This window comes from Cynocephalus volans, chromosome 8, assembly GCF_027409185.1.
Source record: "Cynocephalus volans isolate mCynVol1 chromosome 8, mCynVol1.pri, whole genome shotgun sequence".
Classification (NCBI taxonomy): Eukaryota; Metazoa; Chordata; class Mammalia; order Dermoptera; family Cynocephalidae; genus Cynocephalus; species Cynocephalus volans.
Genome location: NC_084467.1, coordinates 86733 through 144646, shown reverse-complemented (window position 1 = coordinate 144646; position 57914 = coordinate 86733). Strand labels below are relative to the sequence as shown.

At 45.0% G+C, this 57914-nt stretch overlaps 1 protein-coding gene and 1 pseudogene across 1 annotated transcript; both read right to left on the bottom strand.

Annotated features, from left to right (window-relative positions):
- Window positions 1-10763: 10763 nt before the first annotated feature.
- LOC134383324 (zinc finger protein 182-like) lies at window positions 10764-44081 on the bottom strand. The gene is made up of 6 exons (XM_063104232.1): window positions 43943-44081; window positions 40456-41730; window positions 13762-14523; window positions 12354-12445; window positions 11873-11977; window positions 10764-10889 (listed from the first exon to the last, which is right to left on the bottom strand). Exons 1-6 carry the CDS (start codon window positions 44079-44081, stop codon window positions 10764-10766), a joined length of 2499 nt encoding a protein of 832 aa, XP_062960302.1.
- Window positions 22516-22592, bottom strand: LOC134385345 (U6 spliceosomal RNA; annotated as a pseudogene).
- Window positions 44082-57914: the final 13833 nt, after the last annotated feature.

Sequence of the window (57914 nt, the reverse complement as noted above, 5' to 3'; positions counted from 1 at the left end):
AGCACATGGGCTGGGTTATCACCTTCCACCAGGAACATGGCCCTCATCGAGGTTGCCAGCTTCTGCTTGCTGCTGTAGTCTGCTTCCCGTTTCTGCCACATCCGGGCTTGACACACTGGGGTATTCCCAGTGCTCCCAGTTGGTGCCAAACTGCAAATTGGATGAACTGCTGTCACAGGTGCACGTCTGAGACCCTCCTCTCAGACGAGCCTTCCGTTGCCTCAGTTCCTCTTCCTTCCTTCAGCCACCCCTCAAATACACATTGGCTGGCTGGGTGGGTGGATGATGGGTGGTGGGTGGATGGATAGTTGGGTGTGGGGGGGATGATGGATGGTGGATGGATAGTTGGGTGCGTGAGTGGATGGTGGGTGGTGGGTGGATGGGTGGGTGGGTGGATGGGTGGGTGGGTGGATGGTGGGTGGATGGATGGGTGGATGGGTGGATGGGTGGGTGGATGGGTGGGTGGGTGGGTGGATGATGGGTGGTGGATGGATGGATGGATGGGTGGGTGGATGGGTGGATGGGTGGGTGGGTGGGTGGATGATGGGTGGGTGGGTGGGTGGATGATGGGTGGATGGATGGGTGGGTGGATGATGGGTGGGTGGATGGTGGGTGGGTGGGTGGATGGTGGGTGGGTGGGTGGGTGGGTGGGTGGATGGTGGGTGGATGGATGGGTGGATGGGTGGATGGGTGGGTGGATGGGTGGGTGGGTGGGTGGATGATGGGTGGTGGATGGATGGATGGATGGGTGGGTGGATGGGTGGATGGGTGGGTGGGTGGGTGGATGATGGGGGGTGGGTGGATGGGTGGGTGGGTGGGTGGATGATGGGTGGATGGATGGGTGGGTGGATGATGGGTGGGTGGATGGTGGGTGGTGGGTGGATGGGTGGGTGGGTGGATGGGTGGGTGGGTGGATGGTGGGTGGATGGATGGGTGGATGGGTGGATGGGTGGGTGGATGGGTGGGTGGGTGGGTGGGTGGGTGGATGATGGGTGGTGGATGGATGGATGGATGGGTGGGTGGATGGGTGGATGGGTGGGTGGGTGGGTGGATGATGGGGGGTGGGAGGATGGGTAGATGGGTGGGTGGGTGGGTGGATGATGGGTGGATGGATGGGTGGGTGGATGATGGGTGGGTGGATGGTGGGTGGGTGGGTGGATGGTGGGCGGTCTCCACCTTAAGCTCTTTCTCTTTCGTATGTATGCCTATAGTTTCTTTTATAGGTTATGACCCTGAATCTGTACTTCAGCTGTGACACTCAAGGGTCCACAGCCTGCCCTGAGGCTCCACAACCAAACTAGCCATCTGTTCCCCACCTTGGCATGGTCACCCCTGGCTCTCAGTTGCTCAGATCTCTGCTTGTGTCATAGACTCTTCCTCACTCACCACGCGAGTCTCCTCTGTCCTGCCTCCTAGACACCCTCATTCCCATGACCTAACCAACCTCTTTCACCCATTGCTGCTTCTGCGATGCCCCCACACCCTGCCTGTCCTCCTGAGGGGCTGTCTGACCACTGTGCTCTCCAGGGCTCCTCGTGGAACTGTCCAAACTCTGCTGTCCAGACCCTGCATCTGCCCCAGAGTTCAGCTTTTGGTTTCCCTGAATCCACTTGATGTCTCTGTGCATCTGAGCGGTCCCCTCCGCCCAGAGCCCCCACCCCCAATATCACTGTCCTGCAGCCACCCAGGGCCCCTCACGACTCTTGTGGCATTTTTGCCTCCGTTAAAAAATTTTAAATTACATTTTACAACTGTGTTAGTATAAAGACAAGTACAATCCGTACTTGATTTATTATTATTATATTTTTCCCTTCTGATTTTAGGGGAAATTCAAATTAAAACATTTTTGTTGTCCCTAAAAGTATCAGGGGCCCAGACTTGCTACCACCCACTTATTTTCAAGACTCACAGCAGCATCCCCACCTCCAGGAGGCCTCCTGGACCACCCTCCTCTCCCGTTGCGTCCAGGATACTGGTACATGCTCCAGCAGCCTGTGCTGCTCATGCTCTTGTGGCCTCGGTCCAGCTGAACTGAGCTCAGGGTGGGTGGGGAGCAGGGTGCAGTGGCTCAGAGGTGGGGCCCCCTTGGGGTGCTCATTTGGGCAGCCTCACCAAGAGGTGGTGCAGCAGGCTGGTCCCTACAGAGGTGAGCCGGGAGTGGCAGCAGAATGTGGTGTTGACCTCCAGGGATGGGCAGGTGAGCCCAGCAGACAACCCCAGTTCTGGGTGGGTACAGGAGCCCAGGCCTAGGGGGGCCCAGAGCTGCCCAGGCCTCCACTGGTCTCTCTGTCCGGAGCCTAAGCCCCTCCCTCCCACTGGCCCCCAGGGTTCCCGGGCAAGTCCAGTTGCTCCCCAACCCTACAGTCGACTACAGAAAGAGGGGGGCACACGTGTACACACACACGTGCACATGTGTGCACGCACGCTGGGGGCCCTGTCTCGACTACACGCCCCCTTGGGTGGCCAGCCCGGGTGGCCTGGCAGTGGCTGCTTGCTCTGGTGCCAGGTGTGGGGGTCAGTCACAGCTCAGGTCCAGGGGCCTGATGGCAGGAGGGGCTCAGGCCTTGGGCACCATCCAGCCCTGCACAGCACAGGGTTCCAGAGCAGAGCCCGCTCTGTGCTCCCGTCTGCGGCACCAAAGCCGAGACTAATAGAACAGCCCCTCGCAGGGGACAGCTTTATCCTGTGCATTGGGAGTCTGCCAGCCCGACGTATGGCGGAGCACAAGCCTCCCAATTGTGCGCCTGTGCGCTGTGACATAAGGAGAGATCCAGGAGATGAAAAGTGGGCTCGTGAGAAGAGCGCCGGCCGGCAGCGAGCCTCACAGCCTGAGTCCCTGGACCCCGGGAGGCCACAGCCTGCCCCGCAGTGAGGCAGGGAGAGGGAAGGCGGGTGAGCCTGGCCGAGGGGCGCAGGCTGCGCGGGGCAGGCCGGGGCTATCCGGGGCGCTGAGGCCATGTGGGGGGCAGGAGCACAGCGGACAGAGACGGGCGCTGTGCCCAGGACGGGGGCCCCCTCCGTCTCATGTCCTCCCCCAGGCTCTAGGCAGGCCCCTGGCTTTGAGGACGGAGGCGAGGACCGCTCCTGACCCCGGCCCAGACCATCTGAAGGGGCTGCAGAGGCACATAGCTCAGTGCCCGCCCCAGCCTCCCTCTTTGTCACGCTGCAGAGCTGGGTGACAGGAGGCGGCTGCGCTCTGTCCAGCTGCGGCCTGGGCCCCCGCCCGCCGAGGCCGGCTTCCGGAGCTCAGGGCAGACCCTGACTTCGGAATTTATGCAAAGAAACGAGATGAGAAGTGCTGGCGGCCCTGATCTGATCACAGAGTCGATTCATTCTCTGGTTGTGAATAATTTGTGCAATAAAGGATCGCGGCTGCTCCCGCGAGGGGAGGCTGGGGCTCGGCCCTCCCCTGGCGCCGGCCGCAGGAGCTGCAAACATAAATTATTAGTTTCTTATCGCTCGGGCCGCCATCGCTCATGCTGCCAGGGGCCTGGCAGGAGCTCTCGGCTGCGGCTTGTCGCGGAGACTCTGGGGGGCCCTTCATCACCCCCACCCCAGCCCTTCAGGGGTGTGACCCCGAGCCTGGCCTGCAGCAGCGCTGAGGCCAACTCTGAAGCCGGATACTCTGGGGCTCCACCACCCGTCCCCGTCCCCGAGCCTCAGACCTTCTCTGTACGCATAGCCAAACCTCTCGGTGTCCACAAAGCAATCTCAACAACCTGCTATGGTACGTGCCCAGTAAGGGCAGCAGTTATTATCACTGACAACGTATCTGCACCCACCACGAGGCCCACAGCCCCCTGACCAGGAGGAAGGAAAGGCAGCATCTGGTTTGGGGCATCCCTGGGTGGGACTCAGAACTCCTGCCCCACGTGGACACATCTGCAGGATGGCACCCCGTCTCCCTGGGAGGCGGCGAGCACAGGGCAGAGATGGTGGCAGCCCTGGTGCTCCAGCTGAAGGTGGGGGGGTCTGGGCAAGGGCGATCGGGAGCCTTTTGAGGTCTGTGCGCCTGCCCTGCTGTGTTCCTGGGCTTTCCATCTGCACCCCTGCTGGAGCCGCTGAGGTTTGTGGAGGTGGGGGCTGAACCAAAGAACACAGACTCCAATGGCTCCAGCCCAGATGGCAATGAAGGCAGCCACGGTGAACACAAGAGGGGCACACTCACTGTGTGGCTCCTGGTGCCCACCCCCAAACTGGGCAGGCCAAGCCCAGGCAAGGTTGGGAAATCAGGGTGGGGGGCTCCAGACTCCAGACGCCTGCACGGAGGATGTGGAAGGAATCAGGCCTGGGTGCTCACATCCACCTCCTGAGGGCTAAAGTCTTTGGACCCCACTCTCTGACACGCCTCCCAGTCTCGGCTTTCCCTTCCTGGAGGACTGGGGGCAACCATGACCCTCCCTTGAATTTGCAAGGTGGTCAAACCCAGTGCACAGTGTCATGTAGCACAGAGGCCCAGGGTCTTGTGCCCACCACATCCTGGCCGTGTTGCCTGGGGGGAAATTTAACCTCTTTGGACCTCAATCTGTAAAATGGGAGCGAGAATTAAACAAGACAAAATTAACATTTATTGAGTAACTACCATCTGCCAGGTGTCCCAGGTACATGTGGGGGAGAGTGGAGAGGGCCCCTCCTGCAGGGTCTGGGAGCCCAGCACCCCCTTGCAGAGACTGTCCTTGGTGCATTCACTCTGCTCCCGCCTGGGCTCCGGCTCCCGGAGCATCTGGGTGCAGTGTCGACTATGCTGTGCTGTCCCATCTTCTCACCCTCTCATCCATGTCATTTCTGGGTCAGCATCAATCAATTGATTTTCCTTCTTGTTATGGGTCATATTTTCCTGCTTCCTTGCACACCTAGTGGTTTCTGATTGGGTGACAGAGATTGTGAATTTTGTTGGGTGCTATTTATGTAAATATTCACTTTGCTCTGAACCCTGGGAAGTTACCTGGAAGCTGCATGATCTTTTCAAAACTTGCTTTTAAGCTGCTCTGGGAGGACCAGAGCAGCATTTAGTCTAGGGCTGATTTTGCCCCACTTTATTGGGGTGAGGCCCTGCTTGGTACTCTGCCCCAGTGGGTTAGGGTCTTCCAGCCTGGCTGGAGGAACAGGCAGGTCACACAAGCCTTGGTGAGCTCTGGACACGGTTCCCTCAGATCCTCTTGGGTGGTTCTCTCCCTGCCTCCTGGAGCTTCCTCTCCGGCTGCTCTGGGCTCTGCTGACCTCCAGGGCTTGCTCTCTGTGCCATGCCCCCTGCCCTGGCTTCCTCCCTGCACCACGGCCAGGGAACTGAGGCAGTGAGCTGAGCCATTGTAAGGCTGCCCTTGGCTGCTTCTGCCTCTTGGGGCTCCCTGTCCTTCCTCGCCTGGTGTTTCTGGCAGGAGGGTAAGTCTGGCTGCTCTGTCTTGTCTGAGTGTCTGTCCCCAGGAGTGCGCTCATGATGGTGCCCCTGCACTGGCTGTGCAGTTGGCACAAAGCACACACTTGCAAGAGTTTTCTGAGTGTGCCTGGGCTGCTCAGTGTGACCCGGACCCCTTGGCTCGTGCCACCTGCTGAGCAGCAGATCCTCAGCCCCATCACCTGCCAGCCTGCCTCAGCCGTGGGCTCTTTGTAAGGGCTGGGACATCCTGAAGTTCACCCCGGGGCAGATGTCCAAGGGGGCTCCATGGTCGGCGGCCTGGGAGCCACAGCTCCCACAGCACCCCTGGGCTGGCTGCTGGTCACTTCCTACCTCCAGGACCTCAGGCCAACCCTTCTTGCCCAGAGTAGCTGGTGGCTTCACTGTGAGGACCAGGAGGACAGGGCCACAGTGCATCGACTGCAAAAGCACAACTCACACCTGGGCAGTGCCCCTCCCTCTTGGGGAAGGACAGGATGCTGCCATCGTGAGAGATTTGATCTTGGAAAGCCCCAGGAGAGGACTTGATGGTTCTGAATGTGTTGTATTACCTGGAAGTGTACTCCGTAGACTGTCTGGGTAGCAGCCTTGGTGGTAAACACACGTGGGCTACACGAGTATACACGGGACACAGGCAGGGCTTGGAGTGGATGTCGTTTGAAACTGTTTTCCAGGCATGCTGAGGACAGGTGTTGCTGACACTGAGGAGACTGGGGGCTCTCCAGGGCTGTTGGAAGGAGCAGCCCGGGGCATGGTCCAGGACGAGGTGGATGTCTGACCTGCAGGCAGACTCAGGCCCTGGCTCCCAGCTCCACATGGACAGGCTGGATGGGAGGTCGGGTTTGAAGGGGGTGGGGCATGAGGGCACCCTCCTCCTGGCCCTGGTCTTGAACTGTTTTGTTTCTTCCGTCTGAGGTGCAGGTTGCACCCAAAGGCATTTGTTGAGTGGCAGGTAAAACTCTTTCCCAGAGGTTACCTGGGGAAAGGGCCCTGGTCCAAATGCCACCCACCCTCGGTACAGCCAGCACCAGGGCAGACTCTGGGAGCCCCAAATTGGAGGCCTACATGAGGCAGGCTGCTACCTCCAGCCACCCGGGGAGCTCAGAGTCCAGGGTTACCCCTGGGGGAGACCTCCCCCTTTGCCGGGCTCTGTCCTCAAAGGCAGTGACTATGGCAAGCCTAGTGCCCAAACAGCACAGATGCCGCGGACCCTCTGCCCAGGGAGTCCCTTCCCAGGCCCTGTGCTGTCTCTCAGAGCAATCCCCTCCCCTGTGTCTCACAGCTACTCCCCTGTGAGGGTCTCAGTCCTCTCCTGAGCCTGGATTTGCTGGGCAGCCCTTCCGGGCTCCTACTGTGTCTCCACGGGCCTCACAGGAACATCTGACCTGTCAGTTCCCAACTCGTTACCTCCACAATCTGCCGCCCGCAGGGTGAACACGTTATTTCTTCCTGACTCCGTCACCACCCCTGAGCCTGCCTCTGCGCCAGGAACAGTGCTGCAGACCCAGGAAGACAAGGCAGCCCTTCTTCCTGCTGTGGGAGCAGAAAAGGAACCCCCCACCTTTCCACCCACCTCCTGGCAAAGCCTCCCCTTCCACAATAGCACTGAGGTCTCCCCTTGTGCAATCCCTTCCCCGGACACCAGCCTCCTCTGTCCAGTCCTGTTCATCTTTGATGCCAATTTCAAATGCCACTTCCTCCATGAATCCTTCCTGGATCCTTCTAGTTGGAACGAGTCCGTTGTTCCCTGAGCTTCTCAACACACATCCCTGCACTTCCAGAACCTGGCATTCTGGCTTGCACAGGATTCCTATCTTCCCGTCTGGACTGTGCACCTCAGAGAGGTCTCGTCTGTGCTCCAGGGGCCAGCTGGCACTCAGGAGGCCTTGGAAATATGGGCTGCAATGACTCTGCATTTTACAAGCATAGTCTCAGGTGGCCTTTACAGCAGGCTTTTTTTTTTTTTTTTTTTACCTCCTTTTACAGGTGACAGCTGGCAGGTGGCAGAGCAGATTTGAGACCTGGTCCTCTGGACCTCTGTGCTTTAATCAAATAAGCTCACGGCTGCTCTGGGCCAAGGCTTTCTTGAACTCATCACTTTGATTATTAATTAACCGATTAGTTATCAGCTAAACACTTCTCAGAGGTTCCTCAGCTAGAGCAGAAGAAAGCCAGGGACCCAGTAGGACCCAGAGGAGCACTGGACACTTCCTGCTGCCTGGTCCCTGCTGAGAGCTGACTGCATCTGGACACCTTGAGGTCGGAGGCTCCAGGCTGGGCGTTCAGACACTTACGCCTCCTCTTGTCTGCCCCAGCACTGCACGCTAAGGCTTCCTTTAGCTCTTCCCCTAGGTATGTAGCCCCTTCACTCTGCACCTGCCTGGCACCGACCCTGGCACCATACGCAGATCCTGCATCCCAGATGGCCTCCCTCCACGGCTCAGCCCCAATTTCACGACACATGGAGAATCACACACACATGTGTTTCTGCAAACAAGGGTGCATATCAGACACACACGAATCCACTACATCGGCCTTGCCAGGCTATGTATTAACACAAAGACACATTTGACCTGGGTTTCCCCACCTGGGCCTGGAAACCCTGAATGGAGAGCTCCCACCCCCACGCCGCGTGGTCTCCTGTAGACTGATTTAATTTATCACTGGCCGAAGTTGAGTAATTTTATCGTGAAATGCAGTTCAGGGTGATAGATGAGGGAGTGGGGCGGGTGACCACCTCGCTGCCTTCCCGCTTTGAGAGAGAGGCTGGAGGAGGCGCCCGCCTGTCTATAAAGAGAGGAGCCCCAGGCAGGGTGGGTGGCAGTCCAGGGTGGGAGTGGGGCAGCGGGGGCAGAGGACATTGGCAAGTCTTGTCCATGCCAGGCCCCGTGAGGTGCATGAGGCAGGGCCCAGGCAGGGGAGGAGACATGGCCGTCCCCCACAACCCTGTCCAGGGTGAGGTCCAGAGGGTCCTACATGGAGGGAGGACAGGGGACAAGCGGGTGCGCTGCTCCGGTGGATGTCCACACAGAAGAAAAGTGGAGGCACTTTCCTCTAAAACGGCCACAGTCTTTTCTGGGAGTCTTAACCCCATCTTTTACTTGCAGTCAAATTCTCTACGAATTGATACCCTTCTAAACAGCACACCTCGCAGCACCCGCATGAGCAGACCTGCCCTTTCCGAAACAGCAGGGGGACTGTCAGCCACGTGTGTTTGGAGCCCGGGCCTCCTCCAGGAGCTGCAGCTGGAGAACCTGCCTGTGCAGCTGCAGTGGGCACGGGTGGGGCCTGGCCCGCCCACCACCTCCAAGGTCCCAGCCACAGCCTGGGGGGTGGGTGCAGGAGGGTGCTGTAAGGCACCGGGTGCCCAGGGAGCATGGCCACCCCACCTGTTCATGGCATGTGAGGTTCCTGAGGTCTGGGGGCTGATCATCTAGACCCATCCCCCAAAGCCCCCCAGGAGAGGGAAATGTCCCAGGACCCTCAGGTTTAGTCGGCCAACCCCAGCTCCCCGCCCCCTCCCCCCAGGAAGGACCTCCCACCCACGGCTCCATGTGACCACGAAGGTTATTCCCGGGCTGGACATCAGGACAGACAGATTCAGCCCTGCGGGAGACTTGGGGCCCTGCCGCCTCCCCCGCCGCCGCGACACCGCCGGAGCACGCTGACAGCCGCTGTCACCGCGGTTGATGAGCCCGAGAGAGACAGGGACAGGCCCGCCGCCCCCGGGCGGGAGACGGGGGGGGGCGCTGGCGCGGGAGCGGGTCTGTCCCCAGGCAGCCGGGCCGCGTGTCCCCGGAGGCCGCCGGCGGCAGCGGAGGCGCCAGGCGCGTCCGGGAAGTCTGGGCGGCCGCCCGCCCGCAGCTGCCCCAGGGTCCCGCGCCAGCCCAGGCCGCGACTCGCCGGCGCCCCCTCCCCGCCCCCGCCGCGCGCGGGGGGACACCTCGGCCTGGGCCTGGCCCGCGGAGCTTGGGGTGTCCCCAGGACCTGCTCACACCCCCAGGCAGAGACCCTCGTGGCAGCCCCAGCCAGAGGCGCCGGTGTGGGGGAGGGGAGCTGCAGGCATCTGGGGCCTCTGACCCTGTCCTTGGTCGTCGCCTTCCGCTGGGTCACTGAGGAGACCGCCCGTGCCCCAAGCCCTGCCCCACGCCCCGTTCTCTGCAGCCGGGCACCGTCCTGTCCTGCCTCCCAGTGTCATGGGGGGCATAACAATCATGACGCACCAAAGACAGTGACCACTGCCATAGTGTCATCAGCGTGCTGGGCCCTGCGGGGGGCCGTTCACACGAACGCAGAGCTCCGATCACGGCGTCGCCCCAGACACGGGGTGTCCGAGAGGTGGGGGACCCGGCCACAGTCCTGACCAGAGAGGCCAGGGAGGGTCCCGCTGTGCTCCAGGGCCAAGGCCCCCGCCCTCCTCCCCCGCCCTCCCCTCCCCCTCCCCTCCCTCCTCCCTCCTCTCCCTCTTCCTCCTCGTCCCCACCCTCCTCCCCTCCTACCTCCTATCTTTAGCTGCTTCCTCCCCTGCGCACAACCTCACCACAACTCAACGCACAAACCTCTTGTAGGTAGGTCTCCCTTTCCTTCAAACCTCACCTTACCTCTCTTCCCCTTTTCAGCAAAACTTCTGAAGCATTGTTTGTGGAGGACTCACTGCCTGTCTTGCTCTGGAACATTCCCACTCCAGCTGCTGCCCCTGCCAGCCAGAAAATTGCTTTGACCTGCCCAGGACCGCCCCTCCTTGTGCCCCACTCCCCCCCAGCGTGGGCCCCTCGCTGTCCTGCACCCCCTCCTGTCCCTCTCTCTGCTCTACACCTGCCACCAGGTAGCTTTATTTTATTATTATTATTATTTTTTTTTTATTTTTTTTAAAAGATGACCGGTAAGGGGATCTTAACCCTTGACTTGGTGTTGGCAGCACCACGCTCAGCCAGTGAGCGAACCGGCCATCCGTATATGGGATCCGAACCCGGGGCCTTGGTGTTATCAGCACCGCACTCTCCCGAGTGAGCCACGGGCTGGCCCCAGGTAGCTTTAACTACACTGGACAACCAGTTTCTGCTGAGCCTCAGCTACATGCCAGGCTCTGCTGGGTGCGGGGAGGTGTCTACTGCCTGGAGCTGGCACTCTAGTAGGGGTGGGGCAGAGCACAGGCAAATCGGCTGATTGATAAACAAGAAATAACTCTGGATGTGTCTGGACAGTTGACATCTGAGCTGAGTCCTGGCTAGAGGGAGACGAGGGTAGAAGGAGAGGCCTGGGAAGTCCGAAGGCAGGACAGAGCTTGGTGACGGGGGCAGGGACTCTGGGTGACGTCTCACTGGGGGCCGTGTGTGTCTGCACTCCTGCTGCTGGTCAGGATGGAGTGTCATGCATGGTTCTTAGCACCAGGGAAAGAGAGTTGGTTCCCCAAGCAGATCATGCTGGGGGGTTGAGGTGGCACATAGGAAGGTGACACGGGATTCCCAGGGCTCCTGATGAGGGTCTGCGGGAGCTGTGGAGGTGGAGGTGGAGGTGGTGCAGGGGGAAGAAACAAGCCTTTCAATGACCAGAGGATGACAAAGTCTTGGACTTACCTGAGACCTAGGTGAAAACCTCAGATGGGGGAACGAGGTGCACAGGTCCCAAGGGTTGTCAGTGGTAGCCTCCTCACTGTGGGGTGCACATAACCTGTCTCCCCAAGACTTCGGGCAGGGCATCCAGGCGCAGTGTGGGTGCAATGAGTGTGTTTAGCAGGGAGATGGCAGCAGACCAGGGGTGCTGGCTGTTCTGTTTGTGGCTGAGAGGACAGATGTCAGCACAGATGCACCTGCAGGTGTGGCAGAGATGCCAGATGACCTGAAGTGTCTTCCTGCAGCACCCAGAGGGTCTGCTCAGACTGTCTTCCTGGCCCCTGTGCATTCTATGATGGCTGGGGTGGACAGGGGAGGGGTGGCTAAGTTTCCAGTGCCTTCCCAGTCCGGTGCCTTCCACCCTGGAGGCCATCCTAGCTGGGAGGAGATGGCTGTCACAGTCATGGCTGAGAGCTGCCAGGCAGCTGCTGGTCTAGGGACCCCTCACAATTTTGCTGAGCAAGAAAGGACTGAGGATGGCAGGCATACGAAGGCATCTCTGGATGCATACAAAAAGTGCCCAGCTCCTGCAGTAGGAGCACGGCAGAGTCAAGCACCAATGGAGGAGACAGGGATCCCAGAGACTGAAACTCAAAGATGGTTAAACACATAACCGAGGCAAGCCAGCTGTGCCGAGGTCAGGGCCCTGCCTAGGGAAGCCTGAGACCCTGATGTGTGCTGTGGGGACATCTGGGCAGACATTTCCGACTGTTTCTGACTCCCTGGACTCTACTGAAACTTCTGAGCCTGAGGAAATGGCCCTGCCTCCCTCTGATCCAGGAGACACACAAGGCTACTGTGGCCCCTCGGGGCTGCCCCCGCCCTGTCCCTCCTGGCCAGGAGACCTATAAAAAGGTGAACTTACTGCTGACATGCTGAGCTGCTGCAGGGCATGGCTAATACTGGTGAGAGTGGGGTTAGGAGGGGGAGCCTCTACCCCAGGAAGATGGCACTGGACCACACTCTGGACCTGGTGAGAATCAGGTGTAGCAAGAGGCAAAGGGTGGGAGACACACTTGTGAGCGGCTCTTCCTGCAGGTTTGACCAGGAGGTCAGAGAGAGAACCAGAGTGGAGAACAAAGCTGTGGTCAGAGAAAGCTGAGTCCTGCCCCCCAGTTGGGGAGAGACGAGTGTGTGAAAAGGCCAAGGGTCTGCTTTAGAGGCAGGCGTGGAAGACCCAGGAGGAGTTTCCCAAAGGAGCAAGGTCAGCCTTAGACAGAACCCCCTACCCCTACCCCCCAGTATTAGGCCAAGGGCATAAGTGCCTGGCTCAGGACAGGGGCCTGGAGGGACTGGGTCAAGGCTGGTGAAGGAGGAGGGAGGACAGGGGCCAGAGGGGGTCCTACCGAGAGTTCACTGAGATGGAAGGGCAGGCGCAGAGGTCGCTGCTCAGTGACTGAAGTCACAATGTGGATTGTGGCAGGGGGCCATGGGTCTCCTGTGGGGGCGGATGAAGCGCAGCAGACCAGAGACCCGCAGTCGGCAGAGGATGGAGAAACTGGACGAGGCAGGTCGGGTGCAGGAAGGTGTGGACAGGGAAGGGGACCTGCAGGTGGAGTGTGGGGGGAACCATGTGCCACCTCCCAGAGGACGCTGACCTGTGTGTGGAGGACCATGGGGCTGGGGTTTCCTGGCGTGGTGGGTACTGCGGCGGGCTTGGTTCATTTATCTATTTATTTAATGAAGTGAAATTCACATAACGTAAAGTGAACCGGGTTAAAGTGACATTGTATTCTCAATGTCGTGCAGCCCTAACCTCCACCTAGTTACAAACATTTTTGTCATCCCGAAAGGAAACCCATACCCGTTAAACAGTCACCTCCTAGCCCCCCTCCCTCGAGCCCTGGCAACTACTAATCTATTCTGTGTCTATGGGTTTGCTTTTTCTGGACATTTTCATAAATGGAATCACACACTGCGTGCCCTTGTGTGTCTGGCTTCTTTCACTGAGCGTCAGGTCTTCCAGGTTCATTCCCCTCACAGCTGAATAACACGCCGTGGGGGCCGTTTGTGAGTCGGTGGGCATTTGGGTTGTTTCCACTCTGCGGCTGTTGTGAATAGTGCTGCTGTGAACGTTTGTGTACATATATTTCTTTGAGTACCGGTTTGAAATTCTTCGGGGTATGTGCCTAGGAGTGTCACTTCTGGGTCATGTGATAATCCTGTTTAAGTTTTTAGGAACCACCAAGCTCTTTCCCGCAGCAGCTGCACCGTCTGACATCCCACCAGCCGTGCACGGGGGTCCCAACTTCTCCACAACTGTGCCAACACTTATTTTTCTTTTAAAATCACAGCCATTTCAGTGGATGAGGAGTGGAACCTCGTTGTTTATTTTGTATTTGTTTCTCTCGTTGGACAGCCCAGCGATGAGAGGGGACAGTCTCAGAGAGGCCTGGGCACCTTGCTGGCACCGTGCAGCGTCGTGCTGCTGAGTGAGCGGGTGAAAGGATTTTCCGATTCCGAAGCCCAGCTCTTCCTGTGCTCCCTGCTCTCCTACAAAGCTGGGTGTTGGGAACGAGGCTGGTCCCCAGATGAGAGCAAACGGCCAGGCCTGCCAAGCTGCACCCTGTGCCACAAAGTCCCACACGGGCTCACCCAGATATGGGGGGATCTGGGGCAGATGACAGAACAGAATCTCTCCTTCCTGGAGGCTCCAGAAAAGACACCCAGAACTCTGGGAAGCTGGCCACTGTGCGGTGCTTGTCTTTCTGTACAAACCTGTTTTCTTCGCACGCCCTTAGTTCCCACACGCACCTTTGGGATCTGCCAGCTTTTCCGCAGGGCGGTGCCGACCCAGGGAAGGGGCTGAGCGGCGTTCCAGGGGCAGCAGCGCCCCCTGGTGGCGGCGACCGCGGGCCCTAGGGACAGCAAGCGAGAGCATCTGGGGCAGGACAGGGATGCCGGGTGAGTGGGACAGGGAAGACCCCCCGTGCGGGCAGCACCACGGGCCCGGTGCCCAAGCCTCGGGCCCTGTTTCCCGAGGCTCTCTTAAGGGGTGAGCAGGAGGAAGGACTTGATACTGGTGGGCAGGGGTGTCGGGTGACCCGGGGACAGCCTTGGGGTTCCGCGGCGCCCTCCGTTCTCCAAGGGACTGGGGCCTGAGACCCGGTAGGCGAGGCTCGGAGGGGAGGAGGGACTCGCCTCGCGTCGCAAAATCCCAAGACCAGGACCCCGGGACCCGGGTCACACCGTCCTCCGTGTCGCCCGAAGCCCCGGATCCCCCGGCCGCCCTGACCGGGCCAGGCGTTCTCATCGCTCCGCCTCGACGCGGTGGCGTGGCCTCGCAGTGACAGAGGGGACACAGGCTGCAGCGCGCAGCCCAGCCCGGGCTCTCCTGGGCCCGCCCTTGGGCCCGGCTCGGCCCGCGCGCCCTCTGGCGGCCGGTTCCGTCCTCGCAGGTGGGACGCTCCGGGGTCCCGCCTCGGACTCCCGCCTCGGACTCCGGCTCAGTCCGCGTCCCCGCAGCCCCGGCCCAGCGTTTGTCTTGAGGACGAAGCCACGTGCTAGAACGTGCAGCTGGACGACGAGAGTGACCCGGCCTCCGATGACTGTGAGCTGCTCACAGCCCGGACTCCCTGCCTCTGGGCATCGTCTACACGAAAGAGAAACCGATTTTCCCGGTTGAGCCTCCTGTCTTTTTCTGGGCGGAGGGGAGCTGGTTCTGTTAAACGCAGCTGAACCTGATCCTAATTGAAACACGTTAGTTATGTGTGGGAGATTTAATATTAGGAAATCTTTTCATGTAATTAACCACACTGCCAGATAAAAGACAATTTAATGCCCATAGATGACTTAGAAATATTATTAAGTTAGGAATAGAAATTAGTTCCTTTAACTTGGTAAGGAGTATTTCCAAAATTCAAATACCATACTTAATGGCAAAACAGCAGAAATATTCCTTTAAATTAAGAAAATGACAAGGTCGTTCATCACTTTTATTGAACAGTGTAAGGTGGTTCTAGGCAATGTGTGGAAACAAAAGTTGTAAAGAATTAAGGGTGGGCAGAAACCAAACTTCCATTGTTTTTTTTTTTTGTTTTTTTTTTGTTTTTTTAAAAGATGACCGGTAAGGGGATCTTAACCCTTGATTGGTGTTGGCAGCACCACGCTCAGCCAGTGAGTGAACCGGCCATCCGTATATGGGATCCGAACCCGTGGCCTTGGTGTTATCAGCACCGCACTCTCCCGAGTGAGCCACAGGCCGGCCCCAAACTTCCATTGTTTGGAGATGTGATTGTCTACTTCAGAAACCGAAAATAAACTACAGACAAATATTTAGAATTGCTAACAGAGTAGCAAGTGTACCGGCCATATGACAAATTTTCAACAATCAACTGTGTTCTGCTTCTGGCTAGAAAACTGAGAACACAAACCCAAATGAAGGAAATCCTAGAAAGTAAGGAATGCTTTACATATACAAGAAAAGAATTGCTGCGGCTCTTATTCTTGAAAGAGGAGACAGTCAACCTAAAGAGAAACAAGAAGAGCCAATAAACTTCACTGTTGCGTGTGGACTGGTGTAACATATGAGGATCCCAAGAAGCCGCTGCCACAGAGGAATTTCCAGCCAGCTCTATCACCGGTCGTTATGGAGCCCTTGGGGACAGGACAGATGTGATGTCATCAGAGTAAGTTACAAAAACCTGCTGAGATGCCCAGGCCTTCCCCTAAGTGCAAGGCAGCTACCCCCTGAAGGCAGGAGGTGAACGGGGCTATGCTTCGGAGAAATCAGAAGACATCTGCATTTTTAGGCTGAGGAAGGTGTAGAGAACTGGGGGAACACACTCTCCCTCCTCTGCGCCACCACCCACATATTACCATATGCAAGGCAGTAGTTGCTATCACAACAGATGGGAGAAGGGTCAGAACTGAGACAAACCCTCCAAGGCATTCTTTGCAGAGGGCTGGGGTACTGTCCTCAGAAGACCCAGAGGCTGGGCAGCAGGCCTGAAACAGCTTCAGGGGCTCAGAAATCTGGAAAGCAAAGTGACCTTCCCAGCAAAACCAGAAAGCAGGCAGTCAAGCTATAAAGCAGAGAGATTTCACACAGTTCTGAAAACTGGCAGCTTGGTTGTGAGCACAAGCAGATCATTTTATTCTCAGATCCCAGACCCTGCTGATTCTTCCCTCAAAATATTTGAAGGTAGTGGTGAACTAAATCAATTGGACACAACTTAAATACAGGTCAGATTGATTCATCGATTCAGCCTCCCCCCACCCCACCCCCTAACCACCTAGCAGACAACATTAGAAAATATGTACCTTTTTCTGGAAGTAAACAAATATTTGAAGCAAAGAAAATGATCAGGAGTAAAGAGGGATTTTATATAATGAGAAGGGTCATCCCACCAAAAAAACAATCCTAAATGTGCATGCACTTAACAGCAAAGATTCAGAAACATGAAGCAGAACTGAGAGCTGAAAGGAAAGTAGATACTCCACCATTTCAGGTGGACACTTCAACATTTATTTCTCAGTAATAGGCAGAACTTGTAGACCAAAAATCAGCAAAGCTATGGCAATGAATAATACCGTCAATGAACTGGATCTAACAGATGTTCCTAGAACCCTTCACCCAAGAACTGCCAGAGTACATTCTTTTCAATCGCATATGAAGCATTAACCAATATAGGCCATGCTCTGGGTCATGAAATAAACTTTACAGATTTTCAAAGAATTGAATTCATGCAAATTTCTTTTGAAAAAAAGAACAAAGAACCACATAGAATTAAAAAAGTAAATATATATACCACGCAGTGAAATAACTAGGGGTGGTGTGGGGATAAGAAAAGCTCTTCATGACGGTAGAATTCCAACTGAGAATGTACAAAAAATGGTAAAATTAGAAAATCACGATTTGGCAACCATTATAAGAATTGTTTCAGGCAGGAATTATCAATCCCAAGTAAAGTCCCAGTGGATACATTTTTGTGAAAATTGATGAGATGATTCTACATGGTTTTGTTTGTTTGTTTGTTTGTTTTTGGTGGCTGGCCAGTATGGGGATCCAAATCCTTGAACTTGGTGTTATAACACTGCACTCTAACCAACTGAGCTAACTGGCCAGCCCTGGTTCTAAAATTTATGTGGGCAATAGGCCAAAAATAGCCAAGACAAAGAGGAAGAAAATTGAACGGTATCCACTGAATATCAAGACTTATTCCATGATTAAAATAGTATGGTTTTGTGCAAAGACAGATAAACAGACCAATGGAATAGGTCAGAGAATCCAGAAATACACCCAGCCATATACAATGTTCTGATTTAAGACCAAAAGTGCAACAGCAATGCTGTGGTGAAGACACTTTTTTGAATTAATGGTCTAGGTCAATTGGATATCCATATGGAAAAAAAAAATATGGACACCCCATACCTCACGCCATATGTTAGCATTGTTTCCAGATGAATGGTACACCTAAACATGAAGGGAAAACCATAGAGCTTCTAGAAGAAAACATGGGAGAAATTTTCATAACATTGGGGAAGGCAATGATTTATTAAATAGAGTACAATAGCATCAACCATAAAAGAAAATACAATAAATCAGTTTTCATTAAAATAAAGAAGCTTTTTTTTTTTTTTTTTCCCCCAAAAGACATCTTTCCTCTAGGTTGAGACACTAAAAAGAAAACCAAAAATCTTTAAGAAAATGACTAGATGAGTTACTGTTTGGGAAAAATATTTTCATTATAAAAATATGACAAAGAACTTAGAATTTATACATCTATAAATATAAATGTATAAATTTATATTTGGTGCTACAAATCAGTAAGAAAAAGTGAGACAACACGATTTAAAAAGGACAAAGGCTGGGAAGAAGCACTTCACAGAGAAGGGGAAACGGAAGGACAATATGCGTATGAACACGTGCTCCCCCTCACCAGCGCTAGAGAATGCAAATAAAAACCACAGTACTGTGCCATGCACATGCCCCAGAATGCGTGAAATGAAGACTGACAGCTCCAGGTATTAGCAAGTATGGGGAGGAACCGCAACTCTCACACGCCGATGGAGGAAGTGTAAATCTGTAAGCTACGCTGGAAAATTGTTTGGCAGTTTCTTCTAAAACTAAACATATACCCACACTATAATTCAGCATTTTCACTCCTAGGCATATACCCAGGAGAAATGAGTGCGAGTGTAGATGCAGGCCTTTATAAGACCTCAGATCCATCACTTCAATTACGAATTTGTCTCTTCTCTTTGTGATCCCATGACAAAAAGGTAGACACACATTTGTTACATATTTGAATTAACCGTAAGAGGAGAATGTGTTAAATTCTCCTAGGACATGAAGACTTGCTGGTACCAAAATCTGAAACACCACGTCCATTGGTCACAAAGATGATGTAGTGGAAAGTTTTTCTCTACCAACCTGGAAATAATAACTTTCAGCATTTGGTGGTGGAAACAATCACCTATTGCTAAAGCACAAATCAATAAGGTTTTCTCTGGACTCGTTAAAATACTGTAGCTCCACACAGCTTTCAGAAGGCCATACTCGTTGCATGGATAAAACCTGAACTACGTGGAGGGTAGGACTGACGGCAGATCCTTACCTAACTCTCCACAGATTTCTCTCAGCCAGTGCATGCGGGCAGGTGTGCAGCAAGCTCTTCAAAGCTACATTTTCTGGCAAATATTCCACTGCTCATTTGCACTTTAACCTGCTCAATCTTAATTCAGTTCTTCTAAATCTCACCAACAACCTAAATAATCATCAAATCCAATGACTATTCTCATGTCTTTGTTTTACTTAAAACTTGTCATATTTGAAACATCTGTCCATGATCTTCTGGAAATTCTTCTGTATAAGTTTCTTTTTTTTTTGTCTTTTTCGTGACCGGCACTCAGCCAGTGAGTGCACCGGCCATTCCTATATAGGATCCGAACCCGTGGCGGGAGCGTCGCAGTGCTCCCAGCGCTGCACTCTCCCAAGTGCGCCATGGGCTCAGCCCCTGTGTAAGTTTCTTGATTTCTTCTCTGCTTACTTTTTTTTTAACTTGGAGTTTTTAAATTATTATTTTTACATTCAAAGAAATTGTTGCAGAGCAGTGGAGGGGCAGGTGGGGGCAGGGCTGCCCCACAGCCATCTCCTACGCTGGCCTGGTTGCAGAAGGTGGGGGTGTGTGGCTGAGGCCCATGGGCTCCCCCGACTCCAGCTTGGGAGCCCAGGGGGTTTCTGTGGCAGTGCAGTCATCACTAGGCTGGATACGGACATTGTGGGGGACATGGCTGAGGCCCCTGGGCTCCCCTCACCCCAGCTCAGGAGCCCATGGGGCTTCTGGCTCTCTTAGGTTTTATAGGTATTCTTTGGTGGTGTTAGGCTAACCCTAACATCAGAACTTTGTCTCTGGTCCATGGTTTTTTTGTGTTTCCTTTCAGTTCTGTGTTGGATCGTTAGCTGCCCCCACCCTTAAACTCTGCACTGGAACTAATTTCTTGTCCTTCGCTTACTTCTAAAATGGGGGAACTTCCTGTGGGCACCAGCAGCTGAGCCTTGTGGTTGAGCTAAATTGCTGCTTTACTGCTGATTCCCTGGGGGAAGCCTTTTCACGAAACTCAGGATTTTACTATTGACCTTGTAAGTACTTCTGGGTCTTGTGAGGTCAGGTACACCTGGGTTGTGTGGAAAATCTGGTCTGGGCCTGAGTGTTTTTATTACTGAACTCAGGTCTGGCTGCCTGCCCCCTTGACAAGAAAAAGGACTCAGAAGTCAAATGGTTGGTGTTAGAAAAGCAGGTGTATTCAGCTGAAGGAGGCGGCAGGTTGTCCCATCTCAAAGACTTAGATTTACTGAGAGGTTTTTAAAGGAGGGGTTGTGGGAAAGGAAGGGGGGAGGTGAAAAGCAGGAGAGCAGGAGACGTGGGCTGCGAGAGGTCCATGTCTATGGGTCAGGTACATGGTCTCACCAAGGCTGCTGGTTTCTGTTCTCATTTTCGCTGTTATCTCAGGACCCTGCAAGATTTTGATTTGCTCTGAAGTAGAAGCAACTTTTCTGCAAAGTCTTTTGAGTAGTTTTGCTTTTCAGGGCTCTGGTTGACTTGGCTGGTGTTCATGGTCAGCTTCCAGTCGTTTGGCCTTGGTCACTTCTCAAAACTCTACAAGTCTCAAAGAGAGAACTGTTCGCTCTGCAAAGTACTGATTAGCTTCTCAGCCTTGTTTTCCTATTTAGCGAACGAGATAAGAAAGTCCGGGGATGAGAAGCAAGAGTGGAGAGAAAAAAATGTCCTTTTAAAAATCCCCCTCCTCCCCCCGCAGCCCAGGAGGTTCCAACCCGGTTTCAGTCCTGCTGACTCCAACAAGCCCATAGATGACACTATGGCTCACTCCTGGTGTGGGACATCCTGTGAGTTTGGACAAATGTATAATGTCACGTATCCACCATTGCAGCATCACACAGAGTAGCTTGACTGCCCTGAAAATCCTGAGCCCTGCCTATTCACCCTTCACCCCGGCCCCTTACAGCCACCGATCTTTATACTGTCTCCAGTTTCCCTTTTCATAGGAGGCCATATAGTTGGAATCATACAATATGTTGCCTTTTTCAGATTGGCTTCTTTCACTTAATAACATGCATTTACTTTTCCTCCGTGTCTTTTTACGGACTGAGAGTGCATTTCTTTTTAGTGCAGAAAAATATGCCATTGTCCCTATGTACCGCAGTTTAACCATTCACCTACTGAAGAACGTTTCGGTTGCTTCCAAATTTTGGCAATTTTGTATCAAGCTGCTATAAACATCAGTGTGTGAGTTTTGTGTGGACATAAGTTTTCAGCAAGCGTGATAATATGACAACAGTATATTTAGTTTTGTAAGAAACTGCCAAATTGTCTTCCAAAGTGGCTGCAGCCTTCTGGTGTTTTGCTATGGCAGCCCTAACAAATGAATACACTCTACCTCCTGGCGTTACTTTTTTTATTGGTTACTCTATGGGGTTACTGTATGAATCTCTAGTTTACCGCAATATATTTATAGTGGTATTGTATCACTTCGCATGAAAAATAGGGCTTTCAATAGTATGGATCTTGTATTAGTCCATTTCTGCTGCTTGTAACAAAATAACTGGAACTGGGTGATTTATAAGAAAATGAAATTTATTGCTTCCAGTTACAGAGGCTGGGAAGTCCACAGTCCAGGGAACACATCTGGTGGGTCTTCTATGGTGGTGGCTTTACACCAATGCAGGGTCTCACATGGCAGAAAATGGTGGAGATGAGAGAGCAAGAGAGACACGAACCGCCTTGTTCACTCTCCTCTTCAAGCTCTCGAAGCCACGCCCGTGACCACTGCTTATAATCCATTCACGACAGCTCGGCCTGCAGTCACCTCTTCAAGTCCCCACCTTTCAATGACCATAAAAGGATCTCCCACCCTCGACAGGTACAGTGGGGATCAAGCCTCTTGAGGTTAGGGGGGGCGTCCAATCTACAGTAGATCCCTTTATAACCCCTACGCTTTGTGCTATTTTTTACGTGCATTTACATGTTAAACCTATATATCAGTTCCCCATATATTGTAATTTTTGCTTTAAATAACCATGTCCATTTTAAGGAAATTAAGAGAAAAAAGTGCATAGAGTTCTTTTCCTATTTACCCACACATTTACCATTTCTGGCCATTCTGATTCTTTCCTGTACATCCAAGTTTCCACTGGTGTCATTTCTTTCAGCCTGGAGACCTTTCTTTAGCTTTCCTGTACTCTAGAGACCCCTGGGGATGAATTGTCTTAGTTTTTGTTTACCCGAAAAACCTGTTTCACCTTCATTTCTTACAATAGCGTCACTGGATATAGAATCCCGGACTGAAGGATATTTTCTTTCAACACTTTAAACATGTGATGAGAAGAAAGCCATAGTTCACGCACTGTTGTGCCCCAGCGTGCCATGCGCTGTTTTTCTCTGGCTGCTTTTAAGATCCCTTTATCTTTAGATTTCAGCTGTTTGACTGTGATTATCCTAGAGTAGTTTTCTTTGTATCTATACTGATTAGGGGTCACTGAGCTTCTTGAATCTGTAAATTGACGTCTTTCACAAAATTTGTGGAGGTTTTAGCCATTGTTTCTAAACATACTTTTAAACAATTGGTTATGAATATTCATGAGGTACAAAGCTGACCATCACCACTCATGGCCAAGATGTGATGGCCAGATCAATACTGGCAGGATGCCCATTGCCACAAATAGCGATTATACCCCGTGTCCCTCACCCAATTAATCCCCGACCTCCCTCCCCCTCCCCCTCCCCCTTTGCCCCACCACACTTTGTATCCCTAGGTCTGCTCTCCCTCTGCAAATCCAATGGACCACTGTGGTCTTTCTTTCCTTTCTTCTTTCTCTGTTAGTTCCCACTTATGAGTGAGCACATGCAGCATTTATCCCTCTGTGCCTGGCTTATTTCACTCAACATAATTTTCTCCAAGCTCATCCATGTTGCTGCAAGTGGCAGAATTTCATTCTTTTTTATGGCAGAGTAGTAATCCATGGTGTATAGACACCACAGTTTCCTTATCCAGTCGTGCAGAGGCCATGCTAATCTTCTCTGTATCTTTCCAGTTTTAGTATAATGTGCTGCCAAAGTGAGCATTAAACATACATTTTGAGTCCCTTTTTTTCCCCCCTCTTTTTTCCTTCTGGAACTCCAATTACATGCACGTTAGTTTGCTTTCTATATTTTAGCACCTGTTTGTGAGTCTCTGTCCATTTTTCTTCATGTTTTTCTTTCCTTCATAACGATCAGGCAATATCTATTGATCTGTCTCAAAGTTCAATGGCTTCCTCCCTTTTGCTGTTAAGCTCATCAGTAAATTCTACATTTTAGTTACTGTATTTTACAGCTCTAGAATTTCCATTCGGTTCTTTCCTAGTTTCTCTTTCTCTAACAATAGTCCTCATCTATAATACATTACTCTTATATCTTCCTTTAAGTACTCGAAGATAATTATAGACGCCTTAACCAATCTTGTCTGCTACTTGCAGCATCTGGGTTACCTTGGGGTTAGTTTCTAGTGACTTTTTGTTTTATTTTCCTTGAGTATGAGTCACAATTCCTGTTTCTTAACACATGTGGGGATTCTGATTTGTATTCTGAACACTGTCAGTTATATGTTGCAGAGATTCCAGGTCCTCTTATATTCCTCTGAAGAGTTATTTTTGCTCTATAAAGCAGTTAACTTGGCTGGATTCAAATTCCAAACTGTATTCCTTGTAGTGATCAGTAGCTGATTTTCCATTTCTTCACCTTTCAGTGGTTGCTTTTTTACTTGGCCCTCTAAGTCTTCTGCATACGTGGAGTTTAGCAGACAGTTGACAATTTTGGTGATTTTTGTATGCAAATTTCAGGGCTTAAGACCTCGGTTTCTTCTTTTCCAAGACTACCTCCTCACCAACTTTCTGGTTGTCTTGGCAAGCCTGAACTGCATCCTTTCATACCACAAATAAGTAAAGTTGCAGCTTACACCTCCTTGTGCAGATTAGAGATTGCCCCTTGGTAAAATGCCATAAACTTTCATTTTTTTTATTTTAAGTTTTTTAATCATACATGTTTATGGGGTACAGTTTGTTGTTTCTGCACATGCATATATAATCCAATCTGAATAGTTAGCATATCTGTCACCTAAACATTTATCATTTCTTTATGGTTATAACATCCAAGATCCTCTTTTCTGGCTATCTTGAAATATACTATACAATATTATGAGTTACTGTCATATTAGGGCACAAGAACTTATTCTTTCTGTCCAACTGTAACTTTGTAACTTTGCAGCAGTCACCAGCCTTTCCACATGTCCACCCCCCACTCCCTTTCCTGGCCTCTGGCAGCCACTATTCTACTCTCTTTTTTTTTCCCTCTCTCTTTTATTTTACTTTTCTTAATTGGCCCATGATAATAATTGTATATATTTATGGCATACAATATTATATTTAGGTGCAATCATACTGTGTGCAACGATCACATCAGGGTGCTGAGAGTATCCACCGCCTCAAACGTTTGTCATCTCCTTGGTGTTGTGAACACTGAACGTCATCTAGACTAGCCATTCAAAGGCACGCAGTACTTTGCTGTTGAGTGTAGCCTCTCCATATTGCTCCGGAACACTAGATCTTATTCCTCCTGTCTCTCTACAGTTTTGTATCCACCGACCACCTTCTCCCTATCACCCACTCCCTCTTCCCCTTACTGGTCTCTAGTAACCACTGTTCTACTCTCTATTTCTATGAGATCAACGTTTTTAGTTTCCACATATGAGTGAGGACTTGTGGCATTTCTTTCTCTGTGCCTGGCTTATTTCACTTAACATAATCTTCTCCAAGCTCATCCATGTTGCTGCAAGTGGCAGAATTTTATTCTTTTCATGGCTGAGTAGTACTCCATTGTGACTGTGTACCACATTTTCCTTATCCAGTCATTCGTCGATGGACATTTAGGTTGGTTCCAGCTCTTGGCTATTGTAAATGAAGCTGCAATAAACATGGGAGTGCAGGTGTCTCTTCAACATGAAGATTTCCATTCCTTTGGGTATATACCCAGTGGTGCGTTTGCTGGATCATATGGTAGTTCTTCTATCTGTAGTTGTTTGAGAAATTACCACACTGTTTTCCATAATATCTGTGCTAATTTACAGTCCTTCCAAAAATGTATAAGAGTCCTCCTTTCTCTGTATCCTTGCCAGTATTTATTTTCTGTCTTTTTGATAATAGCCAGTCTAACTGCGGTCAGATGATATCTCATTGTGGTTTTAATTTGCATTTCTCTGATGATTAGTGATGTTGAGCATTTTTTAATAAACCTGTTTGCCATTTGCATGTCTTTTGGAAAATGTCTGTTTAGTTCCTTTGCCCATTTTTAAATAAGATTTTTTTTACTATTAAGTTGTTTGAGTTCTTTGCATATTATGAATATTAATCCCTTGTTGGATACATAGTTTGCAAATATTTTATCCCATTCTGCAGGTTATCTTTTCACTCTTGATTGTTTCCTTTGCTGTACAGAAGCTTTTTAGTTTGATATAATCCCGTTTGTTAATTTTTGCTTTTGTTCCCTGTGAACAAAATGAGAAGTTTTATTAATAAAACCTTTGCCCAGTCCTATGTCTTGAGCATTTCACCCGTGTTTTCTGCCAGAAGTTTTATAGTTTTGGGTGTTACATTTAAGTCTTTATTCCATTTTGAGTTGATTTTGGTATATGGTGAGAGATAGGAGTCTACTTTCATTCTTCTGCATATGGCTCTCCAATTTCCCCAGCACCATTTATTTAAGAGATGTCCTTTCCCCAATGTATATTCTAGGTTCCTTTGTCAAAATGAGTTGCTGTAGGTACATGGATTTATTTCTGAATTCTCTTTTCTGTTCCATTGATCTATGTGTCTGTTTTTGTGCCAGTACCATGCTGGGTTTTTTTAATTTAAAGATGACTGGTAAGGGGATCTTAACCCTTGAATTGGTGTTGTTAGCACCACGCTCTTCCAAGTCAGTAACTGGCCATCCCTATATAGGGATCTGACCCTGTGGCCTTGGTGTTATCAGCACCACACTCTACCAATGAGCCATGGGCTGGCCCTTCTGTTTTGATTACTATAGCTTTGTAGTATATTCTGAGGTCATGGAGTGTGATACGCCTTGCTTTGTTCTTTTTGCTCAGGATTGTTTTGGCTACTTGGGGTCTCTTGTTCCACATAAATTTCTGAATTGTTTTTTCTATTTCTGTGAAGTATGTCATTGGTAGATTGATAGGGATTGCACTGAATCTATAGAGCACTTTGGGTATTATGGTCATTTTGACGATCTTCTTTTAATCTATTAGCATGGGATGTCTTCTCATTTTTTTGGTGTGTCTTTAATTTCTTTAATCAATGTTTTATAGTTTTCATTGAAGAGATATTTCCCCTCCTTGGTTAAATTTATTCTTAGGTATTTTATTATTTTTTTGTTGCTGTTGTAAATGGGATAGTTTTCTCTTGATTTCTTTTTCTGCAAGTTCATTGTTGGTGTATAGAAATGTTACTGATTTTTGTATGTTGATTTTGTATCCTGCTACTTGACTGAATTTGTTTTTCAGATCTAGAAGTTTTTTTGCAGAGTCTTTAGGTTTTTCTATATATAGGATCATGGCATCTACAAACAGGGACAACTTGACTTCCTGTTTTCTAGTTTGGATGCCCTTTATTTCTTTCTCTTGCCTGATTACTCTGGCCAGGACTTCCAGTACTATGTTGAATAGAAGTGATGAGAGTGGGCATCCTTGTCTTATTCCAGTTATAAGGGGGAAAGCTTCCAACTTTCCCCAACTCAGTCTGATGTTAGCTGTGGGTTTGTCATATATAGCCTGTATTATTCTGTTTCTGTTGCTTATAACAAAACTACCTGGAACTGGGTGATGTATAAGAAAATGAAATTTATTGCTTACAATTTCAAAGTTGGGAAGTCCAAAGTCCAGGGAACACAGCTGGTGAAGGCCTTGGTGGTGGTGACAGTGACCCAGGGGTTTCACATCAGAAAATGATTGAGCAGACAGACTAACTTCTCATGTGCTCCTCTTTTAAAGCCCTCAGAACCACATCCCTGACCACCATTATTAATCCATTCACTACAGCATGCTCCTATAATCTGCTCACTTCTTCAAGGCCCACCTTTCAATTACCATAATAAGACTTCTCACCCTCTTTACAATGTCACAGTGGGAACTAAGTCTTGGTGGGACATTCAACCCAAGTCATAGCCTTTATTGTATTAAGATACTTTCCTTCTACTCCTAATTTGTTGAGTCTTTATCATGAAGGGATGTTGAATTTTATCAGAGTCGTCTTCTGTGTCTATCAAGATGATCGTTTTTTCTTTCATCCTGATGTGATGTATTATGTTTATTGATATAAGTGTGTTGAACCATCCTTGCATCCCTGCTATAAATCTCACTTGATCATGGTGTATAATCTTTTTGATGTGCTGTTGGATTTGGTTTGCTATTTTTTTGTTGTTGTTGTTGAGGATTTTTGCACCTATATTCATTGGGGATATTGGCCTATGGTTTTCTTTTTTTGTTGTGTCCTTGTCTTTTTGTGGTATCAAGGTAATGTTGGTCTCATAGTATGAGTTTGGAAGAATTCAGTTCACTTCAATTTTTTGAAATAGTTTAAGTAATATTGCTTTAAATGTTTGGTAGAATTCAGCAGTAAAGCCATCTTGTCCTGAGCTTTTCCTTGTTGGGAGATTTTTTATTACTGATTCAATCTTGTTACTTGTTATTGGGCTATTTAGATTTTCTATTTCTTCTTGGTTCAGTCTCAGCAGGTCATGTGTGTCCAGGAATTTATCCATTTCTTCTAGGTTTTCATATTTATTGGTGTATAGTTGTTCATAATAGTCTCTGATGATACTTTGAATTTTGGTGGTATTTGTTGTAATGTCTCCGTTTGCATTTCTGATTTTACTTGGGGTTGTTCTCTTTTCTCTTGTTTAGTCTGGCTAATGGTTTGTTGATTTTTAAAATCATTTCAAAGAGCCAACTTTTTATTTGATTTTTCTATTGTATTTTTAGTCTCAGTTTCATTTATTTCTGCTCTGATTTCTATGATTTTTTTTCTATTTTGGATTTAGGGTTTTTTTTTTTTTTTTTTTGTGGGCTGGCTGATATGAGGATCTGAACCCATAACCTCGCAATTATAAGGCTGCACTCTAACCAGCTGAGCTAACTGGCCAGCCCATATTTTGGGTTTAGTTTGTTCTTGCTTTTCTAGATGCTTGAGTGCATTGTTAGGCTGTTTATTTGAAATCTATTTTTTTGACGTGGGTATTTACTGCTATAAATTTTCCTCTTAATTCTGCCTTAGCTACATCCTGTAGGTTTTGGTATGTTGTGTTTCTGTCTTCATTAGCTTCAGGAAATTTTTTTATTTCCTCCTTAATCTCTTCTTTGATCCATTGATTGTTCAAGAGCATGTTATTTAATTTCCATGTATTTGTATACTTTTGCAAGCTCCTCTTGTTAGTGATATCTAGTTTTATGGTCTGAAAAAATACTTGATATGATTTCGATTTTTTTTAACTTGTTGAGACTAATGTTGTGGCCTAATATATGGTCAATCCTGGAAGATGTCCCATGTGCTAATGAGAAGAATGTGTATTCTGAAGCTGTTGAATGAAATGCTCTGTATATGTGTGTTAGGTCCATCTGGTCTATGGTGCCACTTAAATCTGATGGGTTTTTGTTGTTGTTAATTTTCTGTCTTAATGATCTGTCCAATGCTGAGAGTGGTGTGTTAAAATTCCCTACTACTATTGTGTTGGTGTCTATCTCTCCCTTTAGATCTGATATTTGCTTTATATATCTGGGTGCTCTGGTGTTGGGTGCATATCTATTTGTAATAGTTATATCCTCTTGCTGTACTGATTGCTTTATATAGTGCCCTTCATCTCTTAGTACAGATTTTGATTTAAAGCTTGTTTTATATGAGTATAGCTACTCCTGCTCACTTTTGTAGGCAGTAAATGGATGGGTACTTTTATTTTATTTATCCATTCAACCAGTCTATATCTTTTAATTGGGGCACTTAATCAATTTACATTTGGTTGTTATTGATATGTGAGATCTTACTTCTGTCATTTCATTGGTTGTTTTTGGATTATTTTGTGTATCCTTTCTTTCTCTTTTATTGTTTTATCTTTGTAGTTTGGTGGTTTTATGTATTGATAAGATTTGATTCCTTTCCCTTTCTAATTTGTGTATATCTACTCTACAAGTAAGTTTTATATTTTCAGGTGTTTTCATAATGGTTATCATTCTTTCTCTTCTAGATGGACTCCCCTAAACATTTCTTGTAAGAGCACTCTGTCTGGTGGTGGTGAATTCCCTTAATTTTTGTTTGTCTGAGAAAGACTTTATTTCTCCTTCATTTTTGAAAGATAGCTTTGTTGGGTATAATATTCTAGGCTGGTAGTTATTTTTTCCTGGTACTTTGAATATATTATCCCATTCTCTCCTGGCCTGTAGGGTTTCTGCTAAGAAGTCGGCTCTTAGTACAACTAGGATTCCCTTAGAAGTGATTTGATTTTTTTTCTTGCTGTTTTTGGAATTCACTCATTGTCTTCAATTTTGGATAGTTTGACTATGGTGTGTCTACGAGAGGCCCTATTTGGGTTGAATCTATTTGAGGACTGTTGACCTTCCTGGATTTGGATGTTCATATCTTTCCCAAGACTATGGAAGTTTTCAGCTATTATTTCACTAAGTAGATTTTCATTATCTTTTTTGTTTGTTTTCTTCTCTTTCTGGAATGCCCATAATTTGAATATTTTTCACTTAACAGTATCTTATGTATCTTGTAAGCTTTGTTCATTCTTTTCTCTTTGTCTTCTTGTGTTATTTCAAAACTGCTATCTTCAAAATCAAAAATTCTTTCTTCTACTTGATCTAGTCTGTTGTTGAGACTCCTAGATGTATTTTTTACTTCAATGAATTCGTCAATTCCAGTATTTCTGTTTGATTTTTTTAAATGATATCTTTGTTGAATTTTTCATTCAGATTGTGAATTCTTTTTCTGATTTTCTTGAATTGTCTGTATTCTCTTGTATTTCAGTGAGTTTCCTTAGGATCATTAATTCAAAATTCTTTTCTGGCAAGTCTGATATTCTGGGATCAGTTACTGAAGCGTTAATTTGTTCTTTTGGTGGTGTCATGTCACCTTGTTTTTTCATGTTCTGTTTTCCTGCATTGATATCTGTGCATCTGGTGGAACAGTCACCACTTTGAGTTTTGTGGAATGGCTTGTGTGGGGAAGACTTTCAGCTGCAAGTGCATCCTAGGGTGTCAGTTGGGTAGAGTGTAATGGCTTTGTTCAGGATGGATGCAGTAGTGTAGACTCTGTGTAGTTATTTCAGCTGTACTCCACTTTTGCTGTCTCTGAGTGAATTGGCAACTTATGCTTGGGAGGTTTGTGGCATAAGTGCCATAGCTTTGCTGGGAGAGGGATATCTGGTTTGGTTGGCCAGGGGTGTTCGTGTGCACCCTGTGGGTCAGTAGTCTCAGGAACTGGCTCACTGGGGATGTGGTTGCTGGATTGACTCTCAGGCTGAGGGTGTGGGTGTATGGCATGTCAGGGTCTCTGGGACTGGTTTGCCAGTGGCAGGTTCTCTGTGCTGCTTATCTGACCAGGGGTAGGCCTGCCAGTGGCACATCAGCCAAGCCATTCCTCACTTGGATGTGTGTGTGCATGTGATGGCTCAAAGACTCAAGGGCAGATCTCCCAGGGGTGTGAGATCCGAGATGTTTCTCTGAACTAGGGGCATGGGTCCACTTTGGCTTGGCTAGCTGAGTGCGAGCCATTGGCACTTCAGCTGTGCCACTTCTTTGGGCCAGATGTGAGGTTGTGCCTCCCTTGGCAGTTCAGGAGCTGGCCTTCCAAGGGTAGAGATGCTGAGCTGCTCCTCAGGAAGTAGACAAGGCCAATAGGAAGGGCTGCAGTGAGGGGGACTGTCCAGCCACTTCTTGGACTGTTGACAAGGCCACTAGGTAGGACTGTTCAGGATGGGACTGCTCAGCTTCTTCTCCTGGAGGGTGTGGATGCACTTTATTTCCACCAGCCCAAGGGAGCATTCATTAGGGTGGAGACCCATAATGTATATTTCTGGGTTGGGGGCTCAGGCACCTACAACTGTCAGCTGGTGGGGTTGGGGGTAGAGGGAAGAATGGGGGTGGTCTGCCTGAGGCAGGTGTGCCTGTCTGATCTCTGGCCAGGGACATGGGGGTGCATCAGTTGAGCAGGTCTAGTGTTGGCTTCCCAGACTGCAGAATTAGAATCACAGTTGCTGTGCACCCAGGCTTCAAGCCACTTGGATCAAGGCACTGTAACCTCTCCTATGAGTGTGCTGGGATGAGGCCATGTGTGTTCCGGGGAAGCACCATGGCTACTGTCCCCAGAGGATGTGCTCCTGCAATGGCTCTGGTTTTAAGTTGGTGCAATTCTGTACTAGCTTGGGTCTCGAGGATGGGGAGTGGGGAGTGCTCTCTTTGTGCTCCTGTTCTACAATGGTGCAGCATGTGTTCCAGGCAGCTCCCCACACTTGGCTCCAGGTTTGTCCTGTAAATGGTTCTACAGGCCTCTGCGGTGAGGATGAAGGTTGCTGTGGGTCCTTTGCCTACCTTTTAACTGCAAGGGAAAACTCCTCCTGTGCTGATACTCATTTCAGAGATGTGGCTGCTGAGGCCATGTGCCTCTCTCTCCTATGCTGCCATCCTGGGCTTTCGTGCTCCACAGGGACCTCACCAGTCTCCCGCTGCACTCCTGTTCCCTCCCACAGGTGCTCCCATCAATATTTACCTGTTAGTTGTTCTGGTCCTCTTCTGTAGGAGGAATGTGCCCTGGACACCTCTAGTCTGCCATCTTCCCTGCCTCCTAAAATGCCACGAACTTTCAAAGAAGCTCATCCTTTAAGGTTTCACTCAATATAGTTTCTGCCTGATTAGAGTTGTCCTCCCATGATTTCAGATGGTTGTGTTACAAATTTTGTCTAAATTTAACGTTTTTTTTTTCCCTACAAAGTGTTAGCTTTGCCAAGCTACTTTGCCATTGCCACACAAGCTATGCTACTTTTAGGTTCTTTATATTGTAAAACCCGTTTTCTCTGCTTAATGTTTCCCATCTTTATTATAGCTTCATTTTCTTTCCCCTATTGTTCAGCTTTCTTAAATCTCCTGATGGTGTCAGTACCCCAATATTTAAGTCTTTATTATTACCTAAAAGTATTTCACTCAAAAGAAGGGTCAGCAAATTATAGCCTAGGGGCCAATTTGGCTCACTACGTGTGTGTGTGTGTGTGTGTGTGTGTGTGTGTGTGTGTGTGTGTGTGTGTGTGTGTGTGTGTGTGTGTGTGTGACCTCTGAGCTCTTTTGTTGGCTTAATGAACTTTTTTTTTTAGTGGTTACTTATAATATTCATCTTTAAGTTATCGTAGTCAACTTTGAGTAATATACCAATTCATGCATAAGAACCTTCCAGCAGTATATGCCCATCTCTTTCCTCCCAGCTGCTGTGCTGTTGTTGGCTCACATCTTACTCCTATACATGTTATAAACCCCACAATACATTGATATTATTTTGCTTCAACCCATCAATTAGCTTTTATTTATTTATTTTTTTGCCTTTTTCATGACCGGTACTCAGCCAGTGAGTGCACTGGCCATTCCTATATAGGATCCGAACCCGCGGCAGGAGCGTCGCCGCGCTCCCAGCGCCGCACTCTCCCAAGTGAGCCACGGGGTTGCCCCCAATTGACTTTTAAAAGGAGTTTTTTTTTTTTTTTTAAAGATGACCGGTAAGGGGATCTCAACCCTTGACTTGGTGTTGTCAGCACCACGCTCAGCCAGTGAGCGAACCGGCCATCCATATATGGGATCTGAACCCGGGGCCTTGGTGTTATCAGCACCACACTCTCCTGAGTGAGCCACGGGCCGGCCCAAAAGGAGTTTGAAAATAAGAACAATATATAGTTTGTGTTTACTCACATACTTACAACTTCTAGTGCTCTTTATTCCTTTGTATATACTCAGATTTCTGTCATTTTTCCTTGATTTTAGGCAATTCGGTTACGGTGTGCCTTGGTATTATTTGTCTTCATGTTGTTTTTCCCTTGTACAAAGAATGGGAGTCTTCAAGACTGTCCTCACTGCTGGTACTGTGAATTTGGGGGTCCTCATGATCACCTTCAGGTTCAATAATTCACTGGAAGGACTCACAGAAACCAGAAAAGCCCTATGGTTATAGTTTCTTACATTGAGAGGACAGAGGTTAAGATCAGCTAAGGGAGAGGCACACAGGGCAGGGTGCCAGTCATCAGGCACAGCTTCCAGCTGTCTTCTCAAACGGAGTAGTGGAGACAATGTCTGTTATTCCCAGGAATGGTGTATGACAATACACATGAAATAATGACAATCAGGGAAGCTCACCTAATTCTTGGTGCTCTGTTTTTATTGGGACTTGATCGTTAGAGATGGCTGACCACCCACATAGGTAATCTTAGTCTCCAACCCCTCCACAGGCTGAGCTGATAACACCTGGCCCAAGGCCAGGTTAACATAGACATTCCTATGCAACACTCCAAGGGCTCGGAGGTGACCTCCTGGGAGCCTGGGACAAAGTGGCAAACCTTGCCTTGGGCAAGGTTAATCCTCTAATACAAAGTTGGGGATGTGTGGGTCTATAGTTTTCATCAAGTTTGGAAAATTTTTGTCTTTCAGTTTTTCAGTTTTGTCTCCACACTCCTCTCCCCCAACTGAAGACTCCAATCACATGTGTTATATCACTTGATATTGTCCCACCCATCACGGACTCTTTAGGTCTCCCACTGAGACTTTGGGTTCATGGGGCACCTTCCCCTGTGGATCTTTGTCTCCTTAGCATGATGAGGCTAAAGGAAACTGCACCCTAATTTTTAGTTTGCTGAATTTGGTTTTAGTCTCCTACCTTGTACAACCTGAGAATTTGGCAACTCTTGGGAAGTGAAAAGTGGCCATGTGTGGAAGCCCCTAAGTTGCCAATTTGGTTGTTACAGCTCTATGTGACTGCCAAAAGCTGGGCTGGTTGTTCCAACCCTGGGGTACCTCCCAGCCAACGTGCAAAAGCGAGGAGTCCAGTTAAGGAGCTATGGCAATAATGTAGGTGACAGCCCATAGTGGTTTGCAAAAGGGTAATAACAGTGAAAATAAGAACTGGTCTGATTTGAAGTGTTTTTAGAGGGTAGAGCAAACAGGATGAGAGTGTTTGCTCATTGCCTCGTGTAAGGAGATCTTGTAAAACTTCAAAATCTAATAGGAGAAAAATGTTTTGCATATAATTTTAAGGTGTATTCTTCTCACTTTGACAGATTTTGAGCATCTTTTCATATTTTTAAACACTGGATTTTTGGAGGGCAGAGAGTGAACTGATATCCTTTGCTAATTTTTCCACTGAGATGTTGTTTCTATGTTTTTTTCTTATGAATCTTATAATTCTTATTAGGAAAGTAAGCTATTTGTGATGTGACTTATTTATCTTTTGTCTTTGCTTTAGGGTTTTATGTTTTTGTTATAAGGAGCTCTAATATTTTTTTATTCAAATCTCTTGAGTTTTACTTGTATGACTTCTGGATTTTGATTTTCAGTTTAAAATAGCCTTTACTAATCCAAACTATCGAGTCAGTCCATGTTGCACTGAAGACTGTCTTGCTGTGTGGTGTGAGGTGTGGCTCTGCCTTTAGCTTTATCCTGCATGTCTAGTCATTTAACAGCATTTATTGTTTATTTTTTTTCCTGACCGGTAAGGGGATCGCAACCCTCAGCACGGTGCTGTCTGCACTGCGCTAAGCCAGTGAACGCACCGGCCATCCCTATATAGGATCCAAACCCGTGGCCGTGGCACCACCAGTGCCGCACTCTCCTGAGTGAGCCACGGGGCTGGCCCATAACACCATTTATTGAAAAGTGTATGGGTCCACCCATGGACTTGAGGTGCTAACTTTATTTCTTTTAAATTGTGGTTTCCTTTCTTGAAATTTTATTTATTTTTAAATTGTATCTGTAAATTGCACTTAATTGTATTAAACTGTATTTATTTTGTACATGTTTTGAAGTATATATACATTGTGGAATGACTAAATCTAGCTAAGTAAAATATACATCATTTCATAAAGTTATCATTTTTGTGGTGAGACCACCACACTCCCAGCATTTTTTAAGAATACAATATATTGTTAACTATAGTCACCATGTTGCAAAATTGATTTCCTAAACTTATTCCTCCTATCAAAAATTTGTAACCTTTGACTAATATCTCCCCATTGCCCAACCCCCACCTCAGTCTCTGGTAGCCACCATTCTACTCTCTACTACAGCGAGATCAACTTATTTAGATTCCACATATCAGTGAGGTCATGTACTATTTTGTCTGTGTCTGGCATATTTCACCTAACATAACGTCCTCCAATTCTATCAATGTTGTAGCAAATGACAGGATTTCTTCCTTTATTAAGGCTGAATAGTATGCTGTTGTGTATATGTACCAACCTGTCCCCATGTCTCCTGTGGCACTGCCAGCAGGGTGTGCTGCTGGATTTGAAGAGAATGACTTGACAGGCCATTCTCAAGGCCAGGCCCCTAGGCTGGTGCTCACCCGGTGTCCCAGCCAGAGGCCTGGGGCTGCCTGACCAACAGCAGCTCTCTCTGTAAGAGTAACAGGATAAGCCCATTCAGTGACACACCATCTGTCAGCCTGGGATGAACAGCACATGAAGCAAAGGTTTGGGCCACCCACCCAGTGGAGAGTTGATGGTGTCTCCAGCTTTGGTTGTGGATTTGTCTACTCCTCTAAGCTAATTTCCACTTTATATATGCTAAGGCTGATGTGTGAGATGCACAGACATTAGAGTTTTTATGTCATCCTGATAGATCAAATCTTTTATCAGTATAGATTTTGCTCTATCTCTAAAACTGCTTTTTCCCTTAAAGTCAACTCTGTCTGGGCTGTTTTGGCTTTGTTTTGGTTTTTTCATGAAATACACATCATCTTTTATTTCTCTTTAAATCTGTATTTATCCTGGTATTTGGGGTCTGCGTCTTGTTTAACATTTGGGGATGCCCAAGCGGCAGGACCAGGGCCAGTGGGACTGTCCCCTGTGGGTAGTGGTGGGGGTGACAGGGGAGACTTGCAGGTCTGTCACCAGGATGGGAGGGGGACAGGAGCAGCTGCAGCCTGGACCTCCATCACTATGTTTATAGCCTGGTCTCCTAGGAGTAGCCCCTGCCATCTGGATGAAGTCCTCTATTCCAAGTGGGTACCCACTGAGACTTAAGCTGAATGCAAACCCAATCAAAATTCAGAGAGGGCTTTGTGGATGTGGGAAAGATGTTGACACAGATTTAAAAAACAAAAAACGAATCAATGTGAAAGGGAATAATAAAAAACAGAGATTTACTGTTCAATGTATTAAAAGGAATGTAAAGCTACTAAAATTTTAGACATTACCTTATTTATGTACAAGTATTTGCGAATACTCAGTGAAATCAAAAAGAGGTTAGAGGCCAGAGAAATTCAGTCAAGTCAGAACTCAATTACAAATAGGAGTAGCCCACCTCTGCGGAATGTTAAGCAAAACAAATAAACAAAATTTAAAAATACATGTTCAATATCAATCACAGGAAGAGGCACGTGGTGAGGGGCTCAGAGGTGTCCAGACTGCCCAGGCCTTTAGGCCACCGGGACACCCTGCTCATGGCCTCTCTCCACCCCACAAGCACAGACTCCTGATAGTGTGGACAGCTCCACTCAAACAGGTCTGCAATCACCACAATTACAGAGGGCACAGGAGACTCACTCCATATCCTGGATGAAACAATCACCATGCAGGGCTGGACATGCAGCACTCTGGCTGGCATGTCTGGGTCATGTGACACCCCTGTGGTCACACAGCTGTCCTGTTACTAAAATAATCTGGGGGAGGAGTGCTGGGCAGACAAAAACAACAGCCACTCCAAATAATTTAGTACATTATTAAGACAGTATCTCAAATCAGTGGGTTTTATAAGATAAATGTGTGCTTTCTCAAAATTCACATGTGGAAGCCCTAATCTCCAGTGAGACGGTATTTGGAGAAAGGAACTTTAAGGAGGTACTTAAGGTAAAATGAGGTCACGGAGAAGGGCCCATTTAATCCTACAGGACTGCTGACCTCATAAGAGGAAGAGATACCAGAACTTTCTCTCTCCCCCAAGGAGCACAGTGGAAAGGCCACGTGAGGACACAGCAAGATGGCAGCCATCTCCAATCCAGGAAGAAAGGCCTTATCAGAGACAAATATGTCAGCACCTTGATCTTGCATTTTCAGCCTCCAGAACTGCGAGAAGACAAATGTCTGTTTAACTCATCTGACCAGAGTTATATTATGGCAGGCTGAGCAGAATAACACAATAGATTAGGAGTAAATTAGTCATAAGTCATCCTCTAAGGAAGTGACATTAGAAGAAAGTAAAGTCAGAACTCAACTCACAACAACTCGTCAAGCAACACCAGGAAGAAGCATCAATGAACAACTCAATTTCGACAATATTCCCTTTCAACATTCTAAAGGATAGCCATGTTCCAAGAATAATGTTCTACTGATACTACAGCTTATCAATACAGAAACACATTTCCTTCAAACAATGAAATGACTTTATTTCTAGTGCTTGGAGTTATCCAGGATGCAATAACAGCCATCCTTGAAGCAATTTCTAAAAAGTAGTAATTCTACACTGTAATTGCAATATGCAATATTTCTGAAGTGAATGACTGCTACAAAATCAATCTCTGACAGTTAAGATGCCTTGTGCTTTAATAAACAGAAGCCCACAACTTCACTGCCCTAAAAACAAGGGAACTATTACGTACACGTGACTGAAATGCCTTAAGGCAACCTCTTCTGAATCACTTCCTCATGTACTCCTCTGCCCTGGAGTGTGCCTGGGACCAGTGACTTGGCTCTAACCAAGAGAATATGGCAAAAGTGCATGGATGTCACTCTCGTGTTTACGTTATTTAAGACCATCCTAGCAGACGGAGACAATCCTTCTCCTGCTGGCAGCCCTGTGTGCCCTGTGTATGGAGTACGCCAGGGGGCAGGGTACTGTGAGCAGCCTCCAGCCGGCAGTCAGTAGAAAACCAGGCCCTCCATCGTACACCCTCAAGGGAGCAAATTCTGCTCAAGTCTGAATGAGCTCGGAAGCAGATGTCCTCAGTGGAGCCTCTGGAGGAGGGTGCAGCCCAGCAAACACCTTGACTACAGCCTGCTGGGATCCGGAGCAGAGGACCCGTTTAAACCATGCCCAGACTCCTGACCCAGAGAAACTGGGCGACAGTAAGTATGTTTTTTGTTTTTTTTTTTTAAAAGATGACCGGTAAGGGGATCTCAACCCTTGGCTTGGTGTTGTCAGCACCACGCTCAGCCAGTGAGCAAACCGGCCATCCCTATATAGGATCCGAACCCATGGCCTTGGTGTTATCAGCACTGCACTCTACCGAGTGAGCCACGGGCCGGCCTAAGTATGTGTTGTTTTGAGCAGGTAAGTTAGTGGCTATTTCTTATGTAACCAGAGAAACCTAACGATCCGCATAAATGTCCCAAAGCAGAGCAGCTCTTGGTTGGCTGCTCAGTGGCCCTTAACATCATCATTCCTGCTGGTTCTACAGCGTCCTGCCCTGCCACTCTCAGGCCCCACACGAGGCCACGAAATGCAACCAGGGACATGTCCACAAAGATCAGTGTCCTGCTGCAGAAGAGCCGTTTTTACCATGCCTCTATTTGCCTTTGAGGAAACTTTCCCAGACATGCCACAGAATCCTCCTAGTATGTCACTGTACAGAGCTGGAAGACACACTCAGCCAAAAAAATCACTAAAGGAAAGATTAGCCTGAACTAACTATAGAAAGCTCAACAAAGATAAATCCCGGAATAACTGTATACAAGTGGGTAACGAAACCAAACCCAGACTTTGCCAAAAAGTGAGAGATGGCTGTTGGGTAGACAAACAACTGTTATCAGCTCCTACCAGTTTATTACAGAGTAATACATGAATTGTAAGAGCCATCACCATCACAGCTGCAGACTATAGTTTACCAAAAGCCAGATAACATCCATGTCACTTTACGCCTCATGACCCTGTCCCTTTTTGAATATGAAGAAACAGAAGCACAGAGAGGTTAATGTCAAAAGTCACACAAAAAAGCAGCAGCGCCAGGATTTGCCGTGTCACCCCCATGAGCGGCAAGGCATGTGCAGATGCAGGACTTGCTCGGCTGCACAGCACTTGGGCACTCACACCCGTGCTGCTGCCCACTTACAGATGTGGCGGGAACAAGGAGCGTGTGTCCTTCCGGACTGCTTTTCACTGAGTAGAATGAAATTACTAATGTTCACAGCTGTTTAAATTAATTCTGACTGAACCTGTTAAAAATTATGTGCCTCATTTGGGCATTTCCACGAAAACAGTGTTTCTACTAGCCCCAGTGGCTGGCACTGTGTGGACTTCTAACTAAACAATCATCTCCTTTACTTAAGAGAGAGTTTTATAACAATGGTCATACAAACTTACATACTAGGAGAGGAGGAAAAATATATGTAGTGCAATACATTTAGATACTTAATATATTTAACAAGATACAAAGGGGTGAGAATGGCATTTAACGTGGAAAATCCTAATATGTATTACACTATTAATTATGCTAGGCAATATATATTCCCTATCCATGTTATGCTGGGTCCCGTTAAGGAAAGTTTCTATTGACACAGAAAACTCATATATATAAACCCTACATACTTGAAGGGCTGTTCTGTGCACTGTAAGCTGTTCAGCAGCAGCCCTGACCTCTATCCAGTGGATGGAGTAGCACCTCCCAACCTCCAGTTGTGAAAACAAAAAGTGTCTCCAAATGTCGGAGACGTATCCAAATGTCCCTTGATACCTCCAGACGTATCCAAATGTCCCTTGATTGGCAATATCACCATCATATTTAACTATTGGCATATAATACTTAAAAAGTGTTTCCAATACTATATTTGACATTTCTATTTGGAAATTTTACATCCATATTACAGAAATTGTTTTCCCTTCACTCCAAATTCTGAAACATAAAAATACTGGAAGTTTTGCTGAAAGCTTTGAATCACTGAAGATACTTATAAAGATTTGCAACATTCAGTGAGATGTCCCTGCCTGATAAGGTGGTCCCAGTGTGTTGTTTTTCTCCTCATGATTTCTTTGATTTTTTCATAAACTGACATGGGGATAAAAGGTTGACTACACAGGTTTCTTTCCTGTGTGAATTTTCTGATGTACAAGGACTGGTAACCTTCTCTCATAATGTTCATGAACTGAATTAGCTATAGTGGGCTGTTTGTGTTATGATGCAAACAGTTCACTCATACAATGCCTCGACAGAGCAGGTGTTTATTTCTCACTTGTATAAAGTACAAATGGAGGATTTGGGGATAAAGGTGAGAGGATCTCTGCTCTTTCCAATCAATTCCTTTTGTCTTAAATCACAGTGACCTTCTCCCACCTACAGCTCCCAAGGCCACCCTGGGGGTCACATGCACTTCAGACACACAGGACAGAAGTCAGGGAGGACTGCATGGACTTTTATGTTGTCACGCCTGGAAGTAACATTCATCACTTGTGTCCATATTCCCCTGGACAGAGCTCATTACATGGCCTGAGGGGAAGCTGAGAATGCAGGCTGTGTGTGTCTCAGAGTAAATAGAGTCATTTTTAGAGAACACACAGCCAGTCTGTCACACAGGATTTTCCCCTTGTGTGAGTTCCCTGATGCCTGTGGAGTTGTGATTTCTGGCAAGAGGTTTTCCCACATTCATAGGGTTTCTCCTCTGTGCTGATTAGCCTGATGCACCCTGAGGCTTGACTTTTGGCAAAAGGCTTTTCCACATTTACTACATCCGTAGGGTTTCTCTCCTGTGTGAGTTCTCTGATGTACTGTCAGTTTTGACTTCTGGTAGAAAGTTTTCCTACATTCTTTACATTCAAAGGGTTTCTCACCTGTGTGAATTCTCTGATGCAGAGTGAGGGCTGACTTATAGAAGAAAGTTTTCCCACATTCTTTACATTCGTAGGGTTTCTCACCTGTGTGAGTTCTCTGATGTAGAGAGAGAGCTGATTTCTGGCAGAAAGTTTTCCTACATTCTTTACATTCATAGGGTTTCTCGCCTGTGTGAGTTCTTTGATGTACTCTTAGTTTTGACTTCTGGTAGAAAGACTTCCTACATTCTTTGCATTCATAGGGTTTCTCACCTGTGTGAGTTCTCTGATGTAGAGTGAGGGCTGACTTCTGGCAGAAAGTTTTTCTACATTCTTTACATTCATAGGGCTTCTCACCTGTGTGAGTTCTCTGATGTAGAGTGAGGGCTGATTTACGGTAAAAAGATTTCCCACATTCTTTACATTCATAGGGCTTCTCACCTGTGTGAGTCCTCTGGTGTACAGTGAGGGCTGACTTATAGTAGAAAGTTTTCCCACACTCTTTACATTTGTAGCATTTCTCACCTGTGTGAGTACTCTGGTGTAGAGTGAGGGCTGACTTATGGTAGAAAGATTTCCTACACTCTTTACATTTGTAGCGTTTCTCACCTGTGTGAGTACTCTGGTGCAGAGTGAGGGCTGACTTATGGTAGAAAGATTTCCTACACTCTTTACATTTGTAGCGTTTCTCACCTGTGTGAGTACTCTGGTGCAGAGTGAGGGCTGACTTATGGTAGAAAGATTTCCTACACTCTTTACATTTGTAGCGTTTCTCACCTGTGTGAGTACTCTGGTGCAGAGTGAGGGCTGACTTATGGTAGAAAGATTTCCTACACTCTTTACATTCATACAGTTTTCCTGTGTGAGTTCTCTGATGTAGAGTGAGCGCAGACTTCTGGCAGAATGTTTTCCCACATTCAGTACATTCATAGGGTTTCTCTCCCGTGTGAATTCTGTGATGTATTATAAGGGGTGACTTCTGACGGAAGGTTTTCCCACATTCATTACATCCATAGGGCTTTTCCTGTGTGTGAATTCTCTGATGGATAGTAAGGCTTGATTTACGGCTGAAGGATTTTTCACACTGGTAACATGCATAGAGCTTTTTCCCTGTGTGTGTCCTCTGATGTACTGTAAGGTCTGATTTGCTAATGAAGTTTTTCTCACATTCAATACACTCACAGAGTTTCTTTCCTGTATGTGCCTGGTGGCGTTTAGTGTTTAGTTTACAGGAGGTTTCTCTCATATGAGCCCTCTTACATGTAGAGAACACAGCCTTTGTGTTGAAACACTGCCTTTGTCCACCGTGTTCAAAAGGCTGCTCCCCACTGTGAACCCTGAAATGCTGACTAAGATGCTCATGATGTCTTGGGGACTTCCCAAGTCTGTTATGGTCATCAGGTTGCTCTTCCATATGCATCTCATCAGGCTCTATAGAGAAAAGTGTGTTCTGGCATACATTAATCTCCTTTGGCTTCTTTCCTGAACAGTTTCCATTATTTATAATCATATCTGAAATATGGTTTGAGCTCAAATGAAATGATTTTCCTAACTCAACTCTCTCCTCAGTTGATGTGTTGCTGTTAGTGATTACAACCTGCCACAAATGTGTGCAGTGACTTTCTTGGCTCCTCTCAATTAAGTCAGGGAAATTCTGGACATCTAAAATGAGAAAAAAACAACCCTATCCATAAACTGCATGTAAACATTTCTTATGGAATGCTCATGTAAATGTAGAGAAGTTCCTTCCTATCCTAATGGCATAAGACTTTATAAAAAGCAATAACACTATTATAAGTATGTGGTTTTTATTCCTACTGACAATGTATTAATAGATTTTCCTAACCCAAGTCATGTTTTTCTTTGTATTTTTATGTTTTTCTAATTCATGAAGAAATATTTGGTGAAAAATCCCCCTACTGCCTAGTCATAGTTTTCAACTTTACTTATCAACTGCCACTTGTTTTCCATGTCCTGTTTCTCTATTTTATTCTTAAAACAATGGTGTGTTTCTTGTGCTGGTATTTTTCTTGTTAAACAGCTTTGAAGATGGCAAGATTTTCCTGGATCAGCTACTTGCAGGTCCAAGAGAGGGTCGAGTGTCTGTCCATTAAGCAGAAATATGGCTTATGGACAGGATTTTGCAACTATGTTCATTCAGTTTTTACTCTTCCTGGGGGAATGGCTATAGGCATCTTGGGGTTTTTCAAATACAAAATCTCTTCCCCTGCTAGTGAAAACAGCTTCCTGAAAATTCCTAATTTAACCTGACTTCCTCTACTTCTCAGAATCATAACAGGTACAGGAAGCTCCAGTCCGCCATCCTGGGCACCCCCTCTCTGCTGGTCTAAAAGATTTGGTTCTGCAACCCAGGCCGTGCCGACTCTTTTTGAAAAGTGTATTTCTGGTGGGGTCCCCTTGAATCTAAATTTTATACTCACCTATGTACTACCTTTCAAAGTTAGAAGAGTTAACTCATATTGAAGCTATGCCAAAGTAAACACTTAACAATACCCCTAAAACTGCCTTCTCTGAACATCCATCCTACATTCTCATATCCCATTTTCTTTCTCTCTCACACTGGTTAAATATTCCTCATAATTCTTATAGAACTACTTTATATTTTTCTCATATCAGAATTTAAACTGTATGTATGAAAGAGGGATATCATTTACATCACTGCTGTTGTTAAGTACAACTATAAAATTACCAGTGCTGCTCAATTAAAATGTGCTGAAAATATAAACGAATGTACAAATGCCTGAAAATAAAATCCATGAAAATAGAAAAAAAGAGGACAACTGAGAATATTGAGAATAGCAACAAAAACAATATCTAAAAAGAAGTAGGGATTAGGTTTTGGGTAAATATAAAAAAACACTCAGTGAAATAAAAGGTGGGGGTATGTATGTGACAGCCATCCTTGGAGATTATATTATGCATGTGTTTAATGCATGCAGACCAGCTGTCTGTCCTCAGGTCTGCACCTTGGGGAAAAACTGGTGGAAACAGCTGAACACAGCCAAATCTGCTGGGCTCTACTCTTCCTGGCCTCCCTGCCCTGTATCTGCTGACTGACCTGGGAGGTTGTGGTTTGGGTGTTCTTCTGCCATCCATGGCTTGCCTCCTTGCTCCAAGTTGAAGATCATCTCAGGTTTGATAATGCAGTGACCTGTTAATGGAAAATAATGTGGGAATTTGGCTAAACTACTAAGTCAGGTACTTTAAAGAATGACAACCTGAAGCTGTGGGGCCAATTCGAACCTTTTATTAGAGAGCGATGACAGCCACGTTCTCCATGAAATGAAATCTTACCTAAATAGTATTAAAACTTATAAATAATTCCTATATTTAAAAACAAAGAAGAAAGTGTTGTTTTTGGGAGTTACTGGGGAGTTTCACTCACCCAACGATGCCAGGCTGCTGTAGGTCTCCAGCATCACATCCCTGTACAGGGTCCTCTGAACGTCATCCAAGTCCTGCCACTCCTCCCAGGTGAATTCCACAGCTACGTCCTCAAAGGATACTGACCCCTGTAATAGCATATTTCTGTGTGTGCATGTGTCTTATACATATCTTAAATAAAATGCAACTTCTTGTAATCTATAGTGAAAGAAAAATCACAGAAGCAATATCCTGCCATTGCAATAATTTACTAATAAATAAAAGTAGTACTACAAAGTTCACTTTATAGATCTAGAGTCATCCTTGTTGCTAGGACTAAAAGTATGAATAAGCTTCTCTGCTAAGGAGATTATAATCTGGTATAAAGGTATAAGCATAAATATATGCCTGAAATAATAAGTTAGATGAACTAATTTTGATGCAAGTTTAACATAGACTGGGGTAAGTAGGAGGAAATAAAGTTCTATTTTGTGTTCAGATTGCACTTCACTGGAATATCAAAGATGTTTAGCTCTTCCATGTGAACCACGTGCTCTCAGATATGAGGCAACAGCAGAAGTCCAGTTGCAAGGGCACAAAGAATACAAACCACGTTAATGGAAGTACAGACAGCACTGTGTCTAGATGAATGATCCTGGGCCATGATGAGAAATAAACACAACGGTGAAGGAACAGATTATGAAGTGACTCTGCATTTAAATATTTAACCCAATTCACAACAAAAATTTATGCATTTATTGTTGTTTTCTAGTTACACACAAATTAAAAGGATGTACACAGGTGTATTAGGCCATTTCTGTTGCTTATAATAAAATACTTGGAACTAGGTGATCTATCAGAAAAAAAAAATTTATTGTTTACACTTTCAGAGGCTTGAAGTCCAAAGTCCAGGGAACACATCTGGTGAAGGCTTTCTTTGGTGTGATTTCAATGAAGGCAGGGCATGCAAAAAGGCAGGGCAGAGAGAGGGAGAGACTCTTCATGCTCCCCTTTTAAAACCCTCCAAACCATGCCCATGACCACCATTTTTAATCCATTCACTATGGCATGGTCCTACAATCTAATCATCTCTTCAAGACCCTGTCTTTCACTTACTATAATAGGATTTCCCACCCTCAACAGACACAGTAGCAGCCAAGTTTCTAATACATAAAACTTGGGGGACACAATTCAAGCTTCAGTTAGTTTTGGGGGGACATAAGTCAATCCACTATATTCCACCCCGACCCCCCAAATTTATGTCCTTCTCACATGCATATACATTCGTTTCACCCCCAAAGTCTTAACTTGTTTCAACTCAAAAGTCCACAATTCAAAGTCCCATCTGTGAAATCAATACAAGTTATCTACTTCCAAGATACAATAGTGGGACAAACATAGGGTACATATTCCTATTCCAAAAGGGAGAAATAGACCAAAAGAAAGGTGTAACAGTTTCCAAACAAGTCTGAAACCCAGTGGGGCAATCATTAATTCTCAAATCATGTACCTTGACCCCAAGTTTGGCATCCTCTGCACCCTGGTGTGGGGGTTCCACTCCTATGGCTTTCCTGGTCTCACAACACACTTCAGCTCTCCCAGGATGGTGTTCCACTCTGATAGCTCCACAAGTCTGGGGTACCATGGTGGTCCAGCTCTCATGGCTCCACTAGGCATGGTGCTGATGGGGTTTCTCTGCTGCAACTCCAACTCCACATTTCTGCTCAGCACTACTCTAGCAAAGGCTGTCTATGGTGACTTTCCCTTTGAGATAGATCTCTTCATGGGCTCCAGACTTTTCCTTACATCCTTTGAAATCAGGGTGAAGGTTCCCAAACCTCCACAACTCTGGCATTCTACAGACTTATCATGTGGACATCACCAAGGCTTTCAGCTTCTATTTTCCAAAGCTGCAGGTCCAGGCACACCTGGGGCCAATTTAGCCATGCCTGGAGCAGCCAAAGCAGCTGGGATACCGATGTGGGGAGCAGCATCCTGAGGTGGCCCTGGGCAGCAAGCCCATGGAGGGCACCTCAGGCCTGTTCCTCAAGATCATTCTCTCTCCCTAGGACTCTGGGCCTGAAATGGAAGGGTTGGCCCCAGACGCTTCTGCAATGCCTTCAGGGCCTTTTTCTCTTTCTCTTGATAATCCGTTTCTTTTGTAGTAATCTTCTTAGCACCATTGTAATTTTCTTCTGAAAATGCTCTCTGCTTCTCTGCCATGTGGCCAGGCTGCAAAATTTTCAAATATTTACATTCTGCTTCCCTTTTAAGTTCTGGCTTTAAGTCATGCCTTTGCTGCCATAATTCAGTGTAGGCTGTTACATGTAGCCATGCAGCTTCCTTAATGTTTTGCTACTTAGAGATTTCTTCTGCCAAATATACTGGTTCACAACCCTTAAGTTTCACAAAGTCCTTGGGCATGGACACAATGTAGCCAATAGTTCCTTGCTATTGTGTAGCAAGGTTGATCTTTTGTCCAATTCCCAGTAAGTTCTTCATTTCTGTCTTGGACCTCATCATCAGCATGGCCTTTACTGTCCACAATTCTATCAGCATTCTGGTCACAATCATTTAACCAGTCTCTAAAATGTTCCAAACTTTCCCTCATTTTTTGGCCTTCTTCTGAGTCTTCCAAACTCCTCCAACCTTTGCCCGTTACCCAGTTCCAAAGCTGCTTCCACATTTTTAGGTATCTATTTAGAAATACCCCACTCCTCCCCACCAATTTTTTGTACTAGTCTGTTTCTGTGTTGCTGTAACAGAATACCTGATAAAGAACAGAGGTTTATTTGGCATATAATTCTGGGACAGCTGTATCTGGTGTGGGCCTCAGGCTGCTTCTATTCATGGTGGAAATGTCAGGTACAAGTAGATCACATGGTGAGAGGAAGCAACAGTGAGAGAGAGGGGAGGTGTCAGGGTCCTTTAAACAACTAACAAAGTGAGAGAACTCACTCACTGCCTCCCCAAGGGTGTTAATCTATTCATGAGGGATCCACCTCCATAATCCAAGCCACTCCCAACATTGCCAAGTTGGGGATCAGATTGTGACATGAACTTTGGGGGCACAACACACCCAAACTCTATCAACAGGCATCCCAGAAGTTCTTTCCTACATGCCAAAAAATTGTTTCTTGTGTGCACTCCAGGGTGAACACTGCCACTTCCCAAACCATATGGTGTAAATGAGGTTCTGTAAGAACAGGTAAGTTACATGACCAGATCTGCATTTTAATGGTCATCCACCAGACACCAATGCGGAAGTGCTTGAGGGAGAGTCAGAAGGGAAGAAAACAGGGTGACAGATGACCCTCTACATTAGAGCAGGAAGCTTATAGAATAAAAAAGTAATCCTATAAAAGAGAAAAGAAAAGAAAAAGCAAGAACAGAATGTGGTACTAATTTGTTGTACAGAGGGTATAAGGAAGAGTTTTACTTCCAGGTTATCTACATGATGGCAGCTAGTTAGGAAGTGGCACTAAAAAGTGATATCTGGAAAATGGAAAAAGAATGTAATGGGCAGAAGTGACACACACTTGGACATACCATATTTGGAGTATCTGAGGTACCACATGTGGGATGTCATTCTGGCAACTGGATATAAGATTCCAGAGTTCAGGAGCAAGATCTAAGCTAAAGATAAAGATGTGTAAAGTATCAGAATTACAATGGTACCCAAAGCCATTACGGTAAATGAACCTAAGAGATTGGGGGCGGGGGGGGAGGGGGAAACAAGTACAGGATCTGAGGAAGTGCTAATAAGTAAAGATAGAGAAAAAGAAATAGACTATGAAGACCAAGAAGAAATTTTCTGAGTTTATGCCACAAATAAAGGAAAGCTCAGTATTAAGAAGTCTACCAAAATAATTAATCACATTCCCGGTTCTATGGAGAAAAATGCTTTGATCATCTACACAGACATTCAGAAGGTACTTTTAGAAACACATTCAAGGTTTCTATTCCGCACATAGAAAGCTTAGAGGTCATCACTCCATCCTAACAACAAATAAAAAGCTGAAGGACTGAAAAATCAACAACTCTTCTTTGATCCATTAGAGAGGAAAACACACAGAACAAACTGCTGTCCCCAAGATTAGAGAGACATACAAATACAGGGAGTTGTGGCTTATAGGAGCAGAGACTCATCTACAGAAAGTAATGGTTCCACCACAGGAACCACTGCTGAAGCAGAAAATCCTGAATTGTGACTGACAAATTGCTACATGCTCAGTGTAGACAACACTGAGAGTTAAGAACTGCAGGGGGACCCAGTCATAGGTGGGCTATTAGAGTATTGTGAAATTCACCTCTAGGAGCTCAACCAGATTCCTACAAGAAATAGTCAAGAAACTCCCCTACTGCTTCCACCCCTGGGAGAGGAAAAGGAACCATTTTGAAATATGCGAGAGCACTCCGTTCTTCTTAACAAGGCCTTCTCTCAGGAGAAACCACCTAGCCAGAGCCTAACCAGCTGTAGTATTATCAGAACCTACATGACCTAGGTGAAGAGAAATACCCAACTGCAGCCCACTCTAGGCTTTCACATGGGAGTAGGAAAATATTCAGTTCTGGCCAACTCCAGCCATCTTGGTCCACCTAAAAGAAAAAAAAAAAAGGAGAAACACTTGTGAATTTCACAGTCCAAAGACAGAGGCTTGTTAAAAGAAAAAGACTTAATCATAGGACTAACTTCTGCTATGGTCTGAATGTTTGTGTCCATCCCAAGTTCATAATGTGGAAATCAAATCCCCAATGCACTAGAATTAAGAAGCGGGGCCATTAGTAGGCAATTAGGCATGAGGGCAGAAGTCCTCCACAGAGGGATCAGTGCCCTCCTAAAAGGCCAAAATAAAGCTTCCTTGCCCCTTCCACCACATAAGGAAATGAAGCAGGAACCATCTGTGAGGAATGGGCCCTCACCAGACACTGAATCTCATGCAGCCTGATCTTGGACTTTCCAGCCTCCTGACTGAGAGCAACAATTTCCTGTTGCTTATGCATTACCCATTGAAAGGTATTTTGTTGTAGCACCCAAATTGACTAAGACAGACTCCCCTTCTCCACGCCTCACCTCCGCATCACTGAATGCATATTCACAGCAGTTCCTTTTGCCTGTAACATCATGTCGGGATATTGAAAAAAACTACAAGGTATTCTAAAAGACAACAAAAGGAAAAAAGGCTAAGCGTTCGAATGGATAAAGTAAACTGCATTCAACAACAGATGGATAATGTAAGGAGACAGAACTCCTCAGAAAGAACCAAAAAGAAATACTAGAGATTAAAAATAGTGTGAAAAAAAAAAGAACAATGTCTTTGATTGACTTATTGGTAGACTGGACACAGATTAGGAAAGAATCTCTGAGCTTGAGGATATCTCAATAGAAACTTCAAAAATTGAAAAGTAAAGAGAATAAAGACAGAAAAGAAGAGACCTTGATGTTTAAGAACTGTGGTACAGCAACCAAAATAGAGTAATGAGAATACCAAAAGGAGAAGAGAGAGAGAAAATAACAGAAGAAATATCTGAAACCATTTCAGCAAATTAGTGTCAGACACCAAACTAAACATTCAGGAAGTTCAGAGAACAGCAAGCAGGATAAATACCAAAAATCTACAACTAGGCATAACATTTCCAAATTACAGAAAATCAGATATAAAGAAAAATCTGATAGAAGCCAGCAAGGGGTGAGTGTAGGTGAGGGGATCCATCTACCTACCGAGGACCAAAGAGAGTAATTACATCCAACATCTCCTCAGAAACCATGCAAGCAACAAGAGAACAGAGTGAAATATTCAAAGTGTTGAGAAAAAATCCCACTGACCTAGAGTTCTGGACCCAGCAAAATAATCCTGCAAAAGTGTAAGAGAAATAAAGACTTTCTAATCAAAAATTGAGGAAATTTGGGCCGGCCCGTGGCTTACTCGGGAGAGTACGGTGCTGATAACACCAAGGCCCCAGGTTCGGATCCCATATACGGATGGCCGGTTCGCTCACTGGCTGAGCGTGGTGCTCACAACACCAAGTCAAGGGTTAAGATCCCCTTACCGGTCATCTTAAAAAAAAAAAAAAAAAATTGAGGAAATTTGTTACCAGGACACCTGTCTTGCAAAGAATATTATTTCTTCAGAGAGAAGGTAAAGACATAGGTCAGAAACCTGGATCTATACAAGGAAAAGAAGAGAATTAACAAAGGAATACATGAAGGTAAGAAAAACTTTCATTTAAAAAAATTCTTAATTAATCTAACAGATAACAGATTATACATAAAAATGTACACAGTTATGTATAGCTGCATATGAAAATATACCTTCCCCCACATACATAGTTATGTAAGTGAAATGAAGTGACAATGATACAGGAACAGGAAGATGGGAAGAAAGAATCTAAATTATTTTATTAACATTATTATTACTATTTTTAAATTTTAACTTTGCAATATATATTTAGTTGATTTTCATGTCCCTTTACCTGTTCCTCTTCCCCCCTTCCCTCCCCCTATCTACATCGTATCTGTTCACTTGTCTTAACAAGTTCAAGGAATTGTGATTGTTGTGTCTTCTTACCCCCCTACCATTTATTTGTTTGTGTATTTATTTTTTAGCTCCCACAAATAAGTGAGAACATGTGGTATTTCTCTTTCTGTGCCTGACTTGTTTCACTTAATATAATTTTCTCTAAGTCCATCCATGTTGTTGTGAATGGTAGTATTTCATTCTTTTTTATAGCAGAATAGTATTCCATTGTGTTGATATACCACAGTTTCCTTATCCACTCATCTGATGATGGACATTTGGGCTGGTTCCGACTCTTGGCTATTGTAAATAATGCTGCAATAAACATGGGAGTACAGGTATCCCTTTGGCATGATGATTTCCATTCCTATGACCCAGCTATTCCACTGCTGGGAATATACCCAGAGGAATGGAAATCATCATGCCACAGTGGAAGAGCTGGGTCATATGGTATATCTATCTGTAGAGATTATTTTATTATTAAAAGGTACTCACAGTGCCTGTGAAGAGGTATGGTGTCAACTGAAAGTAGACTCAAACAACCAAAAAAAATAATAAAAGAGAAGAAAGAAAGAAAGAAAACAGTGGACCTGAATTAGTTGTAATTGTATATTTCAAACTTTAGGATGAGTAGTGGAAAAAAAAATTTTTTTTAAATAACAATTTTAAAAGCAGGACATGCTCAGAAAGGAGAAAAATGGAATTATATAAAATGTTCAATTAACACCACAAAAGGCAGAAAAAGAGTGAATACAAAAGAAAGAACAAAGTAGAGGACAATAAATAAATAGAAAGAAGTACCAAATATGGTAGATATCAATCCAACTATATCATAGTCATTTTGAATGTCAAAGTTCTAAATGCACCAATTAAAAAATAGATTGTCTGAGCAGATCAAAATATAAGACCCAAGTATATGTTGTCTACAAGAGACCCACATTAAACATAAAGACACATATGGATTCAAAGTAGATGGACAGAGAAAAATATACAATGTTAACACTATTCAAAAGAAAGCAGGAATAGCTATGTTTATTTCAGACAGAGCAGACTTCAAAGGAAAGTTATGAGAGGCAAAAATGGCATTACATCATGATATAGGGGTTAATTTTCCAAGAAGACAACATTTCTTAATGAGTATGTGCCTAACAACAGATGGTCAAACTACGTGAGGCAAAAACTAATAGAACTGTAAGGAGAATCCATGATCACAACTGGAGACTTCAACACCTTATATCAAAAAAGGACAGATCCAACAGGAAGAAAATCAGTAAAGACATAGTTAAACTCAACAAGAGCTGTGCATAACTGATATTTATAGACTACTTCATCCATCAACAACAGAATGGACATTCTTCTCAAACTCACATGGAACATCACCAAGATAAAACACATTCTGGGCCAGAAAACACACTTTCACAAATTTAAAATAGAAATCATACAATGTGTGCTCTCAGACAACAATGGACTTAAACTAAAAATCAACAGAAAGATAAATGGAAGATCCCCAAACAGAGTGAGATTAAACAACACACTCTAAAGAATACATGAGTCAAAGAAGACATCTCAAATCAAAAAAATATTTTTAACCTAATAAAAATGAATACACAACTTAAAATTTCTAGGATACAGCGAAAGCAGTGCTCTGAAGTAAACTGATGACACTGAATGCATATATTAGGAAAAATGAAACATCACAAATCAATAATCTAAATAACACCTTTGGAAACAATAAAAAGAGCAAATTAAATCCAAAGTAAGAAGAAGAAAAGAAAGAATTAGAGGAGAAATCAATGGAACTGAAAACAAGAAATGAACAGAGAAAATCTACAACAAAAGAACTGGTTTTTAGAAAGATGAATAAAATTGATAAGCCTATAGTCATGTTAACTAGGAAAAAAAGACAGAAATTACTAATATCAGAAATAAGAAAGAAGACAACAATACAGAACCTGTGGACATAGGATAATAAAGAAATATTATGCACAACTACCTGTGCATACATTGATAAACTAAAATAAAACAGACCAATTCCTTAAAAGACACAATTGCCAAAACTCAGAGAAAAAGAAATACATAATACAATAGGCATATATCTACTAAGGGAATTCAGTCAATAACTAATACCCTTCAAAACAGAAAGCACCCAGCTTACATGTGTTTCCTGGTTAATTCAACCAAACATTTAAGGAAGAAACTATACCATTTCTGTATAATCTATTTCGGAGGACAGAAGCAGATGGGATGCTTCCCAACTCATTCTATGAGGGCAGCATTAACTTAATACCAAAACCAGAAAAAGACATTATTATTATTATTTTTTATTATTATTATTTTTTTTAATTTTATTTTGTCGATATACATTGTGGCTGATTATTGTTGCCCATCACCAAAACCTCCCCCCCCCACAATGTCCTTTCTGTTTGCTTGTCGTATCAACTTCAAGTAATTGTGGTTGTTATATCTCCTCCCCCCACCCCCGTTTTTTGTGTGTGTGTGTGTGTGTGTGAATTTATATATTAATTTTAGCTCCCACCAATAAGTGAGAACATGTGGTATTTCTCTTTCTGTGCCTGACTTGTTTCACTTAATATAATTCTCTCACGGTCCATCCATGTTGTTGCAAATGGCAGTATTTCATTCGTTTTTATAGCTGAGTAGTATTCCATTGTGTAGATGTACCACATTTTCCGTATCCACTCATCTGATGATGGACATTTGGGCTGGTTCCAACTCTTGGCTATTGTAAAGAGTGCTGTGATGAACATTGGGGAACAGGTATACCTTCGACTTGATGATTTCCATTCCTCTGGGTATATTCCCAGCAGTGGGATAGCTGGGTCGTATGATAGATCTATCTGCAATTGTTTGAGGAACCTCCATACCATTTTCCATAGAAGCTGCACCATTTTGCAGTCCCACCAACAATGTATGAGAGTTCCTTTTTCTCCGCAACCTCGCCAGCATTTATTGTTCAGGGTCTTTTGGATTTTAGCCATCCTAACTGGGGTTAGATGGTATCTCAGTGTGGTTTTGATTTGCATTTCCCGGATGCTGAGTGATGTTGAGCATTTTTTCATATGTCTGTTGGCCATTTGTATATCTTCCTTAGAGAAATGCCTACTTAGCTCTTTTGCCCATTTTTTAATTGGGTTGCTTGTTTTTTTCTTGTAAAGTTGTTTGAGTTCCTTATACTGGATATTAATCCTTTGTCAGATGTATATTTTGCAAATATTTTCTCCCACTCTGTTGGTTGTCTTTTAACTCTGTTAATTGTTTCTTTTGCTGTGCAGAAGCTTTTTAGTTTGATACAATCCCATTTGTTTATTTTTCCTTTGGTTGCCCGTGAGAAATAGACATTATAAGAATAGAAAGCTACAAACCATTATTTCTCATGAACATATATGTAAATCCTCAAAATATTATCAAATCTAATTCAATAATGCATAAAAAGAATTATGTGTCACAACCAAGTGGGATTTATTTCAGGCATGCAAGACTAGTTCAACATTTGAATGTCAATTAATGTAATCCATCACATCTAAAGACTGAAAAAGAAAAATCACATGATCAGGCAGGAAAAGTATTTGACAAAACACTACACTCATTCATAATAATAACTCTCAGTAAACTAGGAATAGAGGGGAACTTCCTCAACTTGATAAAGACTATCTACAGAAAACTACAGCTCACATCACACTTAATGGCAAAAAACTCAAAGCCTTCCCACAAGATCAGGAACAAGGCAAGAATGCACCCTCTCACCACTCCTTTCGACATCCTACTGGAAGTTCTACCTAATGCAGTAACACAAAAAAAAAATGAAAGAAAAAAAACATATACAGATTGAGAAGGAATAAATAAAATTGTCTTTGCTTGCAAATGTCATGACTGCTAAGCAGAAAATCTTTATAAAAAAAAGACTAAAAAAATGCTAGAATAAGCTATTATATCAAGATCATAGGACAGAAGGTTAACGTATAAAAGTCAAACCCTTTCCTATATACCAACAACAACCAACTGGAATTTGAAATGAAAAACACAATACTATTTACATTAGTGACTAAAAAGTAAGACAGCTGTAAATCACATATCTTAAAAGAAATTAACATCTAGAATACATAAAGAACTCCTACAACTCAAACACAAAAATCAAAAAAACTAAAAAATGGGCAAAAGACTTGAATAGACATTTCTCCAAAAATGATATACAAATGGCTAACAAGCATATAAAAAGATTAGAGAAATGCAAATCAAAACCACAATGAGATATCACTTCACACCCAACAGAATACAACAAGTGCTGGCAAAAGTGGAGCCCTTGTACACTGTTGGTGGGAATATGAAATAGTACAGTTGCTAAGGAAAACAGTACAGCAGCTTCCCAATATAATAAAAAAATAGAATTACCATATGATACAGTAACTCAACTTCCATATATATATCCAAAATGATAGGAGGATCTCAAAGAGATATTTGCACACCTGTTTTCATAGCAGCATTGCTCAATCCAAATATCCATCCATGAGTGAACGGATAAACAAAATGTGGTATGTCCATACACAGGATTACTATTCAGCATTAGAAGGAAAATCCCAACATATGCTGCAACATAGAACCTTGAGGACATCATGCAAAGTGAAATGAGTCGCTCACACAATGATAAATATTGTATGGTCTCACTGATCTGAGACAAATGTTTAGAAACACAAAACAATGGTGGTTGCCAGGGGCTGGGAGAGGGGGAAATTGAGAGCTGTCATTTAATGAGTGTACAGTCTCACTATTCCAGGATGAAAGATTCTGGAAATCTTTGGCACAACAATGCTAATATACATAACACTACAGAACTGTACACTTAAACTGTTAAGATGAATAACTTTTTTTTTTTTTTTACCAAAATTTAAAAAAATCAAATTAAAAAAAAAAACTTTAAAAAGCCCATATATAAATCAAACCGGAACATTAAAAACTATTTGATTAACCAAAAAGAAGTTAGGAAAGAAAACACAGACCAAAAACCAGATAAGACAAATAGAAAATAAGTAGCAAATGGCAGACCTAAATCCTTATAAATAATTAGTTTAAAATGTAATTGTACTAAATATTCCACTTAAGGCAGAGGCTGTCAAACTTGATAGTAAAGTAGGACCCAACAATATGCTATCCACACACACTTTATATACAAAGATGCCAACACACTCAAAGTAAGAGGACGTAAAAGATATACCTCACAGATGCTAATTACACATAGCGTAAGTGGAGATACTAATACTAGCCAAAAGAGATCTCAGGGACAAAATATATTACCAGAAATAAAAAGAGTACTTTCATAAAAACAAAAGAATCATATGTAAGGATGACATCACAATTATAAATGTGTCTATGCCAAACACAGTCTCCAAGCACACTCACGGCTCACTTAACAACTCGGATACATTCTGAGAAATGCATCCGTAGGTGATTTCATCATTGCATAAACATCATAGAGTGTGCTTACATACACCTAGACGGTATACTCTACTACACACCTAGGCGTTATGGTACAGACTATTGCTCTGACCACCATCCTGTATGTGGTCCACTGTAGACCAAAATGTCATGATGAGGCACATGACTGTATCTGAAACAAAAAACCAACAGAACTAAAGCTGAAAATTGACAAGTCCTCAATGATAATTGGAGAATTAATACTCCTCTCTCTGTAAGTGACAGAACAACCAGATAATAAATCAGAAAGAATACAGATTTAAATGACAAAATCTTGACAAATTGATATTTATAAAGCAAAATGTGGAGTGCTGACCAAGAGAATACATTGCATTATAAAACAAGTCTCAAGGTGAAATCTTATGAAGTATGTTCTCTGAGTACAATGGAATTAAACTAGGAACAAACAGCAAAAAGATATCCAGAAAAGCCTCAAATATTTGAAAATTAAATGATATACTTTGAAATAAACTGTGAGTCAAAGTAGTACTCATTTAGAGTACCAGAACAAACATAATAATGACACTTCTGGCTAATTAAAGGTGGCCACAAATTTGTTCCTACTCAGCCCTCTGTGGTGAAAACTAATTCCCGTTGAAACCTGCCTGACCTTAGCAACTTGGTTAGCCAACAGAATGTGGCAAAACTTGGCATTTTAGGACTTTGGGGGCAAGGCTGTAATAGATACCATAGGTAGTAACTTGATTAGAAACATGGAGTGTGTAGGTTTAGATTGAATATTAGGTTGAAAATAAATGAATAAAACACATTTCACATATTGTGTTAGATCTCAAATTATAATTGTGAAAGTAAAATATTCACTTAATTAGGTTGTCACTTTTTGTTCTTACCCAACTATTAGCTACAGTTCTACTCCATAAACATAGTTTTATAACTGATGCACACATCCATTTTTCCCTATTTATTTTTAAGTGATTACATCAAATAGGTGAAGAATTAAATAAAATTTGTAAGAGAGTTTGAAACAGGTCCTTCTGAATTACATACATATTCAAAAAACTGTAGATAAAACTACCTAACATAAATTTACATAAACAAACGGAACAACTTATGAGAATTCATGCTTCTTGTTTTTATTCTTTCACTATCTTTTTACCAACCCTTCTGAAAGTGTGTCCCATTAAATCCTGAATACTTTTATCCTGTGGATTCCTAATAATGTTGCACACATGCTGCCTAGATGCACAGTTCACCAGGGATTGAACCTCACCACCGAGCAAATAGGCCTTTCAGGTTTTAACAAGAATGACATTTCCAATGTAACAAGCAAAGTTTCTGTGTTTGTTTCTAAGTACCAACAGCTCCTCCCTCTATATTGGTACTGTATACAGGGAATAAAATAAAATAAAATGAAAAGAACAAACAAAAGTAGCAGGACTTGACACCAGATGAGCTTAGAACTCAGAAGAAGTGCAGGTGAAATCCCATTTCAGTAGATCGGGTAACTGGCTGAATCGCAGTATACCACATGTAAGGGAAGAAAAGAGGATGTGGTTTTCATATTGGGTCTGTGGAGCTTGAGGTGGCTTTTGGATAGCGACAAAAAAGCATGCAATAGAAAGGCTGGGGATGGAATATAAGCTGGAGAGAGATAGGACTGCACACTATAGAGGACCAAATCAGTCAAGAAGAATTGCAGAGTGAGAAGAGGGCCCAGGATGGAGCACTTCGATGAGCCATGTTAAGGAGAAGAAAATAGAAGAATTAAGAGAAAAAGAAGAACCCATCAGTGAAGTCATAATAGAGACTAACACAGACAAATTTCCAGAAGATCATGAACGGTATTTTCAAAAATACCTGAAAATTTAAGTTATACAACGACTAAAGGATAGTCACTGGATTTAGGTTATTGGTGAGCTTTAGAAAAAATAAACTAAGTCCACACTGAGCAGTGCAAGTATTTGCCAGAAAATTTAACTTAGAACAGTCTATTGCACAACCTGTATGTACAGATGAACTGAAAGG

Excerpts from the sequence above, each read along its gene's own strand:
- LOC134383324 (XM_063104232.1), bottom strand. The coding sequence starts at position 44,081 with ATGCTATTACAGGGGTCAGTATCCTTTGAGGACGTAGCTGTGGAATTC. Across the intron at positions 41,731-43,942 it reads CAGCAGCCTGGCATCGTTGG|GAAAGAAACTCTGTGAGTGT; the intron begins GTGAGTGAAACT and ends AGGCACATACAG. Across the intron at positions 12,446-13,761 it reads AAAGCTGGCAGATCCCAAAG|GAGACCCATGGCCCCCTGCC; the intron begins GTGCGTGTGGGA and ends CCGCCCCCACAG.